Source organism: Anolis carolinensis, chromosome 1 (assembly GCF_035594765.1).
Source record: "Anolis carolinensis isolate JA03-04 chromosome 1, rAnoCar3.1.pri, whole genome shotgun sequence".
Classification (NCBI taxonomy): domain Eukaryota; kingdom Metazoa; phylum Chordata; class Lepidosauria; order Squamata; family Dactyloidae; genus Anolis; species Anolis carolinensis.
In genome coordinates, this window is record NC_085841.1 from 47,118,524 (window position 1) to 47,190,612 (window position 72,089).

The 72,089-nt window shown below is 40.4% G+C and overlaps 2 long non-coding RNA genes across 2 annotated transcripts; one reads left to right on the top strand and one right to left on the bottom strand.

The window, feature by feature from the left end:
• Window positions 1–21,795: 21,795 nt before the first annotated feature.
• LOC134297062 (uncharacterized) lies at window positions 21,796–23,038 on the bottom strand. Its single transcript, XR_010003792.1, has 2 exons — window positions 22,385–23,038; window positions 21,796–22,301 (listed from the first exon to the last, which is right to left on the bottom strand). It is a non-coding gene; the product is annotated as an uncharacterized LOC134297062 (long non-coding RNA).
• LOC134297063 (uncharacterized) lies at window positions 23,039–48,989 on the top strand. Its single transcript, XR_010003793.1, has 3 exons — window positions 23,039–23,360; window positions 24,355–24,484; window positions 47,856–48,989. It is a non-coding gene; the product is annotated as an uncharacterized LOC134297063 (long non-coding RNA).
• Window positions 48,990–72,089: the final 23,100 nt, after the last annotated feature.

Sequence of the window (72,089 nt, forward strand, 5' to 3'; positions counted from 1 at the left end):
TTTAAAAACCTAGCATTTTTATAATATTTATTTTTGGATATTGTTCATTTCTATAGTTATTCATATCAGCTGGACATCAAGCAAAGTTCCCCTCCACTAATGGTTACTTTCTCCTCTTTTAGTGGCAGTTGCATGAATAATTCCATATAATTGGGGATCATGCAGATGACCTAATGGAATGGTATAGGTAATCATATTTGGATATTTGATGCACCAATCAGACCAAAATAAATCAATTAATATAATGAAGGTAGTATTTCCTGTATCAATCATAGGTTGAATTACTTTCAACTGGAGATCACAGCATGAATGGGACAGGCACACTCTCCAACTGTCCCAAATTGGAAAGGGCAGCCCTAATTGATCTTCTATCATCCCACTTTTACAGCTACTTTTATAATGTCCCAGTTTCTCTTGCCTCTTATCACCATTCTCCATTGTTCTCAGCTTACTTCAATTGCTGCAAGCTGAGGGCAAAGGGCAAAAGTATTTTTTACTCCATCCAATTGGCGGGGAGGAGAGGAAACGGCAGACTCTAGGGGCCGAAGTAGTGCAATGGGTTAAAACCCTTGTGCTGAGCTGCTGAGCTGAAGGTTTGTGGTTTGAATCCATGAGATGGGGTGAGCTCTCGTCTGTCAGCCCTAACTTCCCTGCCAAGCAAGCAGTTCAAATACATGCACATGTGAGTAAATAGGTAATGCTTCAGGTAGGAAAAGACAAGACATGCTCCAACCAATCTTGCTGGCCACATGATCAGGAAGCAACAACGTAGGCTCCTCGGCTTGAAAATTGATGCAACCCTGCACAGCATCTCTCAGTATACACAGCCACTCACTATACTCATTGTCAGTCAGTCCGGGATCCAAGCCAAAGTAGATTCAAACAACAAACTATGCAGGGATAATCCAGAAAGCATAGTCAATAGTCCAATCCAAAGGTCCTCACCAACACATCCAAACTATATGTAATCCAAAGTCCGAAGTCAAGGTCTAACACATAAGGCACATTAAGTCATCCGACAGAGCTCCAAGCTGTAGCAGGTTCCAAACATTACTCCCAGCAGAGACCAAATCCAAACTGCCATTCTTTATGCTTCATAGCACAAGGGCTTTCACCTGTTTGCCCTTCTCTGTGCCAACTGGGCAGATCTATGCAGCTGAATAGCATGAGTCCTCAGTTGCAGTCTTTCCGGGATACTTAACTCTGCCTCATTGCTCTCCTGACCCTGAGTTAAGGGCAGTTGCAGACAGCTCCTTTAATGCGGGACTTCCCGCTTCAAAAAAGGGGCTGTCCAGACAACATTTCTGGAAACCACTAATTAATTTGCTACAAACCAGGAAAACCCTGGTTTGTGGCGAATTAATTTCCCACTGTCCCACGATTTTCTGGGCTAAATTAGCCTAGAAAATCGCGAGGACAACAACCCTCTCTCTAAACCCCTTTAAAAAGCATCAAAAAAGTAAAATAACTTACCTAGATGGCATTTCCCTTCTGCCGGTCCTTACGAGTGACATGCTAGGAGAAGGAGGGAGGAAGGAGGAGGAAAATCACTCCCTCCCCCCTCCCCCAAACCCCGGGCACATCATTCTTAAGCTCCAGGAGAGGGCTGGCAAAAGGGAAATGCCGACTGGGTAAGTTATTTTACTTTTTTAAAATGATTTTTAAAGGGGTTTGGGGAAGAGGTCATGGTGTCTGGGTGTTTTCTCAGAAGGTACCAGGAGAACATATGGACACCCAGCCGCAAAAGTGCAGGCTGTTGCAGCTGGTGCATGGACTACAGTCTGCCCCAACCCTGGTTTTTTAAACCCAGGTTGAAGTGGACTTTTCCGCTGTGTGGAAGTACCCTAACTCATGACTCCCACTTGCCTGAGGCTTCCTCAGTGTCAGACTGCAGCTGTTGTTGTTCCCTGCTTTCCAGTGACTCAGATGTTGGGCCTGGCAGCCCTTCATCTTTGTCTGTAATGCAGACCCTTACAAAAATGGAGGAAAAAACATCTCCCAGAAGCCAGAGATGAACACCACCCGCAGAAGTCGGAAATGAAAGAAGCCTTGCCTTTGTTTGTGTTTGTGTTTATCACTGTATCTGTGATTGTAAGGGCATTGACTGTTTGCCTATGTATGCAAATACTGCAATCTGTTCTGAATCCTCTTGGGGAGAAGGGTGGAATATAAATAAAGCATATTATTATTATTCCCCTCTTAGTAGGGTCAGGCAAAAGCAAACTGCTTCAGCTTCTAATGGCTTGTGTGTTCCTCATTAATAGCTTTCACCATCTTGAACACACTCTGCTTTTGCTTGGACATATGTGTTTTGATCTGTGAACTGTTGGAGGGCATTGGTTGGCATTAAGAAATACACAGTGAATTAGTTGTGGCTACACCACAATATTAATAAGGCAGTGGAGATGGAAAAGACAGTATCAATGAACAAATGTTTACAGAGTGTGGCATTTCCCATTGCAGCTGAAATTGTATGTGAAATGCAGTGAGTATTGACTCATTTCTATTCTTGATGTTTTTCCTTGTTTGCTTAAGAAGAGAGAATTTCATGGACAGGCTAAGGATACTCATATTTTTTTTCCTCTCACTTAAATTATTTCATTGTATCTTTGCAAACCAAATAATAGTTGATTTTGTGGTAAAATGAAGCTGAACATGCAAAGTGGCTTGCTCTTGCTGTATTGACTCTGTGGTTATTACCTAATATCAAATGTAGTTTCACAAGTGACATTTCTCATTGGAGAAAAGGCTTGCTGGCTTTCTATGCCAGTGTTATGCATTTTTCAGCTCTCAGAGCAATAAAAAGCCTGGGAGCAGCATGACAACTAGGTTTACTTTCCTTTGAACGAGACAGTACTGGAAACGACTGAAATATTTATATTGATTCTATTTATACCCACATTTCCACCAAAAAGAAAGGTGCTGAAGGTGGCTTTATGATAATTTTACCTAATATTAAACTTAAAGTGCCTATCAATTTGGGAGTAAAATGGGCTTGCTCGGATATAAATTAGTAGATATGACACAGAGCTCTTTTACACCATATAGTTATTACACTTCCATCCTACTTTAATTGAAATGGTTTCATCTCATGGAAATGATGGAATTTATAGTTCTATGAGGTATTCAGAATTCTCTGCCAGACAAGCCTAGTGCTCCCCAAACAACAAAACAAAGGATTCCACAGGATGCAGTTGTGAAAAGTGGTGTAATTATTATGTAGTGTGAGATGGCCCTTATTTAATACCACCCTGGCTTCAATTCAAATTCTAGTCCTGACCAGAGTATGTCCATTGAATCAAGGGGAAATTATATAATATTGATTTACCATTCAGCAAATAATTCAGTGGATTCACGCTATTTCAGACTAGCAGTTAGATTTTAGCAATTTAGTAATATATGGCAAAACACGGAGGTGTAAATTAAAACTCGGGGGAGAGGGGGAAGGAAAAGTATATGTACACACACACACACACACACACACACACTTTTATAGATACAGCCAGCTCACTGTAAGTATGTATATGTGTGTGTGTATGTTTGTTTGTGTGTGTGTGCATGACTACTACCACCTCTATGCCCTATGTTTTTTTTAACTATCCTATGTTATTTTATTAATAGGGATTTCAACATCCACATATTGGTTATAAATTTAAAGGTCCTAGAACTTACTCCCTGCAGACACTCAAAATCTACTGTATGTGTGTGTGTGTTTGTGTTATACATTGGACTTCCAGGATATATAGAAAACTGAAGTATCAGTGAAGGTATGTTGGAGGTTTTGGGGTGAATATGGAAAAGAAGAAATAATCATTTTCCTAACACCTTTAAAAACAACAACAACTATGGAAGCAATTAGGGTTGAAGGGATAAATGCTGTGAGGTTAGTAAACAATGAATATCTTACACTTCCTAATTTCAGCACTGGGAAAAATGATAAGGAGTATCTTTTGCTGTCCTATTCTCCATAATATTTCCCTTGTTACCATGCTGCAGACTCTAAAAAATGAAATGTTGAGTTGGTAGCCAGAAGTGCCTCTTGTTTGAGTGGCTGGACATATGTCACAAAGTTTTGTTATAACTGACTAAATCCTGTTTTAAAATACAAGAGCATCATGGAGCAAATAGCTTGGAAATGCAGACAAGATATCTATCAATCCTGCCTCAGATATTCTGAAGATATAAATTTTGGCTCAAAGGTCTTGACCCTTCTTCACTCATCCTTCAGCTCTTTGTGTTTGCACAAATCCTCAAATTGCAGAAATAGCCAGCACTCCTCTCTGATTTTGCTGAGCTCAGTCGAAAAAAATCTCTCCAGACTAAAGCTCCTTCCAAGGAAATATCAGTGATGATCCTTGACTATTGGCAATCAATCTAAGTATGCTCACCCAGTAGCTATAACAATAGTGTCATTTAATGTTGAGAAAAACCTAAGTCTCTTACACCATCTCCTTTGCTGTCTGGAAACTGAGCACTTCATTTGGATGGCAGCCAAAGTAATTTAAGGATGAGCAGTTTCTGAAAATGAGTTCAGAGAACACCTCAAGAAAAGGCTGAGCAGTGATTTGCTGGTATTTCTAGTATTTCAAAGGTGGTCACATAGAAGGAGAATCAGTCTGTTTTTCCAAAGGGCAAGGCCATATCTAATGCAAGGGAAATCTTCCCGATATTCTCTAGATCAGGGGTCCTCAAACTTTTGAAGCAGAGGGCCGGTCCACAATCCTTCAGACTGTTGAGGGGCCGAATTATCATTTGGAAAAAAAACAAAACAAATTCCTATGCACACTGCACATGTCTTATTTTTTGTAGTGCAAAACAGCAACAACAACAATGAAAGAACAATACAATATTTTAAAATGAAAACAATTTTAACCAACATAAACCTATCAGGATTTCAATGAAAAATGTGGGCCTGCTTCTGGCCAATGAGATAGTCAAGTTAATTAGGATTGTTGTTGTTGTGTGCCTTCAAGTTATTTCAAACTTTGGCCGAGCCTAAGTCTAAAATTAATTATTTATTTACTGCATTTATTTACTACATTTATATCCCACCCTTCTCATCCCGAAGGGGACTCAGAGCAGCTGTATGTACATACAATATATTACATTATTAGCATAGCACAATATTAGCATTATATATTACTATATTGAAGTATACCACTATACTGTAATATTATATGTAATATATAACATATAATTAATTATTGTGTAACATAATATTAGTATCAATACTATATGTATATACAATATATTATATTATTAAAACTGATATAAAAATATTATATTATAAAACTGAGGGCGAGGGCCAGGTAAATGACCTTGGAGGGCCGCATCTGGCCCCCGGGCCTTAGTTTGGGGACCCCTGCTCTAGATGTTTTGAAATGTAATCAGCCTGGCCAGTGGTAAGGAATAAGGATATATTTCATAGTGGTAAAATGGTAAAAATCAGTTTTCTGAGAGAGAAGCTCTCCCATTGAGCAAAAACTGTACAGTCATCCATTGAGGATGATCTGTTGATCTAATGCAGTTTGACATGACTTTAGCTGAGTCAAAGCTATGGAATCATGGGAGCTGTAAGTCCTTAGCTCTCTCTGCTAATGAGTGCTGGTGTGCCTTGCCAAACTACAACTCCTATGATTCCATAGTATTGAGCCTTGGCAGTAAATGTGGGGTTAATGCATTATATCAACAATGTAGATGCATCCACCTCTCTATCCAGCAGAAATGGGTGACCATGAAGGGGCCAATTCTGAAAGAAAAAGAAATCTTACAGACCTTCATGCACAACCCCGAAAATCAGGTAAAAATAAAAGCAGTTCACCTCCCCAGACACATGAGGCTATTTGGTTTTGTGGGGTTTGAGGAAATATTTTGGCTGTTTCCCACTCACAGAGACAGGATTGTCAGTTTTCTGATTTGAGCAGACTTAAAGAGCTACAAAAAGTCCCTTGGGTCTCATGTGAAATCCATGAGCTACAGTTTGTCTACCCATTCCATAGACAATTTATTTAGTATATCTAGCAATTTAGTACTTGTGCAGAAGTATCCCAGCTAAGGTATAAAACACTCAAGAGTTCTTGTGGCTTCTGACTGCATGTGTAAGAAACGGATCAATTAATAGTTGGAGAAAAGGAAGCATACATGTGAGCTGGCCTGATGTATTGCTGCCAGCAGAGGGCAATGCTGCATAGATACATAAGCCAATTGATACATATGGCACAGTCACCCTTATGTGCAGAGGCACGGTGGAGACCACAAAGCTCCCCCAGTGCCCAGCCAATCAAAAGAATTATGGGCAGGGTAACTTCCTGCTGTCAGTATAAATTAGATCTTTAAGGTTAATGTACTGTTTATGTATTTTCCATATCACATTTTTCCTAATATGATTTGCATCCCCTCAAGGTTTGCAATTAGCTGCAGGCGCCTTCTAATATATGCACAACACAACATGTCCCCCAGCGTTGTCTTTAATATGCTGTGCTCATGAAGGAGTGAACAGGGCAGAGTGTAAGTGCGTTTTTTCTACCTAATGTCTACAGAGCTAAAAAGCATTGCAATGTTAGCCTGCCTCACCTTTTCACACATCATGCCCTTCTCTTCATGAGTGTTCCTGATCTGGATGCTTGACCTCCAAGCCTCCTAGATCATAAGAGAGGCAACATCATACAAAAAAAAAACCCACTTTAAGAAGGAGCTGATCATTCTATACAATACTTTAGGGAACAGAGATGTAAATAAAAGCTGAATATAATATGCCCCTGGATCTGCATTACTGATACTCATGGTTACACTTACATATGATCTATGCCTGCTTCTGCTGGCTGAGTTAGTCTTTGTCTTTTCCTCAAGTGAGGCAGAATGTGAAGGAAGGAGACAACACACAATCCCCCTACCTGCCTGCCCCTTCCTTCCTTCCCTCTCTCTCTTCTCTTTGCTTCCTGTGGAAGTCAACAGCCTGGAGAGAGGGCCCCGGGTGGTGGCACTCCTTCTGCTGCTATAACTCAAGGAATTCACCATGTGGCTCTTCACCCTACAGGCTTCAGCCTAAAGTTCAAGAGGAACACATTGTGGCCCAACATATGTGTCTTTACTTTGGCTACTCTCCCCTCCATGGGGCAGCAGGTGACCAGTCAGAAGGGGATATTTTGACTCTTGAGAGTAAAATAGGGTTTGCTTGCTATTATTCAGTGTCACATATCCACACAAAGTCTTGAATCAAAGACCCTTGAAATTTTCACTTTGATGGCTACAACTCTCTAAATCCTCCAGCCAACTCTCTCTATAGGTTTGAGGTTCATTCCTCAGCTAGCCATTTTTTATCATTAACATATATTTTCTGCATTTCTGTTTGTTCAGAAAACAAAACTGCCAGCAGTATTAGTGGATACCCAATAGTCTTCTCTCAGTAAACTCATCAGGGTAGGACTTTGAGGTAGACATCCCTTCTCAGCAAAATAAACAGATAGGTCTTCAAATACAGAAAGATCAGGTTTAGAACACCGTATTTAGAAGAACATCACTTAACAATATCGATATTTTTAAAATCTCCCCCACTAGTCCAGGCATGGGCAAACCTTGGCCTTCCAGGTGTTTTGAACTTCACCTGCCACAATTCCTAACAGCCTACACTAGTCTCACTAGAAAAAACTTACTGAATCAACTGCTGAACAAATATGTATAGCCTAGTGGTTCTCAACCTGTGAATCCCCAGGTGTTTTGGCCTACAACTCCCAGAAACTCCAGCCAGCTTATTAGCTGTTAGGATTTCTGGGAGTTGAAAGCCAGGATTTCTGGGAGTTGAAAGCCAAAACATCTGGGGACCCACACGTTGAGAACCAATGGTATAGCCCCTTGATATAAAAGTTCACTGTAATTGGGACTAAGAAATGGATTAAATTTCAACCCTGCTTTGTTTGTTTTTTATTTTGCAAAAACCATCTTGAAAACTTATCTTCGCTGCTCTGACTTTTCCTTGTCCATATTCAGTTTTTCCAGGAAATCACTTGCAAGTTGAAAAAGATTCTGTGCCCATCTAACCATTGCTGGCATCTGTGTTGGAATCAAGCTTTCCAGATGAGTTGCTAAGCACCTTATAAATTATCTTTCAGATTCTGCCATGAGGCACCATGTTAGCTGGGCTTAAAATATTAATTAAAAAAAAGCCCGTTCATAATACTCTACTATATTAAACTTATAACACTATAAATTGCAATCATAAAAGTGTAATGCATCAGCTGAACATACCGTGAGGCTGACATGCTGCCGCAGGGACATCCAAGATGTTAACAAATAGCATCAGGCATAAAACTGCAACAGGCATAAAACTTTCTAAATTTTATTCCTATTTGTTTTCCATTTACAATACCTCCATGGACAAAAGATTACAATGGCAAAAGCAACTACAAGCAAATCAGCTCAGAAAAATAAAAACTGACTGCAGGTTTGATTTGTTTTAGAATTTGCCGGTGCTCTGACTGGAGAGTTCCCCCCACATGCACCCCCACCCCCTGCTGCCTTCATCTTTTGTTCATCTTTCAGAGAAGCCAAGGACAAAGAAGAACAAAATGTAAGGTGGTTCCGGAACTGCACTTCTTCAGACAGCCAGAGACCATAAAGAGTATCCCATCAAAAACGATGCAGATAATCTGTGCTTTGTTCTTAAGATCTGCAAAACTACTATTCAACTCCTCTGCTTCTGTTCAAGATCAAATGGCAATAAATCTTTCTCATGGACAATTTTACTCTTCAACTATGTGGTGTGTGCTGCTAATACCTTAGAAGTAATTGGTTACTAAAAAACAAGTTCACTAATTCCTTTTCCCAGTAATGACTCTATAAATATGACAATGTGTATCATACAAATATAGAAATTCGATGTTATTTTAACTGTCATGTTCCAAGCTACAAAATCCTAAAATTTCTAGTTTAAGAGGAATGAAATTGTACATCCCATTCCTCTTAACTATAGCCCTCTACATTTCTGGCAGTGAATTCTAAACTGCAAATGCTAGGTTCCCAAAATTTGATTCATCACTGTTAAAGTGATATCAAAATACCAGAATTGTTCAGTCTGGATATATCTCATATCATATTAAGATAATGTCTTTAAAAGACAAAAGCAAATTGAAAGATTACATGAGAACTCTAATGAAAATCTGCATCTGTGAAACCCCACCTCAGTTTTGTCATAATTTGCTACACAATGAAAAGAAACCTGGAGATGAGTGTTCCTTTGACTGGAGGGAGCCGGTGAGATTCTTGTTCCATATTGCACAGGGCAGCTGGCATTGGACAAGCACAGCTTCCTTCTCCCTTCTGTATTTTTCCACCTTGATCTCTTCCTTATACGGTCATGTTGGAGTCATAATGTCTGGCTTTGTCTTGCCTATTTTTGATATGCAGAATGATATCAAGTTTGGTCTGGTACATTTCAGATTATGCCTCAACCAAAGCAGGCCATTTCTTTCTGATTTGGAGTTCATACAAATTGCTTCAGATCAGCCAAATCTTCTTCATTATCTTATCCATTATTGTGATTCTGATGCACCGGATGCACAGCTCGAGTTTTCTACCTCAAGTCAACAGCTTGTAGCATTCAGATTTAAGTAACTAAAGGTAAACATTTAGTTACATTAAACATTGTACACATGATAACTTCTGGATATAATAAAAATATAACTGTAACCAACTGTATAAAGTAAAAGTGTAACTGTGACTAAACTGTATGCACTGGAAAGGATAAAGTATGACCAATTACTCTGTCAAAATAACATTGGAGGCTCCGTGGCTACTATTTATTGCCTTCTCTTATTCCCTAGTACAATTATTAAGGCAATATGAGTGAACTTGTATAGCTTATTATTACAGTATATTACCTTTGAATAAAATTACACTGAATGTTGTTCTCATCATTTTGTGCCTTCTTCTTAGGGAAAAAAACACTGTAGGGAAAGAAAACCAAATCCTACTTTTCCTTTGAAATGTGTAGTAAGCTTTTGATATTTCAGCTAAAACATGCTAGCCAGTGCATGTTAAAATGATAAATGACTATTAGTATTTGTTCACTTGTTGTCAAAATGTTCCTTCAGCTGAATTGCTGGGCATTTATATAATTCTGTTGCAAAAGCAATACATGTAAAGTTCTTCATCCCAGAATCATCTGACCGAAGAGTAAAATTGATGTCTTCAAGACATCTGTCTCATCAATGAGCAGTTAGAAGCCAGTCATTATATACAACCACTTGTTGTTTGAGTCAAGTAGTTACTACAATTATTACCAGAGAATTTGCTGACTAGCTCCCATATAAGCTATGAAATTCATGACTATAAATCAAAGAGAGAGGTAGAATATAATTTTTCTAGACATCAAATCTAGTTTCTTGCCTTCCTTATCTGAAGGAGTGGTTTGTTTCCACTGGGCATATGTAGACTGAACTACATCTACCATGGTGGAGTTTAGTTCTGAATGATGAAGGAGTCATTCTGAACCAGATTCTATTGCTTGGTAGCATGAACATCATCATTTGAAATTGTGTTTGTTCAAGACTTGGCGGGAGAACACATAGGAGGCATATCAGAGGACATAGAAGAATAACCAGTCTGAACACCAGATACAGAAGAATATTGAATATGTGAAGCCTGTAAAACACAAAGAATAGAAGGAGAGGTGAGCACTTATAAATCAGTCTTAACAGTAATGGATTCCTCTGCAGCAAAACATCAAACTGGAGACCTATGCTTGGTGAATTGTATTAGTGGCAATTTGAATAAGTATCATGAGGATGGATAGATAAGGAAGACAGATGCTTTTGAAGTGTGATGTTGGAGGAAAATTCTGAGAGTGTCTTGGATCATAAGAAGATCAAACCAGTCCACACTTCAGGAAATAATGCCTGATTGCTCACTGGAGGGAAGGATATTAGAGGCAAAGCTGAAGTACTTTGGCCATATAATGAGAAGACAGGAAAGCTTGGAGAAGAGAATGATGCTAGGGAAAAAGGAAGGGAAAAGGAAGATGGGTCGACCAAGGGCAAAAGATGGATGAATGTTATCGTTGAAGTGACGGTTGACCTTGAAGGAGCTGGGGATGGCCACGGCCGACAGGGAGCTCACAAGGTCACAAAGAGTTGGGAGTGACTGAATGAATAAACAACAAAAAAAATCATGAGAATAATCAGAATCCTAATAATAAACAGATGACAAGATACATTCAAAATGGCAATGCCTATGTGCCCTACACCAATCATAGCTCCTATTATTGTAATACTACATTGCTCAGTAGAGCCATGATGTTAATGGCAATGTGGAAATTACTTGATTCCTGTAGAGCAAGAACGAGAAGAGGAAAATTTTCTGTCTCTAAATGAATATAAAATAAAAGATGGAAGACATTTAACAGAACACTGAGGTGGAGATGGGTAGCTGGAGGTTTAATCTTCTTGGAAGTATGCACTATAACCACCGTTGGGAGCCCCTTCTACTACCTCCAACTGGTATTATGCTGGTAACTGAGTGGGAGGGAGACAGCCAGCCAGGCACAGCTACATTGTATCTTATATAATATTTATGTAATAATTATTGATTTTAGGTACATTGAAATCCTGAAGGCAAATTAAATTTTTGTAAGCCACTCTAAATGCCTTTGGAGCTGAGGAGTGGGCTAAAAATTCTTAAAATAAAATAAATTAAAATAATAGATGGACAGAAGGTACCAGTGTAGGTGATCTGACATTGCATGGAGGACAACTCAAGTGTCTCAATCTCTAAAGCAGAAACAATTCAAATGGTTTAAGAAGATTCTTGAGGAGAAGGCCCGGCTGTTCCTGATATGTATCAGAAGACTGAGATGAATCCAACTGCTGCAGCTCCTGTCTCAGGCCCAGAGTCAAACTGGTCAGTTGTTGTCCTGGTCCAGAGTCATGTATGGAAGATGAATCCTCAGCATGTCTCAACTTCTACTTCTTGTATGTCTTCTTGTACTACCTTTTTTCACCTTAGGTGAAGAGGGGGAATCCCCTAAATCTCCAAACAATGAGATAGTGTAGAAGGAATATAAGTCTGAGTGTTGGTAACAAGTGACAATGTCAGTAGAGAGGAAATTTTGGATGAGAGATTGAGGTAGATGCATTATTTTTAAAGCTGTCCTTGTTTGTCTCCTCTTGAGTTCCAATATTTTGTAAAAATTTTAACTGCTACCCAGACTGATGAGCCAGATGCAATCAGAGCTGAAGAAGACCAAGGCAGCACCCAAAGTAGAGGGTTTGCTAGAGATCATCCATGTCTGTTGGCATAGCAACAGCTTAAGTCTTGAGGAATGGTTCTATGCCTAAGGGATAACCTTAAAGTGGACACAAGATCCCACATTATGACCTCTGCCAAAGCACAAAATGGATCGTAAAGGCCCATCTTTTCGGGGATTTTGATCTCACAGGCTGTACATTTCTTAAACAAACCAAAGGAAGTCATAGTACACCACTGAAGTAAAGACCTGGTAACTAAAGGGAATGTCACCAGTTCAAGTCAAAACACAGATAGAATCAAAATCATTCAAAATACAATCCAAATGATAGCATAATACTGTATCAACCCAAAATCAAAGAATGCAACAAAGGCAAATCAGAATCCAAGAGTGAAGTGAAAAAACAGGACAGAAATCTAACCAAAAGAGTGAATTGCTGAGATTTCCTTCAGCGCTGTTGCAGAGGCTGAAAAGGAAGGGAGGGGTTGTTGGTAAGTGTGTGGGACTAAGATGCCTCAGGGAGGGGAGATTACTAACAAACATTTATGTAATAGCGATGGAAGGTTCTAAACGCTGTACTGCACAGAAGCAGATAATCCTGATTCTATAATTCTATGAAATTCTTTGGTGCACCAATTATCCAATATATGTTTGTGATGTATGAATTAGTCCATCAAAATTACTTAAACTTTTCTTTATTGTTGTTTGGATTGATTTCTCCCAACATTGAAGATTCCCATCAAACATATACCTTCTTAATCTTCTTGCCCTCTGCTGCACATAGATATTTTTCTTCCAACCTTTTCCTATCTTGCCTAAGACAATCCTGTGAAATTCATTGGGGTCCCATAAGTAGACAGGTAATTTGAAGACAGAGATAGACACACATTTCTCTGTTGGCTAAGAAAGGGGTTTCTGATGCTCAGGAGATGCTTATAGTGTATTTTCTATAAGGAAACTCCACATAGATATCTGTATAGAAAACATGTTTTTTGCAAAGAAAACCCACATGTATTTCTGAATGGAAAATGCATGCTGTTTTCTACATATTGCTGCACAGAAAAACTGCATTTATTTCTGCTCAGAAAGTTTGTTTCCGCCACAAAAATACAATTTTTGAATAGAAAAAAGTATGTTTTCGCTCAGGCAAATACTTCTTGAAGCACAAACAATGCAGAATATCTTTATTCAGTTATGAAGTGAAGACAATGCTGTTGAAAGTATTTATTCTTGTCTGTAAGGATGAACAACCGTAAGTTGTGTATCCCTAATATATGACTACTTTTCACTCATAGACTACAACTATAAAGCAAGAATGGGAAAATGTGGCAGTTTTTTGTGTCCCACAGTTTTTTTTTTTAAGAAAATGGAAATTGAAAGAGGCTGGAGGTGCACGTCTAGGGTTGAAAAGTAAGGTTGTTGTTTGTGTTAATGTTAAATAGGGTTAGGCAGTTGTTTCTCTGTGTATAACCTATGTAGAAGGTGAATTACTCCTCCTACAGTTTTGCTATTCAGAAAAGCAAAAAAGGCAGCGCAGAAAATCTTAGGAGGACACAGACTACAGAAAGTCACTGAGTTTGCATGCAACGTATTAGCTTTGCCCCCATCATATATATTGATACATTTATTTTGAGTCATAGTTTTCCAAGTACAATATTTCTATTCTCTTCTTAAAGTTCCATTATCAAAGCAACTTGCATGTAGAAAATAGCTTTACATCCAAAATATTATGAGTATTACAGACAAAAACATAGTAGCATGGTAACTAGCATAAAGTGGTTATTATGGAGCTTGGCAATGTCCCCAGAGACTCAATCCAGAATCAGCTATCTACAACATTAGGTTATCATACAGACTTTTATAAACATCTTGCATAATAGACTATACATCCCTGTGCTAAAGAAATGCAATTTCCCATGTTAAGCAGCACAAATGAAGAGCTAGGTGTTTCTTTCTCCTTCCACCAAATGTACATGCATCAAGATTAAACAACACACTTGTACACGAAGGAGAATATCTCTCACTGTAAGCTACATATTCAATTTCTGCCTTTTCACATTGTAAAGAGGTCCAGAAAATGTATCTTCAGTCATCCAGAAGAATTAGTTGTGCATTTTTATCTATTCTTTTTAATTTATTCAATGTATGAGATGTACATAAGCGTATAATAAACTAAAAAACACCCCAGCTGAAGCAATATATAGTGCCCATGCAGTTTAAAGCCCTTTCCATAACAATTTCAGGTCACTTGCCATAGCTCTCCTGAATTAAAAGGGGGAGTGGAGTACCGAAAGAGTGACAAGGAGGAGACATCAGGGCTTTTCTCCTTTAGTAGGGTGTTCCACCACCTGGGAACAGCCACTGAGAAAGTTTCTGGCAATCTGTTTTTCACGTGCCGTGGAAATGAGCTGGCCTGCTGCCCCTCAGGCAATAACAGCTTTGTTTAACTAGCCATCTGTGATCTTCATTCACTGTTGCTTGAACTGCCAACTGCATGGAGGATGCTGGCATGATCCACTCATTCAAATCAGCTCATATCTCTGGGCAGATGCTGCCATGACTAGTGACTTGAAAGGAGGCAAGATATCTATCTGGAGATAACCTATATTTAGATCAGGTAGGTTTGGGTGGTTGGAGCCCAAGCACCACACACATTATAAGATTCCCAAAAGGTAAGGGAGTCAAGCAAGGCTGCATATTTACATCTTGTTTAACTTGTTCACTGAACACATAATATGCAAAACTGGATTAGACTCTGAGGAAGAAGGCATGAGAATTGGAGGAAGGAATGTCAGCCATTTAATATATGCAGATGACACCATACTACTAGCAGAAAATAATCAAGATTTATAACCAGTACTAATGAAAGCAAAAGAGGAAAATGCAAATAGTTTAGAATTGAATATTAAGAAAGCAAAAATAATGACCAGAGTAGATGATGAAATGGAAATTGTTCAATATTTTCCAGACCTTGGCTCAGTCATCAATCAGAATGGAGACCGCTGTCAAGAAATCAGAAGACCTGGAACAGCAGCTGTCAACAAACTAGACAAGCCTAAAAACATATAATGAATGCTAAAATTAAAATTCTTCATTCAATTGTATTTATATTTCTATATATATGGTTGTGAAAGCTGGTTAGTTAAGAAAGCAGATAAAAAGAAAAAATTTCATTTGAAATGTGCTGGAGAAGAGTTGTATGAATACAGTATGAATACTGTGGACTGCTAAAAAGACAAATAAAAGGTCCTGGAGGAAACGTAGTCTTCCTAGAAATTCAGATGACTAAACTGAGACTGTTGTACTTTGTCTACCTGAAAAGACATAACACACTAGAAAAGAGAATACTTGGTAAGGTGGAAAGTAGTAGGAAATTAGGAAGACCATATTCCAGGTGGAATTATTAAATCATGCCTGCACGATCAGGGCAGGGCTATTGATGGTAGGGTGGCTTGGAAGTCTCTCCTTCATAGGGTCATCATAAGTCCGAGTCTTAGGGCCTGTCCAGACGGTACCTTTATCCCAGGAGATCCCCAGCAATTAGGAGGGTGACCAGATGCCCTTCCCTGTAAACCTGGAAGCAATCACTACAAAAGGCAAAAACTGTGAGATTTCCAGGTGAGGGAATATCACTGTTTTTAGCTGAATTGGTCAGTTCCTAAAAAGAAGGTGACATTTGAGTAGAAGAGGAACTTCATCCTTCACCTGTTTAATGAAGTTGTGGCAGAAAAATGAAGTTCCTGGGGTGCAACATGTACTTCCACATTAAGTAGTACACAATGAAACAGGAACAGAAACTTTCAAACCAGGAACAGAATGTTACAATTACTGTAGTTAGTCAGACCTTGTTGTATGGTCATCTATGCAGACAGGTTTCGTGGTGTATTTGTGCCAGGGAACAACAGCATGATGTTGCCGGGTTATACATGTTGGTTCCTCATTGGTTGTATGCTGACAACATGGATACAGTTTAGTAAATGGCAAAAACTTATTACTGGCTGTTGGGACATGGATGTGCTGAAGAGGAATGTAAATCCTGAGAGCCAAGGTCATGCACGTGGCTAATAGGAACAGCCATGTATAACCCAGGAACAGCACCCTATTGTTCCATGTCACAAGTACACAACCAAATCTGTCTGGACAGATGGCTAGTCAGCCAGGACCTAAAAAGTGTCAATAATGACAAAGTTATATTCCTGACTTGAAAGTGTGTGTTCCTGTTTCATTGTGCAGTGCTGATTTGGGTAATAGTGGTCCTATCCCATGAGGTTTGTTTGTGTGGCAGATACTTCATGAAATGTTTGGAGGGCACAGTTTTTCTGGCCAGGACAAAGAACAGAACTTTTGCAGAGATCCACATATCCATATATCTGCATCACGGGGCTTTTAAAAAAAGCTGATGAGGTTTCTGGTGGAAGTCCCACAGCGGCCATCTTGGGAGCCTCTAAATCTCAGAACAAAGCAGCACGTCTGGATTATGGAGGCAGAAATCCCAGGACTAACAGGTCTGTATGTGGACCTCTTCTGAAGTCCTGGGATTTTTGCCCCTGTTTAAAACCTGTGATTTAGTGCTGTCTGGAAGCACCTTTAGAAAATGCATCCAACAACCACAAGCACTCCCTTTGAAGAATCATTAATACATCTTCTAATCTCAGGTGTTTTTTGTGCTATAGATTCTTCTTTGCAAAGAGATTCTCAGGTAGTGTCTGTGATCAGAAGTGTCTGTTTTAACTTAAGTAACATCTTATTCTTATTATGTTATTGTTTGCAAAGTTACTGTATTTTATTCTAGATGTTAATTTTATTAGTCATTGGGTAGGAGGGATGAAGGATTAGAGAGGAGATTTTTAAATAAATAAATAGTTGCATCTGATTTTTTGAGATCACGTAACCCTGAATGTGAAACACCACATACATATATAACATAACTTTTGTATGCCTATACAGGCAGTCCCCAAGTTACAAACATTTGATTTACAAATGACTCATAGTTACAAATGGGGGTGAGACAACAGGAAGTGAGAGAAATCTAACTCTCGGAAGGCAAATTAATTCTTGTTATCATAGGGACAATGTGTCTCCACTGAAGCTTTCTCTTCAATCCTTGTTTCCACAACCAGCCAAATTTACAGGTTGAGATTTCACATAGAGGATCTTTGCAGGTACGTATAGAGTTCTGCGAAGATCATGTATTAGTAAATTCCAATACTGTGCAACTGAATGCACAAACAAATGTGAAGTGCATAATTACAAGCTGGATGGAAATTTGTATGTGCAATGAAGTATAAATATCTGCATGTGCCATATACAGAGGCAACAATGACACAATTGGCTCACCTTTACGACTACAATCCTCAACTGAATATAGATCAGGCATGGCCAAACTTCATCTCTCCAGGTGATTTGGATTTCAACACCCACAATTCCAGCTGTTAGGAATTGTGGGAGTTGAATTCCAAAACCTGGAGGGATGAAGTTTGCCCATGCCTGGTATAGATGTTATGCCATAGGCAAAAAGATATAACTGCAGGTGAAAGGAAACCTATACATGCATAAGTCATTAGCAGGATACTTGCTATAAAGTACACGTTTTCTGAAAATATCGGAAACATGGACTCGAGGGACGACAGTTGGAAAAAAAAATCAAATACTGAGTTGTAACAGTTCTTGGTGTTCTTTCCTATTGTAGCTAATTGCCAGCATTCAGAGGATTAAGTCTTATTTCTATTGATGGGGGCATGTTAGCAACAGGAGGAATTGACTCTAATATTAAGCTGAAATTTAGTATGTACAGAAGGCTGTCAAGAGAGAAAAATAAGAACAAAGGAGGCTATCATTATCTTTTATTATTATCTTTTAATTCCCTCTATTCCCTTTTGCGCGACTTTTCTCTCGGTCCTCTCTCTTTCAATAATTACAATAATCAACATAATAATGATAACAGAAATAATCTTCTTCAAGATAACTAAACAAATGGCATACTATCTCCTCTGTACTGGGTTCATGTACTGCCGATATATCCATTTTTAATGGGAACGCCAATACAATTTTAATTTAGAAAACGCACACAGTTGTCAGCAGAAATTCAGAAATGCCTGGCCACGTGGGCACCTGGAGGTTTGTAATTCCTTGTATTAGACATCTTGGGGCGAAGGGCAAAAAAAGAAGAAGAAATAAGAAAGTCTAACCAGCATGATCTAAACCCCAGCAGAACCAAACAATACCTGACAGGTTTCAGTTGCTATAGTTATGTTGCTTCATTAATGGCACAAATTGCCTGGGAATTTAAATAAGCAAACCCAGCCTGATCTTGAACAACAGTCACATCTCCTTTTGTCGTGGCTGATGGTAAGAATTGAGCATTCTAATTAAAGTTGTGGCATCTCAAGTTCACAGTGGTGACTTTGATAGCCCAAGAGATTTAAATCAGAGTGAGCATCTTTTATGCCAACAAATTTCTACAAAAAGTGCCTCCAATAAATGAAAAGACTCCCAGCCTCTAGGGAAAGGGAGGAGAATGATTTAGGCTTCCAGATGTTGTTGGATTGCAATTCTCAACATTCTTTAAGACTAACTATGCTGGTTCTTGGCTGATGGGAAGAAATGAGCATTTTAATTAAAATTATGGAATCTCAAGTTCACAGTGATGACCTTGATAGCACAAGAGATTTAAATCAGTGTGAGCATCTTTTTGTGGCAACACAACTCTACAAAAAGCTTCCCCTCCAAGAAATAAAAGGCTTCTCAGCCTCTAGGGAAGGGGAGGAAAATGTTGTAACCCATCCTGAGATTGGCCTCATTCAGCCAGTGATCGTCCCTGCACCTGCCTTGCCAGAGGACTCTGGGTTTGGGCCTGAGATGCAGCCAGAGCCTGAGTTTCAGCCAGAGTTTGTCCCAGTGGATTCTGGGACCAGAGACAGAATGTTTGCAAGCAGGCATTTTGGATTGCATTCCTCACAGCGGTCAAGGTCAGATCTCTAGGTGCCGGATGGACATTCTAGTTTGGATGTGGGAGCGGATACATTGGAGGGAGATAATGAGTTTGACAGGAAGGCAGCAATAACTCACCAGAGGAGGGAACGAGAATCTTTGAGAAGAAGCAAGCATTTGCTTTTGAAGCAATCTAATGAGCAATTTTCTCATGGGAGAAAGGCCTTGGATTTCCCTTAAAAAGGTTTGCTTTCCCTGCCACAGCAAGAGGTGGTAACATTGCTTATTCAAGGAAGGAAGATCTTTGCTCTGTGTTCCTGTGTATTCCTGAAGCCGTGCATCTTGCTTCAAGTTCCAGCCTCACTTTGGCCTGTGAATCCGGTTGGATATTCCAGTGACTTTGCTGTTTGGTTTTAATTCTAGTCAAGATCCTCGCCTTGTGTTTCACCATTGACTTCATACCTTGGACTATCTTGGAGTTAATCCTGCACTCTAGCCTTGTTTTCCTGTGGTTATCATTTGACTCTTGTCTTGGAATGAATCTTGTTTGGACTATTCCTGTAACCTTTCTTGGGACTTACTTTGATATCCAGTTTTGGACTATGCTCTTTGAGTGACTTTTAAAGACTCCTGCTTCAAGATTTTCAAGTACCTTGCTCTTGTGGATTTAAACCTACGTTATTGACTCTGCACTTTATTTTGCTATTACTTGCATATAACCTGCAATAAATAGCTTCCTTGCTTATATTCTGGGGCTTCAGTGTGGTTTTGAGGTGCCTGCGTAGCCTAGGGGTGCAACAGAAAAACACGTAGTCTTCCAGATGTTGTTGGATTGCAATTCTCAACATTCTTTAAGACAGTGGTTCTCAACCTGTGGGTCCCCAGATGTTTTGGCCTTCAACTCCCAAAAATCACAACAGCTGGTAAGATGACTGGGATTTCTGGGAGTTGTAGGCCAAAACACCTGGGGACCCACAGGCTGAGAACCAGTCCTTTAAGACTAACTATGTGTCAGGACCCAGGCTGCAGAACACCAATAACCATGCGCAGAGGCCAGACTCTATCTAATATCTTTATTAATGAAATATATAAAAACAATAAAAACAAGTGTAGAATATAGTTCAGAAGCAGACCTTTCAGATAAGGCCAAATATAGTCCAGAAAAGTATTGTCCAATATAAGATATTAGAGTTCAAAGTTATAATCCACTTGACCGAAACACACACTTTGCCAAGCAATAGTGTGGGGAAATAACAAGGTCTTTATAGTCCATTGAAGCTTGACAACCAGGCTGGAAATAAACTTGATACTTGACTTGACCCAAGACTTAAACGAGGCAAACTTGAAGCATGAATGAAGTCCACACACGATCTCTCTCCTCAAGCTGATCAATTGACTCCGCAAAGTTCCCCTTGCGACAAACACCTATATTGGGTCTCGTTTTCCCGCCAACAGAACACTTTCCCTAGAGAACGAGAAGCGAAACCCAACTCTGTCCAGATGCATGACTCCTTAGAATTTCCCAAGGGAAGCAGACCTAATCAGTCAGTTGTTTGGCAGCAATTCTCAGACTCCGGCGATTAGCCTCTCTGACTCCCCTTTCCTTAGTATAATTGTCCCTCCGGTAAAACGGGGGGGGGGGGGAGTTCTGCCCAAGGCCTGTTTGGCTGAATTCTTGAGGGCAAACATCCTCCAGGTGGAGAGGCTCCGGCTCTGACTGAACCGGCAAAAATCCCATGTTTTCCTCTTCGTCTGTCACAATAGTACTAGGAACAGGACTACAAGGCCCATGAGTCATCACACTATGGTGGTTCTTTTATATGCAGTTCATCAATATATGGAATGGGGCACAATTCCCATCTCTTCTGTGAGGTCTACTCAGATCAGTTTTCTTGCAAATTGAAAACAATAGACCAGACATGGGCAAACTTCGGTCCTCCATAATTCTTAACTGCCTACCAATTTGCAATATAGTCATTCCTGCACTGTATATGCAGTTTCTCACTTCTGTGGATTTGAGTATTACAAATTTGATTATAATGTTCCCTATAGGAATCTCTAGGTCCTCCAATGCAATTCTATGGTCAGCACCCAGGGGGAGTTAACCATCGAATCATACTGAAAGACTTACAAATTTCTAGAGAGCAATTTCTTTATATGGTTTTTCACTTCCATGGTGTCATGTGCCCCTAACACCAGCGAATGAGGCTACCAGGCAGTAGTTCTCAACCTGTGGGTCCCCAGGTGTTTTGGCCTACAGCTCACAGAAATCCCAGCCCGTTTATCGGCTGTTAGGATTTCTGGGAATTGAAGGCCAAAACATCTGGGGACAAACAGGTTGAGAACCACTGTTGTAGAGGGACTTGAGTATCCATGGATTTTGATATCCATGGCAGATCCTAGAACCAAACTCCAGTGGATACTAAGAGCCCCGAGCTTTTACAAAGAATATTTAACTTATATTTCAAAGGGATCAATCCAAGGCAACCTCTGAAGTGTTTTACAATGAAAACAAAAGTGGGGTTTTTTTGTTTGTTTTGTTTAGAATCCCACATGAACTGCGGTTTAGTAGGAATTGTGCCATGGATTCTTCTGAGCATTAATGTCAAAGACAGAACGCCACAAGATAAAAGATAACAGAGTTTATTGGAGTTACAGAACCAAAAATGCCCGTAAAAGACAAGGGCTAGGCAAACACTGGCCTTAAAAGTAAAAAGAGACAAGAAAAACGTTCAAAAGATAAACCGAATTAAACCGGAGTTTAATTCGGACTAAATCAAAACAACTTGCTTCAGCCTGGAATTAAACAAACAGAAGCTGGTGAACAAAAGGTTCAAAAGAATGCAACTAATTGGCAGCAGATGCTTCTCTGCTGCCAAAAACTATGTTTGAGTAACTTAGAGGTTACTCCTCCACACAGCAGGCAAGTTCCCAATACAAACACAGCAGACGAGGGTTGAAGCAGTCAGCGTAGTCCCAGTTCGTTCCGAAGGTCGTAAGGCAGATGCAGACGTTTGTAGTTCACCAGTTCCAATGACAGACACAGGTAGGAGAATCCGAGGCCGTAGTCAGTTCAGTCCGTAAATCCAGAGTAGCAGATGGCGTCCGTCAAGAAGACGACGGAAGGTCAAAGCTATTAAGATTAAGCAGAGGTTGCACAACAAAACCCCACACAATTCCTCCCGCCGTCTGAGCCCAATGTCCAGGATAACTTACGTAGTCAGCAAACGAATCACACCCGTCTTCAGGAAAACTTCCCACACAGATCCCAAGCGTTCGTCCAGATTACCTTGCCCAACGCAATTTGCTATTGCTCCCAAACCCCATTTTATGCCAGTTACAAGTCCTCATCGCTATCAGCTGTTCTCCTTAGCCCGGGCGTTTCCTCATCACTTTCCTCATCAGAACTGGAACACCTCTGACTACGCCCCACAGCATCCCCAGCTGTGGATCCCGTCCCATCCCTCCAGCTTGTCCACGGGTCTAATCCTGAAGGTCCCCAATCGTCTTCCATAGTATCATTGCCAGTGGCACCCAAATCCTCCCTTACCCGAGTCCATTCCATATCATCTTCTTCCGAGCTAACCACCTCTTCCTCCATTCTCTCAGTAAACCCCTCAAAAGAATCCTCGTTAGATGGTTCTGCAAAGATATCTCGCAGCCGCTTTCTTTCTCGCTCCTCGAGAGTATCTGACTCTCGAGGAGTCTTGCGCCCACGTCTCCCAGTAGTAGAGCCATGAGGCTCAACCATAACAATTAATGAATGCTGCTTTGAACAGATCCCCACATAGGAGGGGCATTTCAGAACAAAATGTACATGCACCTTTAATAAATAACTGTCTTTTATTGCTACCCTATAGAATCAACCCCACCCTCAAAAGGCTTCCCCACAACTTTCCTGTATAAGATGTATACAGCTTTCTCCCACCTTCCTTTTTAAAAAGATGTTGAGTGGCAGCTCTGACAATTGTTCCCAATATTTTGATTACAGAATTGCCCTGTTATTCCAGCAAGTCTGAAATTAGATACAGGTGCAAATTAACTGGCTAAGTCACAAGTGCATTAAAGTTGGTAATTTTTCTGTCAAGAGGCATGTTGAAAGGTTGCCGAGAATTACGATAGCTGGTTGGAGCCAACTGCCTGGCACAGGTGTGCCTAGAGTTGGGAAAACATTCCCCTTGGATGATGTGAGGTAAGCATTTATTTTGCATGTTGCCCTTTGGGTGGTGAGAGAGAAGGTTTGGGAGAGAGAATTTTATAAACTAATCAGTAGGGATAGCTGGGATAGTTAGTATCTTTATACAGAAAGAGGTCAGAGTTAAATGTTAACACAGTCCCTCAATGAGATGAAGGGGCAGGTAATGAGGCATTTTATGTGTGTACATGAAAGGGAAAAGTAGAGCTTGGAAATTTCCATTTTGGGACTATAACTCTAAATGGCTGTGCTGTCTGGGGATTCTGTGAACTGCAATCCAAAAGGAGATCTTCCCTGAAGAGCTTAGAGACTTGGCAGGCTTCTACAGAGAGATATGGTCCTTTAAATAGGCCCTCATGATTTGGACAGGTTGCAACCATACTAGGAAAATTCCTCTATGTGGGAATAGAGAAATTCATGAAAAGGGCATTGTATTAAGCCTAGTTCTAGCATTATTATTCCAGAAAGAAGTTACTGAGTTGACAGCAGCCCATCCCCTGAGACTTCAGGGCCAAAATATGAGATTACAGGCATTTCCTCATAATGTTAAAAAGCTGAGGCCAGGAAAGATTGGCAGGTGAAGCCAGATCAACTGATTATGGAAACAGACAGAGTTCAAAATGTAGACAAAGCTCAGCTGACAAAAGTAAAGAATAACTACATAGCTGGTCAAATGTGCTCTTTAGATGTAGCCTAGTGATTGTCAACAGCTTAGATTGGGCAGTGGTGGGAAAAGCATAGCCGACAGCCTATATGTGGCCAAAGAATACCCCACTCCCTGATGTGTTCCCCAACTCTTTCCTGCAATTTTTAAAATGCCTTGTCATGATTTTTAGATAAATTTTTCCCCAAACCATGCCCAAAGCTTAACAAATTTGACACAAAAAGGTTGACATGCATGCACATATTTTAAAGCCATTTCACATGAAAAAACAAACAAACATTTTCTTCTGACCATGGTGTTCACCCTGAAATTCTCATTCTTTCCTAGACCCACAAAAGCAGAATAATTCCCTGCAACTTCAGCTGGTGTCCTGCTTTTTGGTAACCCTTTCTTGAATGGAGATGGAGCTGTGGTTTCCTTAGCCATACTCTCAGGGCCCTTCTAAAGGGGACAAAAGGTAAAAGGAATCAGCATTGAAATTGCCGGCTCTCTTTGCTTTTTTGTGGCCAGGCAGGGGTACAAAACCCCACCTGTCTGTCTGGGGGGGGGGGGGGGGTTGGCTGGCCACCCAACCATGCCAACAAGTGACAAATCAGGTATATTCCAGGTTGAAACGGAATAATGTGTAGCATCATCTGGACATCTGTTTTGCTGTGTAAATGAAATCTTAAGATTTCTGGATTCACTCCTAACCTTCTTGCACTGAGAGAGAAGCTTTGAAGGGAGATTCAAAGCACTTGTTGAGACCTGTAATTCACCAAGGAGCAGCTTTCAAGGCAAAAAAAGAATAAGCGCTATATTAGAACATCTTGGGGAACTATCATTCAGGGAAGTGTAGTGGAGTTTTGCAGTAAGGAATTATATGAACTTTAACAAACTACAATCCCCAGATTCCCCTAGGAGTTTAAAGTGGCATCAAACTGATTTATTTATTGTATCAGAAGCAAATCAAGGGTACAGTTGTAATGTATTTAAAACACAAACAAAGTTAAAAACTTGGATTATGGTCATGGTTGGTCCTGAAAAGGTCAGTCGGTTTGTTTGTTTACTTGGTTGCATGCTGGAAGTCGCTTCTGGTGTGAGAGAATCAGTCATCTACTAACATGTTGATCAGGGGACACCCGGATGTGTTTTGATCCTGTGGGGAGACTTCTCTATAGAATGGTATAGTGCAGAACATTTTTTAAAATCACTACTTGTTAAGGAAATCCAATATAATACAAATTTCTCAAATTTTCTAAGGATGTTTGACAAATAGAGAGAATTGCGCATCAGACCTTCTCATTCAGTGGCGTAAAGTTAAGACAGTCAGTGGCATGTGGCTAGTAAATCATGTTGACTGAAGGATTCTGGGAATTGCAGTACAAAACTGTAATGATTCTCAGCTCTGCTTTAAAGATCCTTGGGGACATAAAACAGAACATCTTTTAAATAAAGCATTATGTGAATTAGCCTGGTGTTAATGTGATAAGGAAAACATGTTCAGGAAATCAAAGGGGATATTCACATCCTGGCTTCATTGTGCCTATGAGGAAGATATAAACAGATGGTGTAACTCTTTAATTAAATTTAGTTAAAGTGTTTCATGGGACTGAAACACCTGATTATATAGGTTCCTGATCATAGCAAGGAGTGTAATCATGTTCAGCCAAGGAGAATAGCAGCCACATTTCTACTCTTTCCATCAATGCAGGGAATTTGAACCTATAATGGGTGGAACCAGAGCACATACTTCACCTTTTCTTCTTTAAATTCCTGAACACCAGAGTTTTCATACATTATTCTTATTATTTCTCCCACCTCAAGAGAAAGTTCCCAGAACCTAGAATTAATCCTGTGAGTTGGGCAATTATCTTCTTTGCTGTTTCCTCTCCCAAAAGCAAACTTTTCACTCACAAAGACTGTCAGCTCAGTGCTCTCAGCTACCTAAACTATTTGAAATATTCTAGCCAAAGTTTCTATGCAAAATGCAAGGTTGCTTCAGTATATTACCTCCACCTAGGGAAATTGGTACTATCCACCAAAAGCATAACATTAGTTTTAGAAGTTGCATAAGGAGTTGTAAAAAAAACCAACAACCTTTTTTGGAAGTCCTCCCATCTCATAGGTTTGTTCCCCAGTGCCATCAATGCGCTTACAGTGCAAACCATAGAAGCAATGTTGTCGATACATCTGTGCCTCTTGAATGCCTTCTGGCCAAGGCAGCTCTGATGCTCAAGCTATGGGAGTGCACCTGCTATACCTCATTTCACCTGGGGGCAGCTGGGCTGTATGCTAAACCCTCTCTAGACATCTGTAGATCAGATACAAACCTGCTGTGATCCTGTATCAGCTTTTCCTGTGTCAGTTTAGAGAATATTCACAGCACCAAGTGCAGCTGATAAACACTAACAAATGGCATCCAAGGATGCCCAAGTATAGCAGTATGCACAGTTTAGTGCTTCTAAATACTGAATTCCAATTTTAGTTCATAGGGACTGGGAATATAGTTGAGCAAGGTTGCTTCTTCTTGCTAACAGTTATGCTCTTTTAACGTCAGGCATCAGTAACTAACCACCTGGGAGTGATTTTTATAACATCACCCACAAAAAGTAAAGGACACTTCACTGAGCACCTTTTTTCTAATAGTTGCTATATCAGGTCAAAACCTAAGGACAGCCTAGTCCATATTTCTTCAGAAGTGTTAAATCAGTCAATTACCACAATGCTAATGCAGCTAATCTGACACCTGAAGGTGGCAATAACTAGACAGTCAGAAGGACCTGGATTATTTATTTAATTTATATCCCACTTTTCTCACAATATGGGATCAAAGGCAGAATTCTTCTGAATGAAGCGGAGAGTGTTTGAAGATTGGGACATCTGTAGGGACACCAAGGTGCTTGTTTATAAAGCTATTGTCCTCCCAAACGTAGACGTGACACTCAACTCCTGGAATGATTCCACAAGTGTTGCCTCTGAAAAATCCTGCAAATCTCTTGGGAAGACAGGCAGACAAATGTCAATATGCTGGAAGAAGCAAAGACCACTAGCATCGAAGTGATGCTCCTACGCCATCAATTCCACTGGACTGGCCACATTGTCTGAATGCCCGGTCACCGTCTCCCAAAGCAGTTACTCTACTCCTAACTCAAGAATGGAAAACAGAATGTTGGTGGACAGGGAAAGAGATTAAAATATAGCACCTCTGTTCACTGGTCATGCTTTTATTCTGTGAAGCTGTGTTGTAGAGTTGATATATTAATTTGTTGTGATTGTTATGTATTTTATATTGTTGTATTTTATATCGTATATTTTAGATTGCTGTATTTTGGTGTATGTTGTTGGGCTTGGTCCCCATGTGAGCCGCCCTGAGTCCCCTCAGGAAGATGGGGCAGGATACAAAAATAAAGTTATTATTATTATTATTATTATTATTATTATTATTATTATTATTATTATTGACACAACAACATTGTATGACACAGCAAACAAGATAGATATGCTGGATTTCGTATCACAAAATCACAAGTCGAACACTTCCCAAGTGTTTAGGACTGTGTGATGTATCGTAAACTGAAGATCACAGGTTTGTACCCCGTCCGTGCCTCCACTCCCCCCCCATAGGTGTTGTGGTGGGGGGCTTAACTCTTCCAATGATGCTGAGAGCTGTGCTGGCGGTCCAACCAAGCCAGAGAGGTCTCAGCTGAGGAGTGGAACTAAGAGCACCTAACCCATTAGCATTATGGTGAATCAAACCAAAACGAAGTCTATACTGGCTCAGTCGTCGCCCAGGATAAAAAGGACCTTGGTGGATGCTGCCGATTCTGGACATCCATTGACAAGTGGGCTACGGAATCAAAATACAAATGAACAGTCACAGAAGCGGCAGAAATATACAATGCCAGAAAACCGCATTATTATTATTATTATTATTATTATTATTATTATTATTATTATTATTATTATTATTATTAAGATGGGCTTAAAGCTAACCTCAAAAACTGTGGCATAGACACTGAGAACTGGGAAGCCCTGACCCCTGAGCACTCTAACTGGAGGTCAGCTGTGACCAGCAGTGCAGTAGAATTCAAAGAGGAATGAATGGAGGGAGAAAGAAAGGGAGAAACATGCCAAGAGGAAGATGTGTCTAGCCAACCCTGACGAGGACCACCTTCCACTTGGAAACAGATGCCCTCACTGTGGAAGAACATGCAGGTCAAGAATAGGACTCCACACTCACCTACGTACCCACTTTTCTCATGTCCTTCTTCACAGAAAGCAACATTTTGGTTTTCTCTTTTAGAGAAGAAAGCAGCTCCATGGGATTCGATTCCCAGCAATGGCTGCCAATCCATCTTCAAATGAATGCAGACCAGTGTTTAGGACTTCTGTAACCTTGTCTTGGGATGTTTCGCCTACATATCTTTGACACTTTGAAATGATCAGTGTAGGTTTTCTTCCCATGAAATTTTGCTTTAGATTTTTTAAAGGGCTTTTTAATTTAGATTGCACCAAAACATGACAGTATGGTTTAATAAATACTGACCATTCTCAAAAGGAACATCTCTCATAGATTTTAAGAAAACTTTACAGCATATAAACTTGAGATGGCTTTCTGAGTATGAACATAGATGGATTGCTAGAGAACAGAGGAGAGGCCATGGATGGTACAAGGAAAGGGAAAGCTCTTTTTCTTCCCCTAAAATGAAAGTACAAAGAAGTGACATTTCAGGGTCAAACTAGCCAGGACATCAAACATATCACAGGGGTGCCGGCACTGCTGAGTGCCAGTAAACAGAATTGAGGGAGGGATGATAGGGAACATGCAAGGTTTAACCTTTCCCATCATTATCCACTGAAAAATCCCACCAAATATGTCCTTCAAGGCATCATTTATTAGAAGGTTGTGTTTGTTGCAGTAAACAACCTTAAGTTTTTTTTGGAAGTAGAAGTATTTTTGCATGAAAGTTGCAGTGGAAAAATATGATTGTATATTTTCAAAGGATACCTTTCAAACTTCTCAAGGAGTTGTGTTAAGCAACACACCTATCATACAATAAGATGGCAAAAATTTAAAAACACAAGGCTAAGCCACATAGTGGCCTAAATCCAACATTATGCTAGTGGCTGGTTATTCTCATGATGAAACATTCTTCTCCTCTTCAGTCTTTTTAAGTCCTTTATGGCACCTTGAAATATACACTGAAGGTTCTCCAAACCACAGTTAAGTTTGAAGCGCTTATGAGGGGCAGCAGGCACAGGAGAATGGGGTTGGGAGAAATGTCCCTTTTCCTAGTGTTCTTGGTGGAAGTAATTCTGTCACCAATAAAACTTTACATGGTCCTGCTTAATAAATATATACAGTAGAGTCTCACTTATCCAACATAAATGGGCCGGCAGAAAGTTGGATAAGTGAATATGTTGGATAATAAGGAGAGATTAAGAAAAAGCCTGTTAAACATCAAAATAGGTTATGATTTTACAAATTAAGCACCAAAACATTATGTTATACAACAAATTTGACAGAAAAAGTAGTTCATTACACATTCATGCTATGTAGTAATTACTGTATTTACGAATTTAGCACCAAAATATCACAATGCATTGAAAACATTGACTACAAAAATGCGTTGGATAATCCAGAACGTTGGATAAGTGAGACTCTACTGTATATGCAAACATCAAAGCAATATAATAAAATACAAAAAAAAACCCTACCAAAAACTCCAAGAACTGCTGTCAGGAACTAAAACACGACACCCAATGATCCACACATAATGGGCACTAAGGTAACAAAGATTTAACATCTCCTATAGAACCATAGTTACTGTTTTTTTAAAAGAGGTAAAACCACAGGAGAAACGACAATGTGTTTAACATTGGATCCAATTCCCAAGAGGTAGCAAAGCAAAGCAGATATTTCACATATCACAGATGGAGCCATCAATTATGATTAAACAAGGTAGTAAGCATGGAGCCTTGTGTTCAGAATATCATTAGTCTTATAGTTGCCAGGAACTGAAAGTGAAAGGCAAAGGGCACTGAGTTCTCCACAGGCTGGTAAATCCATGCCATTTGTCTTAACCACCTATGGCTTTCCATTACTAGGAGCAAAATGCTAGGTTAGGTGAACTTTAGAGTGAAAAATATTTAGACAGATTTTAGGGGTTACTCATGAATAATTGAGTGTTTTTTGTTTTTGTTTTGATCTGGACAAGCATGAGTAACTTTCTTCCTTCTGGTTGCTTGTGTGCCCTTTCCTTTTGCCTTTTCTTTCAATCCTGTCTGTTTCTCTGCAATCAGACATTAAAAATATGACTCAGGCCAGTACCTAGTCCAACATGCTGTTCACACAAGAACCAAACAGATAACTCCAGGAAATGCACACATTGGACACAAGTGCAATAAGACCTTCTCACTTGTGTTTCCTGGCAATTGCTTTATGCACACTGCCTCAGGAAGTTAGTGTGATGCCAAACACATGAGGAATGATTCGCTGGTCAGGAAGCAGGTAAGATTGTAGCAATCTGCAAAGAGTGGTGGACTGAAAGAACAAGCAAGAAGCTCTTTAAATCAGTAAAGGGACAACACTGAATGCTCTGTGGCAGTAATAAATGATTGCAATGTTCTGCTTGCAATGGGAATAATAATAATAATAATAATAATAATAATAATAATAATAATAATAATAATTTATTCTTGTATCCCGCCCCATCTCCCCGAAGGGACTCGGGGCGGCTCACATGGGGCCTTGCCCAACATCACAATATAAAATCAAAACAAAAACACAAATTTACAACAATAAATCAACAATATCGGTAAAACAATCGAAAAGGACAATCTTACAAGATGAAATGTTAAAACAGGTATATCAAACACAAGTCTGGGCCGAAAGGTGAATGTGTCAAATCGGGAGGAGATAGTTACATAATTGACATAGTCAATGAAGTACTATAAATGACAATAGTGACAATAAAAGGGCAGATCAGTGGGTCTATTATTACATAGGCAATCTTAAACCAACAAAAAGTCACTCATCAAAAGCTTTCCGGAAAAGCCAGGTTTTCAGATTCTTCCGGAAGGAGAGGAGGGTGGGGGCCAGCCTAATCTCCCTAGGGAGCAGGTTCCAAAGCTGGGGGGCCACGACAGAGAAGGCCCTCTCTCTCGTCCCCACCAACCATGCCTCCGAGGGTGGTGGGAGCGAGAGGAGGGCCTCCCCCGACGAGTGAAGAGATCGTGCGAGTTCATAGGGGGAAATGCGGTCTCTAAGGTAGGCGGGTCCCAAACCATTTAGGGATTTGTAGGTAAGAACCTGCACCTTGAATTGTGCTCGGAAAGTAAGTGGCAGCCAGTGGAGCTCCTTAAACAGAGGCGTTGAACGTGCCCTGTAATTTGCTCCAGTTAGAAACCTGGCTGCCGTGCGTTGAACTAATTGCAGTTTCCGGACCGTCTTCAAAGGCAGCCCCACGTAGAGCGCATTGCAATAATCCAGTCTAGAGGTAACTAAGGTGTGGACCACCATGGTCAGATCAGACTTCTCGAGGTATGGTCGCAGCTGGCACACAAGTTTTAATTGTGCAAAGGCCCTCCCGGCCACGGCTGACACCTGAGCTTCAAGCGTCAGCCCCGAATCCAGGAGGACCCCCAAGCTGCGGACCTGCGCCTTCAGGGGGAGTGTGACCCCGTCAAGCACAGGTTGCCACCCAATACCCCGATCGGACTTTCGACTGACCTGGAGGACCTCTGTCTTATCAGGATTAAGTCTCAGCTTGTTCGCCCTCATCCAGGCCAACACAGCGGCCAGACACTGATCCATTATCCGAAGATCTACTTTCTGGAAGGGCCAATTTTTTCATTAGATACTCTGGCTGCCTTTTTTAAAAAAAAGTCATGACTCTTTCATGAATATCAATTCCCATAGTTTTTTTTTTCCATGTCAGGAGCAACTTGAGTCGCTTCTGGAGTGAGAGAGTTGGCCATCTAGGTTCTTCATATTAAGAAAGGTTTGCCTAGCATAACTTATTTTTGAGAAACTGAGTTTAGGGAAGTGGAAGACCTCTCTGTCTGAGAATTCTACAGGCCCACCTTAAACCCCAAGCCCCAAAATTCTGTAGGAGGAACTGAAAGTGGGAACCAGAGCTTTAAGACCTTTTCACACGGGGCTAAAATCAGCAGCATGCACTGGTTTAGCCTGGGTCACCCACGGAGCCTGCTGGCCCCCATCAAATGAAGCCAGCATGGTTCCATGGATGAAGGAGGGTGGATCCGGCACATGCCTCCACCACAGCAACACGGAAGGACTCCCATGTTGCCATTGAAATCCACAGGGGGAAGCCGCACACTCCAAGTGCACTCTACGTGCACTCCACGCTGTACCCATCTGATTGCCCTCAGCTGGAACTGGGCAATGTGGGTTGTGGGGTGCTGGGTTCCCCACACCCCTCGATGAAGTGGAGCACCTCTGGCAACCATGTGACAATGTTGTTAATGTTATATCATCCAAGGACACAGCAAATCATAGGGGAAAAGATTCCATATCAATATTAGGAATAACTTCTTGATGGTGATAGTTGTTCGGCAGTATAATATCCTGATGCAGAGTGTGGTGGAGTCTTCTTCTCTGAAGGTTTTTAAGCAAAGGCCAGGTGGCCATCTGTTGGAACTGCTTTGATGTGTGAACCTGCATGGCAGGGGGTTGGACAGGATGGTCCTTGTGGTCTTTTTTCAAGTCTATGATTCTATAAGATGGTTTTACCACACAATGTAGCTATGTGAGTTAACACATAAGGCTCAACTCAAAGTTAGTCTCCATAAAAAGTGACCCACTGAAATAAATAGGAAGTGTTTTAAGTACAATTAATACAATCTCATTTACTTTAATGGGTCAGCTCAAAGAAGGACTGACACTAATTTAGTCCATAGTAATTTCATCATGTAGGTCAGTGGTCCCAAAATCCAAATAATCCAGGTGTTTTGGACTTCAGCTCTCAGAATCCTCAGCTGCTGTGGCCAAGGATCAGGGATTCTGGAAGCTGAAGTCCTGGAAGATCAGAGTTTGGAAACACTGATGTAGGTCAAGAAACTGAAATTGAGGTAGAAGGCAGCACAATCCAATTGTATAATTATGGACCTCATCAGATGGCCCTTTGAAAAGTGAGGAAAAGTGGGGGAAATCATGGAGCAGCATAGGGAACTGTCACACTGTGTTCCATACTGCTGGGGTTCATGGTATGACATTTCCCATGACATTTGACCGCTGTCCCCCGCTTCCTTTTCAGCTCTTCTGTGTTTTTCTATGAGGAGTTGGGTGTATACTTGACTCCTCTGGGCTCTGTTTCTCTCTGCTACCTTTCTGCATTGTTGGCATGGAGTCCAAAACACTTGGAGGAGCACTGTTTGAGAAACACTGAGTAGATAATTGAATACAGTCCCAAAGACTCTGGGGAATTCTGTTTCATTCAAGGGAAAACTACGATACCTTGAACAGAATATAAAAATAAGCTTCAGAAAGGGAGTGTCTGCCTCTCTGACATATCCTGGTGACATTATGCTGATTTAGGGGAGAAAGGTGCTTCTGGTTTGTTTTTTAAAAAAACATCATAATCTGTTCTTTGATTCTGTGTCCTTCTGGATCATTAAGAAAATGGGTGGCAATGTTGTGTTCCAGATGTAGTTTCCAATTAGCTTTTTAACTGTAATGCATTAGGGAGTTCTAAATTATTATCGGCTCCAGGGCCAAGAATAATTAAAATCAGCAACTCATAGCAGGCTTGGCAATTTTTCAAGGAAAAGAATAAAGTTATAGCAAGCAAAGACATACATACTTGGGTGCTTTTCCTACTTTCATCTGAAAAAAGATGGGAAAAGCCAACTACCAAAAATCTCACAAAATGTAAACCTATTATTATGCTGTTTTGGTGACTATATGAATGAGAGATTTCCAAGTCATTCTTTCATTGACAGTAATACTCAAGTCTGCAAGACTCAGGGTCATGTCTTCCTGGATTGGGTCTACCCATCTAGAATTAGTCAAATCAAATGCTCACCTTTTTTGGCTAAATTATCTTGCCAAAATAGATTCGATGGCGCATTAGACTCGAGTAAAAATGAGTCTCTTAGGTTTTGTAATTTTGTATGCAAGAATAGATTTTTATGAATTCTAAAATGATATTCAATAATTTGCATAGGTTAAATATTTGTCTCTTCATGTTGTTTTTGCTACCAAATTAGCTAAAAGCAAAGAAGTAAAGCTGTAATTTTATGTGTACCCTCCTGTGAGAAAATCTCATTGAACTCAGTGGATCTTACTTCTAAGTCCATAGGAACCGCATATGCAAAAAATGAAGTCACCCAAAAATTAGAATAATATGACTAAACTGAAAATAATTCTGTCATCCACACAGTCTTGGAAGCCTGGAGAGGACTGGGGCAGCCTGCCTGCATAAGGGCTCTCTGAAGGGAAACTCTGCCTAGTTTAAGAGGGGAAGAGTCATACTAACCATGCCCTATTAAATGGCAAACTTAAAAAATTAAATATTGCCTGTACTAATAGCAGCTAATTTTCAAGGATGGTTCCCACATCAGATAAGGGAGTATCAAATATAGTTTTAAGACTTACTGAGATTTTTGGACAATTGCATTTCAAATCTAAATGAAGAACAACAGAGTCATGCTAAAGTCTTCCCCTCCAGTATATTCATTATAGTGGACACATGCTGAGAACAACATTCATCCAGATTTTGTTGTTGCCCTTGTTCCTACTTCTTGATTTTAGTAATTTTCTTGTTGGTTAGAGCATAGCTTTTTGCTCTCCTTTGAAAAACATCCATGTGTTGAAATATAGGTTGCCAGGTCAGAAGGATCCCTCACTGAAATTTCAATACTAAAATCAAAGACCAAGAGAATTTGTTCTTTCCCTCAAATTGAACTCATTTTTTTCTAGTATGAACTCAGGGTTGAAAGCTTACCCGCCTCCACATTGCTTTTCCTTTCTTTTCAAATAAACAGTAAACTGCTCTCTCCAAGTTAATTTCTGGCTTAGCTATAGTTGACCTGCATGCCTATGTCTCACTAAGAATACTTGAGGAAAATATCTGTGTGGCCACGGTGACTTTACATCTTTAGTCTGCACAGCTTCCCATCTATTTTTACCTGTGTCATTGATTTCTCAATAGCGCACTGCTGCAGGCTATTCTTTAAGACTGTCACCTATTAGCGAGTTAACAGACTGTTCTTTTTTTTTTTTTTTTTTGCTTTCCTCTTTGAATACCTTAATTATAATTTGAAATCAGCTGCTCAAATTAGGGGACACAGTCAGTATAGCTCCTTACATGACTTAAATATTTCCATTAAAATTCTTTCATGGCTTTCTTCCCTACCATAATTATTACTGATAAATTAACCTCATTGAAGAAGCATGCTTTTGTTGTCATCCAATGTAAACTGTTTGAAAGCATGACTATTTCACAGAGTACCCAAGAATATAGAAATATAACAGTGAATCGCTGCTAGCTTTCACTTCTCACATGAAAATTGCCATTCTCCAATGTGAAAATTCTGTTAGAAAGTATCCAGAGGTCAGATTCTACTTGTTTAGATGTGCTTCTTGTTTGCCATTCTCGTCTTAAGACTTCATCACATTGAGGCTCAAAACATGGGCAACAGTGGGGGGATTTGTCAGGCAGCATGGCAAATCCATGGGGCAGTGGGGGAAACACGGATCACCTGCATCACTGCTTTCCCCATCACACAGGGGAAAGTGGAACTACCCGGCTTTCCCCTGTGCTGGCACCACTCTAAACAAAGAAAAAAACGGGAAACCTCCTGTGTTCTCTAGGCTCCATCCTAGGATGCTTCCAGGATGCATCCCCACTGGAAGTAGCCCAACGTTATGGGATAGGCTCCATCCTGGAAGCGTTCAAAGATGGAGCCTAGAGAACACAGGAGCTCTCTTTCCTGGCTTCTCCTGGAAGCGTCCTAGGGCAGAGCAAGAAGGTAATGTGATGAGGTCCTTAGTTAACATTTCTGCTATTATGAATGGTCATTAATCTTAAACCTTAGGCAAAATGTTCAGAAATCTAATTTTGACTGACTGACTGATTGATTGATTATTTAAATAAATTTCTTGGCCATTTGATCCCATCACTTTTCTCTCTAGCTTAGCTTGAAACTCAAGGTGACACTGAATGTTTCAAATGTTGCAAACTGTTAATCATGCAAAGGGATATTTCCTTCTATTTCCCATTGCAGTCCCTGTGATCCCTCCAGATTTGCTCTGGTGGTTTCTTTTTCTTTCTTCAAAATTTCCCACCCAAGTCAATTTTAATTTTGCTGGAAGACAGACACGGCTGGACACAGTTGAGGAACAAAGACACAAACTTGTTGTGTCTGACAATCCAATTACTTCATATAGTCAGCACATTTTTTTTGTAGAAGTGTTCCTCGAATTCATTTTATAGCATTTGGTTGTTCTCAGTGATACGTTTTTTTTCTTTAGTGTACATTATTTTGAAATTGATCAGTGGAAGCTAACACAGGCTGAATTTGAAAATCTAATTGTCAAGGCAAATATGTCTGAGGAAAACCAATTGTAGAAAGGAAAAATTGTTTGTTTGTAGGAACTATACATTTTCCTTCATTAGCCTAGGACTGATTCTGAAGGTTTTTCAAAGTCAGAAGACTTGCCCCTCCACATTTCGTGTCTTTCAATACCTCTTCCCCCACATACCCCACCCAATTTTTATTATAAAACTGCCACAGGTTGAATATCCCTTGTCCAGGATGCTTGAGCCCTGAATTGTTTGGAATTCCAGATATTTTTTCCAGATTTTGGAATTCTTACATTTGCATATATATACTATGAAAATTTTGGAGCTGAGGCCTAAGTACAAACACAAAATTCATTTATTTTTCATAAACATATACGCTTTATACCCATAGCCTGAAAGTAATTTATACAATATTTTAGTAATTTTTTTTACATCAGCTAGCTATCCATGTGGGCCATTTTGGATTTTGGGATGCACAGCCTTTACTGTGTGTTTCTTCCCTGTAGTTGGGAACTTTCCATTTTTTACATGTAATTCACACTATATAAATTAAAATAATCAGTTACAAATTCTAGTCCCTGCAGGGTGTGTTTGTTGGTTTGTCTGCATGTATAGATTTGTTTTGTTTTGGGGGGGGGGGGCAATGTTAAACCTTTTTAAATATCTTCTCCATTTCTGCTGGCCCAGGGAGAACAATATTGAAAAATGGAATCCTTCCAGCTTCACTTCTGAATAGTTCTGGCCTTGAAGGCTGCCTTTGCTTATAAACTCAAAGAAGGATATTTCTGTGGCTAGCATGAAAGGATATAGATAGTGGAAAATAAAATATTGTTTGACAGAAGGGTTTCCTTGCGAGTGTATGCCTTCAAAAGCAACCTCAGATAAGGATAACATGTCTTCTCTGAATGGATGGGGCCCAGATGCCACCTGCCCACATGAAACAGCGACTACATAGCAGAAAGTCCTGATTGTCTGCAAGAATGCCCCTTGCCACTAGCATGAAGGCACTTAATATCTCCTTCTACTCGTATCCTAAGATACTTGTGCCTTTTTAAAAGCACATTTACTGGCATAATGGAAGGTTTTGCCAGCATATATCACCAACTGAATTCCAGCCACATCTTCACATTTACCAGCAGAAATTTCTGAATTGTATTTGGAGTTCAAAATGGGTTCCCAACATACCTTGTAGCATGTGTGATGAATCTGTGCCTGTTCTAAAGTTGTTGGACTCCAACTTTTCTCTGTCTTAGACAACAGGGCCATTGGTCAGTGAAAAGGAGAACTGAATAACTGTAGATCGGGTCTAGGGGTGAGATGATGGTTTCATTCATGTCTGCAGGATTCATTTCAGAAAGTTTAATTGAGGGACTGGTACTCTGCTCCACAACATTTAAACCGTGGAGCCTCATGTTCTTTGATACCAACCTGGGGTTTCTGACTGCAGAATAAATATTTCTAATTATGGAGTTTTCTCTGTTTACCCAACGTTGTTGTTGTTGTTGTTGTTGTTGTTGTTGTTGTTGTTGTTGTTGTTGCTGTTGCTGTTGCCATGAAACTGAAGAGAAACTGAAGGTGCTGAATGACTATCTTGATCCAGTAACAGTTTGGGTGAGAATCTTCTCTTAGATCTCCCATCTTCAATTTCTGTGTCACTTACTGTTCTCCCTTTAAGTTCCTGCTAAATCCTTTTAAGTTCCTGCTAAATGTGATAGCACTGGCTGATCCACAGCTGCATGCCACCTCACAAAGATGGATTTATAGTATTTTCATTTTGTAACCTGCTTTGTAATTTGAGATTTACCAAAAATGTACTTTAAACCTTTTGGGGCAACTCATTACCACAAACAAAACCTCCTGGAATGAAGATCAGTGAGACGGATGTTTCCCAGGCTTCATTTTCAGCAATGATCCATTAGAGCCGACAACTGTTTCTAGGCCATTTGCTTTTGCCACAGACAGGCTGTCTCAGCTCCAAAGAAGGATTTTTGAGCAACTACTCACTCGTTCCTCAGTTCAATGGATTTTAATCCTGAGAGATAGGAATCTGGGACAGCAGCATGGCGTAATTTAGAAAGAAGGCAAGACTAATAATGATATTAAAATATTACTTTACCTCAGAACATATTCTTTGAAATCTGTTATGGGCTTTTGTCAGGAGTAGAAAACAAGCTACCTTTCATATGGAGACTAATGCTGAACATGAAAATCTAAGCTATGAGAAATTATGTCTATTATACATATGGAAATAATATAGATAAGATAGCCAAACATTACCTCTACCTCTTTACACGGGGCTAAATTCGGTAGCATGCACCAATTTAGCCCTGGTCACCCACTGAGCCGGCCGGCTCCCCTCAGATGATGCCAGCATGGCTTTGTGGGTGAAGGAAGGCGCATGCCACCGCCAGAGCTCCTGTGTTGCCATTAGAATGCATGGGGGCAGTTGAATGCTCCACATGCACTCACGCTTCTCCCATCTGATCACCCTCGGCTGGAGCCGGGCAATGTTGGGCATGGGGCAGTAGGTTCCTCACGCCCTTCTATGAAGCAGAGCACCTCCAGCAGCCATGTGACAAGGTCATATATTCATTGTTCAGGCATTAGTGAAATTGGTTGTGTAACCAAAATGGCACAATTTCAACACAAAATGGAAGTTATCAACAAGCTTTCAGATGTATAAGGTTTGCAAAAATATAGAAATGAAACAGGAAAAAGAACTTAGAAGAGAAGACTCCCAGACCAATTCAATGTGGTCTGAATATGTTCAGTGTCCTGGGTTGTTGAATGTAAGGCTGAGCAGGAATGGAAAGTCGGTGTAGAAGGACTGCAATGAAATTTCTGGGAGGAAGGTATGGCTAACTAAAAGGGTGAATAAAAATACTCCACAACATGGAAATACTATTTAAAGTGCAGGTGCTGATGGGATGGATTTTATGTGGTCTTATTTGCCATGATGTCAGCTTTGACTTATAGCAGCCTTATGCACAACAGAGGTCCAAGAACCCCTGTGCTCTGTTCAGGTTTTGCAAACTCAGAAATGTGGCTTTCACTAATTAATAACTTATAATGTGATCTCTCTCTTTCCCTACTGCCTTCCGTTTTACCTAGCATTATTGTCTTTTCCAAAGAATCATGCTGTCTTGTGTCTTATGATATATAAAAAGTACAATAGCTTCAGGTCAGCCATCTTTGCAACTAGTGCCAGTTATCACTTGATTTGTTCTAAGATCCATTGATGTGTCTTTTAACCAGCCTACTGTATTCATAGAACCTTTTATTTCATCACATAATCATTGCCACCACATCCAGTTTTTGGGGTGCAAAATTGGTATTTTGTGATCTTCACATAATAGTCGCAGAGACATTTAGGGCTGATTCGCCCTTCCTTCCTTCCTTCTTTCTCCAAAAGCATAGCAGGTTAAAAACTATAAAATTGAGGTCTCTGGAACTCCACTCTTCTCTCCCCCTCCTTCCTCCAAGGCAAGACAGTTTTAAAAAACCTGAAATTGAGCTCTTTGGAGAAAGGAGGGAGGGGGAAGTTCCTGACACCTCCATTTGAGGAACTGCCTTGTTGTACCTGGACTGTTGGGAGCGCTTTGGTTGTGTGTCTCTGCATGGCAGGAGGTTGAGCTGGGTGATCCTTGTAGTCTCTTCCAACTCTGTGATTTTGGAAGTGGTGCACTTCCTTATACTGCAGGCACTCAAGGAAAATCTAGATATTATTAGGCTGCCTGAGACAAATAGAGATGATATTGCACCTCATCCCACAACACCTGAAGTATCGTGCTTAGTTATGTATCTAGTCTTGAAGGAGAAGACCTAAGAATGAAGCATATACCATTTCCTTAACAATTGCCTAGCAGCCAAGATGTGGCCAAAAGATACTGCTAACATTTTGAAATATATGTTGGTAGAATGAAACCTGTGAAAGACATTAAGACATTAAATGAGCAGAATTACTGTATATAGTTGGGTCTGATCTCAATGGCCATTCATTCCTTTTTGAAAAATCAAAGCATATTTAACAAGGTTATTCTTAGTTTTGGTAAGCAGTGCCAGAATCCTCCTCCCTCTCTTTTTTCTGGAATAGCTGGACAGTCTCACAAGCTTAGATATAAACAAACACTGATGCTTTTGTTATTTACCGAGATACAGAATTTATGTGCCAGCAGGCTGGTGATGTTCAAAAATGATTTTTCTTGTTTGCTTTGCTCTGGTGCATTATAACTAGAGGAACAGTCTTCATTCTCAAAAAACAAAACAAAAACATTCTCTTGGTGTAGTCAAATACAATCACTGTACGGATATTAGGAAATGTTGCATTGGTTTATGTACATATAAACGTGTATAATTTTTTATTTCTGTTCTTTTCTATTACTGAGCACATTTAAAAATAAAAAATGGATAGACCAAAAACGTTCCCCAGTTTGGAAAAGAAAATGAGCTTGTTGTTGATAGCGGTGTGCCTTATCATGGGATCTTTTGTTTAAGATTTTTTTCTCAGTGTGGGGCAATTCTCTGTGTTGCCCTTTTACAAATGAAATTGCTGGCTTTCTCTCACTCTTTAAATTATCTCTTAACATATATAATGGTGGTGATTGCAGTATAAAGGAATTGAATATAATTTAGACTGTGTTGTTTAGAGAATAAATAAACAACATCTTAGGATATATTTCTTAGCTCTGTGGTGATGCACTATATCTCAGAGACCTCTGGTAATGCACTGCTGAGAAAAGATAACAGTCAGGTCAGATTCTGGGCCAGCTTTGAAAGTTCCCATTTGATTGCTTGGCTGCTAGTAGTCCCCCACAGCATTTAAATGTCTCAATCAAGTGAGCAGCCAGGAAGGCAGACTCTTTCTGTGGGCAGGACAGTTCATGAACATCCATAGCTATGCGCTATCTAGGATGCAAGCCAACCTAAAGCAAGGCACAATTTGGCTTCCCTTCCCATCTCGGTCTTAGCACAGCAAAAGCAGCAGCACCGAGATTAGAACGCTGCTGGATTCGAAAGGTCCCATTTTCTCCATTAAAAAGTCACTTTGATAAAACTCCAGGTTCTTTAATTTCAGAACTTCTGCATAGAAATTTGCTACAACAATCACAACTTTCTATGTGTGTTCATTGGGGTGGGTGGGTGGTAGGGTCGTGGCTAAGGCAGAGATTGCACAGTTAAGTCTCCTGGTTCCCATGGCAACTGCTTTGGTATCGGAGCTCAAAAAAACCCGATATCATTGCAATGTTGACAGATTCTGATTGACTGTTGATACTGGTTGGCAGGAAAAGAGGAGTTGTCCCAACAGGTTAATATATTTATTTCCAGAAAGAAGACAAGGATACACAAATCAGATTCCTGCTGCTGTTAAATTTCAAGAGCTCCAGAAATGAAAGTTCATATTAACACAATTTAGTACCCAGTGGCATAGTAGATCCTAGTTGCCTTGTATTTATTTTCTCTGATGGGCTGTCTACTAAAACTGTTGCTTGATCACAGTTTTTCCCATCTAGATGAGATGTGACTTTATGCATACTGGAATCCTCCTAATTGCCACAGAGGGACTTATTAGTGGTACCAGCTGAAATGCCTTATGTCCCAATCAGAGTAGATTGATTTAAAATTAGCGACTTAAATCACCAAGTGAAGCTGTGATTTAAATCATCAATTTAAATCAACTTTTCCATTTGTTCTTGAGTTATTTTCCAGAGGCAGGGACGTTCTCACTGGTTAGTATAGCCATGAATACATGTTCATTTGCAATTAAACTCAACATGCACACAAATGCAACACTTTTTAGTCTACCTTGGAGGATACACTAAACCGATATGCATATATTTGGCCAATTATACAACTTAATGATGCTGCACTTTTTATTTATTATGTATTTTTAGTTTGTGGGGCACATTTATTTTAATCCAAAGTTCCAAGAATCACCCATAAGCAAGGACTATTTTTGTTTATCTGTTTCTTTTATTTAATATTGATACCCTCCAGATAAGAAATGTCCTTTGAGTTATTTACATTAATTAAAAAAAACAAAGAACTAAGGACACCCAAAAAAAACCATTCTAGATGCCTCTCAATTGGAAGTCACACAGCACCATCCAGAAGAGCAAGAAGGAACATCAGCCGGGAACTTGGAAGGAAGAGGCAGCCTTTGCCTGCTGTGGGCTGTCTCTGAACTGAGCTCATGGTGCAGACTGAGGCCCTAACTGAAGGAAAGGTCTGGACTCCCATCAGAAATACCTGCTTGCCTCCAGAGGCCGGGGACAAAATGAGAATGCCTGCAGTGATGGGGTCACCACCAAAATTGGGTTCGCCCCTTTGGGGGGGCCACTTCAGGGGTGCTATGAGGGTGAAGGTCTGTCCCTTTGCTTGACTAACCTCAAGTCTATTACTTTGTCTTTAACATCTACATCACCTGATTTTTCATAAGATTTTTGTTTGTTATCTGTTAGCCTGCCCCATATAGGAAGGATGCATTTCCTAGAAGAGGGAGGGAGTCCTCAGATTCATGGGGCATTGGAGTCATACAGGGCAATGGAAGATGTTGAAGGAGGAGACAGTCTTAGTACATACAAAATGGGGAGTGAAATAGGATGCTTATTGCCCCAAACTGTCTCATATAGCAAATAGCCTGGAAACCTAGGGTGACAGTCCCCCTAGACTGAAAATGCTGCTCTTGAATGTCAGGTCAGTAAATGGAAAAACAATTGCCATCCAGGACTTGATTCTGGATGAGAATGCTGACCCGGTTAGTATCAAAGAGACCTGGCTAGAGGAGACCGGGGGAGGGGGAATCTCTTTCAGCTCTGCCCACCAGGATTCTCTGTGCAACAGCAGGCAAGGCCTGGGGGTGCGGAGGTGGAGTTGCAGTGGTCTATTATGATTCCACCTCCCTGACCAGGTTCCCCATCCCACAGTCAATGGCATTCGAATGTATTTACCTAACGGTGGGCAGCTGGGACAGAACAGGAATTCTCTTGGTGTACTGCCCACCCTGCTGCTCAACAGTTTCCCTTCCTTAGCTAGCCATAGTTTTCTCAGGGTTGGTTTTGGAGTCTCAGCAGCTAATTGTGCTGGGAGACTTCAACATCCATGTTGAGACTGCCCTGTCAGGAGTGGCTCAGGACTTCATGGCCTCCATGGCAACATGGGCCTGTCCCAAATGGTGTCTTGCCCTACCCATGATGCTGGACACACTTCAGCCCTTGTTTTCTGAGCAGGATGGGATGGTGGTGGTTGTGGTGTGGGCGAACTTGTCACAGTTCTGTTGTCATGATCCAATCACTACCTGGTCAAGTTTAGACTTGCTGGGACTTCAAATCTCCACAGGGGTGGGGGACTGATTAAGATGGTCCATCTCAGGAGGCTTATGGATCCAAATTGATTCCTGATGGTTCTTGGGGACTTTCCTGTCATCTCAGCACGCAATTCTGTTGAAGCTCTGGCTGATCTCTGGAATGGGAATATGGCCAGGGTGGTGGACACAATCACTCCTGGATGTCCCTTTTCACAGAGTAGAACCAGACCAGCCCTTTGGTTTTCCAAGGAGTTGGAGGAGATGAAGCGAGATAAAGACTAAAGTGACATTGGCAGAAAACTTGAAATGAATCTGACCAAGCACAGGCTAGAGTGTATTTGAAAGCCTACTCCACAGCAATGGAAGCAGCTGAGAAATCATTTATTGCTGCCACCATTGAATCTGCAAGGAACCATCTAGCTGAGCTGTTTGAGTGGTCAGAGCAGAGGGCTATCATATTCTGATCTTAATGGTCCTGAGAAATTTCTGATAATTCAACAGCCTGCTGTGAAGAATTTGCATGGCACTTTGTAGATAAAGACTCTCAGATCTGTTCTGATCTGCTATTATTGATACAGTTCCAATGGATGTAACTCTGGCTCCTGCTTGTCCAGTGTTGATTAATATCTTTCACTTTGTGCAGCCTGAGAATATGGACATGATCCTTGGAAAAGTGAGAGGTACCACATGTATTTTTGATCCTTACTCTTCCTGGCTGATCAAACAGGCCAGAGAGGGACTGGCAGAGCGAGTGAAGGTAGTGGTCAATGCTTCCTTGAAACAAGGCAAAATTCCCACTTACCTAGGCAGTTGAGAGACCTATATTTAAAAAGCTAATCCTGAACCTCTCTATAATGGCCAGCTATTGGTCAGTGTCTAATCTTCCATTTTTGAGCATGGTTTTGGAGTGTGTGGTTTCTGGATGAAATGGATAATCTAGATCTACTTCAGTGTGGTTTCAGGCCTGGCTATGGAGAAGACATCTTTGATTGCCTTGGTGGATGACCTGTGCAGAAAGCTAGACAGGGGAGTGCGTCCCTGTTGGTTCTCCTGAACTTCTTGGTGGCTTTCGATACCATTGACCATGGTATCCTTCTGAGTCATCTCACCAGAAAGGACTGGGAGGCACTGTTTTGCAGTGGCTCTGGTCATTCTGGAGGGCTGCACCCAGAAGGTGATGCTGCGGGACTCCTGTTCAAACCCCTGGCAATTGTCATGTGGGGTTCCTCAGGGTTCTGTTTTGTCTCCCATGCTCTTTATCATATATATGAAACCACTAGGAAATGTCATCCAGAGCTCTGGAGTGCAGTGCCACCTCTATGCAAATGACACCCAACACTACTACTCCTTCCCACCTAGAGCCAAGGAAGCTGTCCTGAACCTAAAACAGTGTCTGTCAGCCATAATGGACTGGAGGGCAAACAAACTGAAACTGAGTTGCTCCTGGTCAGTTGAAATAGGGATCCAGCCTGTGCTGGTTAGGGTTACACTCTCCCTAAATTTGGGGGTCCTCCTGAACTCAGTGCTGAACCTGGAGGCCCAGGTTTCTGCAGTGGCCAGGAGGGCATTTGCACAATTAAAACTTGTATGTGAACTTTAGTTACTTCCCATCTGGATTACTGTAACACACTCTACATGGGGCTGCCTTTGAAGAGTGCTAGGAAACTTCAGCTGGTCCAAAGAGCTGCAGCCAGATTGCTAACTGGGGCTGGCTACAGGGAGCAGACCACTCCTCTGTTGCAGGACCTCCACTGGTTGCCAGTTCGTTTCCAGGCACAATTCAAAATGCTGGTTATGACCTATAAAGCACGATATGGCTCAGTTTCAGGCTATTTGTCTGATCATGTGTCCTTATATGAATTTGCTTGGACCCTGAGATCCTCAGGAGAGGCCCTTCTCTTGGCCCCACCCCCATCTCAAGCCCGGTTGGTGGGAACGAAAGAGAAGGCCTTCTCGGTGGGTGCCCCTCAACTCTGAAACTCCCTGTCCAGGGAAGCCAGAATGGCCCCCTCCTTACTGTCCTTCTGGTGGCAGGCTAAAGCCTATTTATTCAGCCAGTCTTTTAAAAAAGAAAGTTTTTAAGATTAAGTAAAGGCATTTTTTTTAAAAAAATGTTTTTATTGTTTTTAACTGAATGTTTTAATACCAAAGGCATTTAATCCTGTTTTAATATTTGTATATATGTAGATTTTAATTTGTATTTAAATGATTTCAATGTAAGAGTCTTCTTGTGGAAAGAAAAAGCAGGGTATTAACAACAACAACAACAACAACAGGTGACTGATTAGCTATTTTCCATTATAGAAGTACAAAAAGTGCTTTCTGACTAATTCATTGAAATAGCAGGTACAGAAAATAATGTTATGTTTCTTGGTGAAGGGGAAAATGGAATGACTTCATTTTTATCCTAACTTTCTCCAAGAAAAATCATAGTCCTTTCCTTTTCTCCCACTACATTCCCTTCTGTATTTGTGGAGAAATTTGAAAGATGGAATGGGGGAAACTGAGAGAGCCTATCCTGTATTGAAGCTCCTTCCATGATTGGAGTGGGACCTTCCAGTTGCTGGAGAATAGCTGACTACAGGGAGGAAAAATTTCCCTTGCTGCAACAGTGTCACTGCCTGCTGATGTATTTCTGGTTACAATCTATGTAGTCCTATATGGTTCAAGTCAAAGTTAAATGAAGGATCATATGTGAGCCTGTCTGAGGTCTTCAAGGGAGGCCATTCTCTCTATCTCTCTACTCTCATAAGTACATATTGTGGAAGGATCTTTCTAGGTTCTACTCCTAGGCTTTGAAACCCATTTCCTAGAGAGCTTAGACAGGTTCCTACCTTGCTCACCTTCCATAAGGAGGTTTTTTCCTTTTTTCAGCAGGTCTTTGAAGGCTGATTACTTGGCAGGTTCTGATCTCTCATCTAAGTAGCTGACCCTACTAGGTGGGATCTGTTGCCAACAGTTTATTTAGAACCATGACTAATAACTATCTTTCTCTTCTTGGAATCAGAGAATGCCACACGTAGTATAGCATGAAGTTGTTGAAATTGATTTCCCTTTGTTAATTGATCTCCAAGATCTGATTGTTTAGGAAAGAATTTCCACAGTTGAGACTCTCCTTAGGTGGATTATCTTTCCTACCACCAGAAGGTGTTCTTCCCTGAAGTGCTTCAGGTGCTTTTTATGGTGTTATGTATGTGTTCCTACCTCATATCACACTTTGGCCAACACCGTGTAGGCAGCTCTAGAGGGCTGGTATATAGTTTCAATTCATTGCAATCACTTATCTGGGTAAACAAGCCCTTTCAGCTTTCCCGAATTTTGTTATAAAGAAATGAAACAGAAAGGAATATCCCTGGAAGAGTCAAACAACAAATGTAAACAGAATTGTAGGAGATGCACAATATTAAATCACAGAGCAAATTGGAAGGGGCCTGTAGGGCATCTATTCTAACCTTCTGTTCTGTGCAGGAGTTTTAGAGCGAGTACATTCTCAACAGAGTCTTATACAGCGTCTCCTTGGAGACGTCTAGTGTGGACAAGATCAGATATCATTACATGGGCTGTAATTTAAGCCCATGTAACCTAATTTTGCCCTTAGGAGCAACAGAGAACAAATCTTAGCCCTTAGGTTTCAGAATGGACCTCTGTGTGTGTGTGTGTGTGTGTGTGTGTGTGTGTGTGTGTGGAGGGAGGTTTGCGTATACAGCCATACAACTATTGGTGCTTATTACTTTTGTCCTAAATGAAGGTAAGTATGAAGTGTAAAATATCAGAGTCAGAGAAGTCGTGGATGTGGACAGTATAGTGATAAATGGACATATTTCCCCACCACTGTGCATTGTTCACATACAAAAGAAAAATATCAAAGGGGAAGAAGATAACAGTGGGTGAATAAAGATCCAGGAGGTATATCAAATATTCACTGGACATTAAATGTATAATCCTGGGTAGATTCCACTGTAAATTGCTAAACGCTGTCTTTTATTCCCTTGTAGGGATTATGCAGATTTATTGGAACGTTACAATGATACCCAGAGAATTTTCTTTATGTATGAAGAAAAATGTTCTTGTTGAGGTAGATAGTCCTCAAAAAGTGCTTAAAGACAACTTGAACACACAATAATCTGCTCAAAAGTTGGGTTTGTATCCAGATCTTCAGAACTTCCATGAAGGGAGCAGAACAATCTCATTTTTGGCTTCCTGCTTTTGTTGATTAGCATAACCGGCTGTTGAGAAGCACAGCAGGCAGGCGATGACTGTCTGCTAAAGAACCAAGAGCTTTTCCTCTCATCTGTTTGGTCTTTTTGCAAAAGGACTGTAGGGGCTTGCAATTTCATAGAAGGTCACCCTGGTATATAGGAGCTGTATCTAACCAAGAGGAAGCTATGCTACCTTTTACTGTCCATTTTAAACTAGCCTGCCCACTACTTTGTGGCTCAGAGGGGTATTTCTTAGTATCAACAATGTGCTTTAATTAAACTGTTAAAAACACTAGTTCAGCTGTTGCATTGCAGAAGAAAGATAAAAGCACAGCAAGACATCTGTGTGTAGGAAAAGACTATGCAAAATATAAACACCTGCCTTTTGTTGGTGACAAGCTGTGGAAACATAAAGAGGACAGGTGCTCTACCTCCTGGCACTCAGATATTTCTCTGTGCCCTTTAAACATTCTCTCCAGAAGGCCCAATACTCCTCCCCGGCTGCCTTCTTTCCGGAGCCAGGACAGCCATGCTGTGTTGACATGGTTTGAATAAAACAGCCCCAAGATCTATAATAGACTTTTCCTGTGACATTTACTAAATCTTTTTGAAGTTCCCTTCTCTTTTCTGCACTAAATATCAGTTGCCCAAGATAATCTATGAAGCTTGTAGCCTGGCCATTAAGCACTCCTCTTGTGACTGGGTTAATTCGCAGCAAATTACAGAGATTGCGGAACCGGCAGGCAGCAAAGCACTGTAACATTTTCCTAAGAAAGGGAGAAAGAGCAGGGAACAATAATCACACTCCTTTCCTCAAGGAACAAAGAGGCTAGGTATCCTAAGGTGACCGGAATATGATCATTACTGGGCTTCTGAACGTTGGATCAGCTTTTGTATGAATTTATGGTGCCAGGTTGAATATAACAAAGAAAAAATCTAGAAAATAAAGGATACTTTATGGCTGTCTTATCTTAAACCCATTTCTGTTTTTCTTTATTTTTTTATTTTTATTTTTTATATTTTTCATTCTATTATTATCTCATGTTTTATCAAAACCATTGCTCATTCAATATATTGTATATTTTGCATGCAAATAGTTCCAGGGTCCATTGCTGAAATTTCAATGTATGCCTGGGAAAAACATCTCCTTGAAACTTGGAAGTGAGCTGCCAGTCATTCAATGTTGAAAATAGTGAATAGTAGTAGTAGTAGTAGTAGTAATAATTTTTATCTATCTCTTCTTATGGCTCGAGGCGGGATACAACCTGAAGATGAATAAAATAACTTAAGAAGAACTCTATTTAATCAGCACAGCAGCTGATGGCTTCTATTCAAATCTCAGCCTAAACTGAGCTGTCTAAGGTGCTGAACCTTAGCTTCAAAATAAATTCAGAATTGAAGCTATTTCCTTCAAATTTCAGATTAAAACCTGTACTGGATTTACTGCCCCAATGAAATGGAAAAGACCAATGGCCATCGCTTGATCAGATCTACATTGTTATGTGCCTTCAAATTGATTCCAAACTATAGTGACCTTATAATTGGGTTTTCTTGGCACGCTTTACTCAGGAGACATTTGATCATTGACTTCTTCTAAGGTTCATGGGCTGTGATTGTTCAAGTTCACTTCGTACATTTCTAAGCTGAATGGGAATTTGAATCCCATTCTCTTAGACTCCTAGTCAAACACTCAAACCTATTAAATCATGCAAGTCCTCTGACCAATCCTATCTAACTCTTTCTTTTCATACAGCTGTATATTATATTACCAGAGAAGAACATGATTTCAATAGCAATCTCCCAATCATATTGTCCAGCAACTGGTAGTTAGACAAACTGTCTATTCATATCTAATACTAGTATATAGTATATAGCTATTGGAAGCTACATTTTCTATGGATGTGTCTTTTAAAATCCTGCAAGTTGGTGGCCAGACACTACATCTTATGGTAGTGAATTCCATAATTTAATTAGGCATTTTGTGAAGTCATAATTCTTTTTATATGTTTTCCGTTTTCACACAAAGTACATCTAGAATTATAAGAGACATAGAAGATCCTCTTCCTAACTATTTTTTTCCTCACTATGCATAACATTCTGCACTTCTGTCATTGGTCATATTGGCTTGGACTGAAGGAGGAAAACAACCATTGAAGGAGCACAGCTTCCCTATCAGTTAATTATGAAAGTGCTCACAGTAGGCTTCAGAGTTTCTAACATGACTAACAACAACACATCATCCTGAAAATATGTTCGACCTAAACCTAATTTGGGATTAGATTGTTTCTCTTTCTACACAGTCACAGTAACATATGAACCCTGTTGTACTTTCCTGATGTGGTTGAGAAGGTGGCATATGAAATATTTGTGCCAGCTAAAGGTGAAACTTATGAAGAGATGAGGATTTTCTAGCCAACACATATGGGTACAGAAACATGTTTCCATTTTAAAGGCAAAAATGCTACTACAATGCAATCTGACTCATAGATGCATGGTGCCAGGTTATCAGATCTCAGTTTTCACACACATCTGAATTTTGTTATACTGGTTCTTAATCTCTTGGCACTGCATTTTTCCTTCTTCATTTGGGACGCTATCATGATATACATTTGGATCATCACTTTCTATAAAAGGTAGGGTTTTGACATTTTGGAGGAAAACTTTGGTTTTGATATCTCATAAATTCCCTCCCATTCAGAGCTCTCCAAAAGGGTTCAGAGAGTTTGCTTTAAGAAACTCTGTTGCTCGTCAATACCTGATCCATCCCCTGTTTGACATTGTAAGTCAGGCCAGGGCTTAATGGATAGAAACTCGACTCTCACTCTTCAGCATCAGCTTTTTAGTGCTTGTTAGAGCCCTCAATCCACGAATTGGAAAAGCATTGGCTTACGCTGCCTTTTCTCCCCTCACTTAAACGTACTTCATGACCTTCAGGCAATACAGCAATAGTTTTTAAGCTTGCATTCCCCTCTGGCTCAGCTTCTCTGCTCTCAGCAACAAAGCACATGCAATAAAAATATTTATTACATTCCATGGGGGATATCATTTTTAGAGAGAGCCAGGCTCTGATATCTCCCCAAAGACTGACTGAATTACACATTGATTAATAGTACAACTTGTGGTCTCCTTACTCCTTGCAAGCAGAAACTTAAGCCCTGATGTTCTAAAGGGGGCTATCAAGTATTGCAAAGCTGAAATGCCAGCAAATCACTGCAAACATTAATCATAATGTTGGCAAGAATTAAAAAAAAAACAGGATAGTAAGTGATCAGGGATATCTAGGTGCAGACTTAATCTTGGGGAATTCATGCATGGAAAATGCTTCTAAATATTATTCACATCTCAATTAGACATGGCCCAGGCTCCTCTTTGTTCCTGTTTTTGAGAAGACTACACTCTATAGGTTTGATCAATGGCAAGGGAGAAAAGGGGGAAATGAACAGCAGACCAAAGCCCTGGGTTTTCCTAAAAGCTGTCATAATAATTTATGACCCTGAGAGATAAAACTTTGAACTAGTCAGACACAGCATAGAAAACTTGGAGTCCATGGACAGAACCACGAGATCAGAGAAGGAAGGAAAAATGTTTAAAATGTTCAGGATACGCCGCAAATTTTCCATTCAGGATCAAAATCTAGAATGGATAGGTATCTCTGATACATTGTATCTTATTCACTGATGTCTCTATGTGTCATGACTAGAATGCTTCTTTGTATACGTGCACATGTTCAATATATGGGTTTAAAAGAATGTGTTCCCTTTCCCAAGCTAATGAAGTTCACTTCCAAATTTTCATGAGCTATCTCTGAAAATACCAGTGGCTTCCATCAGAGGAGCATCTCCCAGTTCATCAATGGGTTTCCCATTCACTATAACATGCTTATCAAGTTTGCAGATGACACCAAATTGGGAGGGATAGCTAATACTCCAGAGGACAGGATCAGAATCCAAAATGACCATAACAAATAGATAGCTGGACAAAAACTAATGAAATGAATTCCAACAAATCTAAGATACTACACTTAGACAGAAAAGAAATGAAATTCTTTTTTGTAAGTGTAAATTTCAGATTTAATTTTGCATAGAAATTATCCAACATTTTGCCCTTTTTATTTTAAATCTGAAACCTTCTATATGATGAAGTCCAGAATGGATGTCATTGGGCTTGAAAATAGTACATGTGAAGGAATCTAGGAATCTTAATAGATCACAAGCTGAACACAAGAAAACAATGCAATGTGGCAGCTAAAAAACCAGTGCTATTCTAAGCTACATCAGGGGGCTCTACTGAATGGCTCTTGTGATCTCTTCCAATTTCATGATTCTCTGTAGTTTGTCTATACCACATGCTTATTGTACCATTCACTTCATCTAACATTGGAATTTTTCACATCAGAGAAGTTACAATTGCTGAATTTCCATGGAAGGAAAAAGTCAGAGCTTTGTCTCTAGCTGTAAAGTGGAGAGCCAATTTTTCCTATGGCCTCCAGGATGCTGTACCATGGAAGCACTAAGTTGTATTGTAAATCCAATCTAATTGCATTTAATGAGGCTTAATTATGAAGAGGTATCAATGGAATAGTCTATAAGATGCACAGCAAGCATTAATATCATATTTACAAGGCATGCATAGGTGAATGTGTATGCAAAATTAAAGTACATTGTTGTATCAGACTTGTTTTGCATCTTACATTGCAGGGATTTGGGGTGGCCAGATCACTCCATGCCTACAGGCTACAGAATGGAAATTTTCTCCCCTCAGCGTCAGTTGTTTATGAAGGAAGGAGACAGCAGGAGACTTTGGGTGATGCCACTGAGTACTGCTTCCAAACATTTTTTTTCTCCCCAGTAGGATGTTTGTAAATAGTAGGGAGGTCTCAGAGGGGCTCTTTATACTTTCACTTGTTTGTTCTACAAATCAAAGCACATAGCACGTATCGTAATACCATTTATTTTCTTCCTAGCTGGCAACATGAAAGCCAGCATGCATTCACAAAATCACAAACCTCATGGCAGGCCACTGAAATTGCACCGTTCATTTAATTTTTAAAGGAAAACTGGGTACACTGCATTAGTGCCATATTATGAACATTAAAACTCAGGCAATCATTAACCCCATTTGGTAATCCAGACCCTGGTTAAATTGTCCCCATTTTCATCATTCATGGTGGAGTGATCAAGATGCAGGCCCAAGTGAAGATATTTTCATTTGTTCCCTTGATTTGAGAAACCTGATAGCAACTATTGGATGCATTTGTGTAACTACCTACTTCATCATCCTTGCAAAATTCAGTCATGTCTTTGCTCCAGAGAAAGAGGGGGGAATAATCATTGGACAGATGTCCTATCTCATATCTTGGTCTCACATACTTAAAAGAGAAAAGCCTTGTCCTCTTTTGAACAGTTTCACTCTTACGCATCATAAGATTTGATGGGTATCCTCCATATTTTTCCATTACAGTTCCACAATATTAATGAGAGACAAAAGTGAGCTATAGTACAAAATCTGCAAGTCAGATGAACTTTAAAGCAGCAGTGACCATTAAATAAGCAATGCAAATCAGCTTGCACATTAGAACTGAGGAATAAATATCAAATGGTTAATGGGAATAGAAGTATGCATTCCCTTTAGAGACATTTTATGGTTTCCATCAGTGGATGCTACTTTTCATAGAAAACACTTTCATAGCATAAGATTGTAGGACTCTAGGCGGGATACATTTTTGAAAATGTTTAGTTTTATAACATATCAGCCTGTTTTAATTACTGAATAGGCCAATACTAATTAATTAAATCATAAGTTATTAAAATAAGTGGATAACAAATCAATGAATAGTTGGGAAGGGCAGGGAGAGTTAGATCAGACTGTAGGGGTCAGGTTCTTCAACCCTTTGTTCCCATTGTAGTCCTCATCAAGATTCGTACTACCCTTCCATCTGCTATTTTCAATAGGATGAAATCTGCTGTCTCTCTCTATCTTCAATATTAGCTCTGTCTGTGTATTTTAAAATACAGTGTGTCCCACATATCCATGGGGGATACACTCCCAGGCTTCACATGAAATATAAATGCTGTTGTTGTATATCATGTCACACACCTTTCTAGAGACTCAAACAATTAACAGTTTTCTGAATGTCACCTAGTGGCTTTTTAGACAGTTACATAAATCTGTTGTGCAGTGTTTACAGTGGATGCTGCAGCAGATGCTTCAACTGTACTTCATAAAAAGGAAAATCAGCCTGTTTAGCAAGCCTTGCAAATGCTTGTTTGTTATAAGTAAATGTTTGATTTTTATACCTATTTTATATACCTACACACCTGGGGTCACGTAAACATTTATTGGGCCGAAAAGGGTCTCAAATGGAAAAGATTAAAACACCCTATTGAAGAGAATCGAAACATCTAACAAATCTATTTGTATTTTCTCTCTGATTCTATCAGGAGTAAAGTAATGGGGATTGGAGCTAAAAAGTCATTCCCCTGAAATGGGCATATGAATGTACCCATAAGAAGTACCTCCAAAACTGCAGATAACAGTGAAGCTTAATACAATGAAGGACTCCTGGAGCATCTAGAAAATGCGCAGAGAAGAAATATTTTGTTGGACATGGACGACTGAAGTTGCAGATATGTGAGTTGCACAGTTCTTGGATCCTTCAGGTGTTTGGGAATTCAGTTTCCAGAATCACTGTGTATCCCCAAACACTTAGCTATTCCAGAACTCTGCATTCCAGAACTTGCCATATGGTTAGTTTGATTAAAGGCATCTTCAGACTTCAGCATGACCATATGCAGTCAATCCACTTTGTTGTCAGTGTCCAGGGGCCTTGAAGATTATGCAGACCAGATAGGTCTGAAACAACTGCCAAAATCTCTTAAAACATCGTAGTTGTCATGGTCTATGATTGCTGGAAAACAACAACAACAACAACAACAACAACAACAACAACAACATTGTAGTCCTCCAAAATAATGGACACAGCAGACTTTTGCTTCTTCTATCATTTTCCTTTGCTCTCCTATACAGTTCCATGAAGAATGCCTCTTACCATCTCACTGGGATCATATGTCTGAATCTTCCTTCAGACATGTCAGTTCTTCATAATATGCTTGAGATCAAGGGCTTTCAGCTCTGCAATAACATATCTGAGTTGTGGATCCAGCTCTGCAACCTTCAGATCAGGGAACTGGCAGAACCATCCATATTTATGTCATCTTAGCTACATAAAGGAATCTAGCTGACAGACAGGTAAACTGAGAGACAGGAAAAGACTGAGTAAGAATGTAGAGGTGGTCTATAAAGTTGTCTCTTGTGTCAAGTGGGAAGTTCTCTCGCAGGATTGCTGCTGGACATTCGGTGTATTGTCTAATCCTTCTTAAAGGAACTGTAGCTGTATATTTCATCTCTGTAGGTAATGTGGCAGAAAATTGGAAGAGAGAGTTCTGAAAAAATGTTTACAGGAAAAAGTTGTTCTTCCTTGCTTGTAATGCTAGAATCATGGGCCAACTACCAAAGCCAAATAATGGAAAATTTAGGACAGGGAAAAACAACAATTTCTTCAAATGATTTTTTTTTTTTTGCTGCAAGATATAGTGGAGGACAGGGCCCCTGATGGCACAGCAGCACTGAGCTGCTGAACTTGCAGACCAAAAGGTCCATGCAGTCATGCCAGCCACATGACCTTGGAGGTGTCTATGGACAACGCCGGCTCTTCGGCTTAGAAATGTAGATGATCACCAACCCCCAGAGTCGGACAGAACTCGACTTAATGCCAGGGAAAACCTTTATCTTTACCTATAGTAGAGGACACTACTTTGGATCATTTTACAACAGTGTTCCCAACCTGTGGATCTCCAAATATTTTGGCCTTCAACTCCCAGAAATCCTAATAGCTGGTAAACTGGCTGGGATTCCTGGGAGTTGTATGCCAGAACACCTGGGGGTGCACTGCTTTACAAGAAACATAGAATTAATGAGATTAATAAAGCTATCAATGGCTACTAATAATGGCTTATTCATTCTGGTTATAATAGAAACATTGATTGAATGTGATGCAATGACTTCTCAAGTTTTCATTTACTTAATAGATATACTTTATCTGGGCTAACAATTCAGAGAATGAGAGGCAGGTCTGGTGGTCATTCATGGCATGATACCATACATTTTTCTTATTCACTATCAAAGTACAATGAATGTCTATTTGCATTGAGCTGTACTAACCCAAACATCTCCTTGTTACATCTCCATTTGGCAAGATTCTGGCTCTTGGCATAATGGTAATGTTAGATTAATGCTTTTAGGGTTTTGTTGTGTTTTTTTTTTGCGGGGGGGGGGGGTGTCCCAGTGTCCAGTGCATTAGGCTCACACTGAATCAATTTGTATATTTCTTGTCCAAATTATAGAGGACAGAGAGATCCTATTATAGTTGTTCCTAGTTTATTTGGGTTTTAATCACCCTGAATATTTATAGTCATTTGCAAACTCATGTCATAGCATGCTACAATATTTTCATCAGTGTGTTTTTTTAATCCCCCCCCCCCCCCCACACACACTTTATCATGAGTTTGGTTTGCCAGAGTTTTCACTCCTTTCTATTTTCCTCAGTTGCGCAATACTTTTAAAAGAAAGCATTCTTGCCTTTTATAGCTTCTTGCATTCTTCTTGTAAAGCATGCTGGCATTTTAAACTGTGATGTATAATTTATCTGAGTGTCTGTTTTAATTATTTCAAATAACCTCCAAGTGTCTTGAAGATTTTAAGTGTGGCGCGTTCTCTTTTCCTTTTAACTCTTCCTTTGTTTTGGAGAACTTGCCTGACATTAAAATTTACCCTCTCTGGTCAGCTTCCCATTAACATATATGTTCACTTTGATAGCAATGTGGTCGCTGTTTCCAAGCAATCCAATAACATTTTTTTTTTTGGCACACGAACTCCTGAATACTACCTAGCATTTAATTGCACCATCTGCCCTTTAGTTCCCTTTAACTCCAAAATCCACTAACTGGAGCCAAATGTACAAGCCATCATACATTTGAAATGAAAGAACTAAGATAAAATAAATCCAATGCCTGTGACAATGAGATCTAGTGAATCAGCTGCAATGATTCAATGGATCTTCTTTAGTTGGTAACAGTAATTGACATGGCTTTTGAGCCAAAAACTGGCTTTGGGTACTGAGCTCATCCTCCATGCACACAAGATACACATGTGCTGCCCCTTCACATTAAACAATTGTAGTGCTATAACTCCCCTTTAACTGTCATGGTTTTATCCTAAGGAATCCTTGGATTTGAAGTTTAATGGTACAACAGAGGAGACTGAATTTAGTCCAGTTATGTTTTTCTTGTTCATTGCACTCAATACTTTCTTCAGTATGTAGAGCAATACCATTTCATAAACACCCTGCCTGTAGATCTGATATTCAGGGATTACCACTTCCCCTTGTTTCCTACTGTTCTCCATGTCTTTTTTATTATACCCACTTTATCTGTGTTGTTGTCTTTCATTTCATGGACTCAAGTTCCATTTTGGCTTGGGGGCTACTTGCATTAATATATAAAATCACACCAATTTCTGTTAATTGTATGTCGTTAGAATACCCCTCTTCAAATTTCCTTTTTGCATGTAATTTCCCCTGCAATTTTGTGGCACACACATGCACTCAGACACAAAACCCTTACAATAAATGTGCTCTTCTCAATAGCACAGATATTTTGTCTCGAGAACAAAATAACAAGCAAAAGCACAACATAGCTCAATCTGTTCTCATTTGCAGTACACATCCTTCCTGAAAAATAAATATCCCCTTTTTCCTTCCTTCATGCCTCTCAAATTATCCAAACCGCATCAACATTTGGTCTAACACCATAAATACTTAAATCTCAACAGCTACAGCTGGATGAACCAAAAAATTGCTTGGCATATTTGCCTGCATTACCTATGAAACTGACAATCCCATGTAGAAAGATAACTCCAAATTTCCAGCAATCCAGTGGATCTCTATACTGTGCTTCCTACAAATTGAAAAATGAAAAGCTTTGCTATGACTATAAATGTGACTTCTACATGATTGCCCCCCTCCTACACACATGCGCGTGCACACACACATGTTCAATTGTACAGCACCTAAATTAATTGGATCTAAATAGTCTGTTCATTTGCCTGTATCTTGTGTTAGCAGTAGCTCTAAACTGGGAGTGATGAATACCGGACTGGAATGCTAATCCTAGCCCTAGCCAACACATCTAATAGTGAGAGATTGCAAGATTTGTAGTCCAGTAACATTCGAAGGGGCACATAGTCTCTTTTACTAATTTATATCAATTGTTGTCTCTGATCTAAGCCCTATCATATGAAATGTCATGATGAGTAATGTATAGACAATGTATTATTAAATCTCAATTCAATAAAGTAATAACAATAACATAGTAGGTATAAATATCCAAGCAAATCAATATACAGAGAAGCTACAATGCATGTATATTTCAGATTTTGTATTTGTTTGGCTATCTTCCTAAACTTTAGGAAAGGTTTCATGGGCATGTGTCCATGTAAATTCAAAAGCAAAAGAATTCTAGTATGTAAGACTACCTGTCTTTACAATAATTAAAGACCATGACTGTGTGGTGCATTATAACTGTAGTGTAAACATAAGGAGCTGTCTTCCATGGCATTCAAAGTCGGGGTGCTATGAGTAAATGCAGATACCTGGTTGACTACAGCATCTCTATTCCTAACAAGCAATCCATAAGGGCCACTCACTTCAACTGGTTGGTCTAAAACCTGGACTGGAAACCTGATCAAAAACCTGAAATGTGCTTACCTCATAATAATGTAATAGGTTAAGGCATCCCTTGTGGGATGCTTTTGCTATGGAAGCATGGTTCTTATAGTATTTAGTAACTCTTAGCTTCCATTCAGTCAAACAGCCAGGAATCTGAAAAGAACCAAGATGTCCTTAACCAAAACTCTATTAAGTGCCCTTGAGATCAATCATCCAATGTGCATTTTGATTACAGTATATACTTATGGGGGGGGGGGGGAGTGGTATAATCACCAAGAACTGAGAAGCCCGACACTCAAGCATTGTAACTAGATGTCAGTGGTTATAAACATTGCTATGGATTTTGTAAAGGCACAAATACAGGGCAAAAGAAAGAAACATGCCAAGAGGAAGGCAAGCCAAGCAAATCCTTGTCATGGCTGCCTTCCATCTATCTGGCACAGGCCCGTACTCAGGATTTTGATTTGGGAGGGACTGGGATTTTTGGTTGGGAGGGGGGGCTGAGTCTGGGTGAGGGGGGATCTACCCTAGCAAACCTTTTCTATCATTATCCCAATACCCCCATGTATATGGGATATATTGAGCATAGTGATCAGATCATGATATGAATAAACATAACAGTTTAAATAATAAATGTAAGGCTTTTTCGTGGACCACCCTTGACACTGATTTTCTAGATCCGGCACAGTCTGGTTTCAGGCCGGGGCATGGTAACGAGACAGCCTTGGTCGCCTTAGTCGATGATCTACGCCGCGAGCTGGACAGGGGGAGAGTGTCCCTGCTGGTTCTGCTGGACCTCTCAGCGGCCTTCGATACCGTCGATCACGGTATCCTTCTGGGGCGCCTTGCTGGGATGGGGCTCAGAGGTACTGTTCTGCAGTGGCTCCGGTCCTTCCTGGAGGGTCGATCCCAGATGGTGTCATTGGGGGACACCTGCTCGGCCCCACAACCATTGACTTGTGGGGTCCCGCAGGGTTCAATACTGTCCACCATGTTGTTCAACATATACATGAAGCCGTTGGGAGAGATCATCCGGAGTTTCGGGGTGAGGTGTCATCTGTACGCAGATGATGTCCAGCTCTGTCACTCCTTTCCACCTGTCACTAAGGAGGCTGTTCAGGTCCTGAACCGGTGTCTGGCCGCTGTGTCGGACTGGATGAGGGCTAACAAATTGAAATTGAATCCAGACAAGACAGAGGTCCTCCTGGTCAGTCGTAAGGCTGAACAGGGTATAGGGTTACAGCCTGTGTTGGACGGGGTCGCACTCCCCCTGAAGACACAGGTTCGCAGTCTGGGGGTCCTCCTGGACTCATCGCTGAGCCTGGAACCCCAGGTCTTGGCGGTGGCCAGGAGAGCCTTCGCACAACTGAGACTTGTGCGCCAGCTGCGCCCGTACCTTGGGAAGTCTGACTTGGCCACGGTGGTCCATGCTCTGGTCACATCCCGGCTGGATTACTGCAACGCGCTCTACGTGGGGCTGCCTTTGAAGATGGCCCGGAAGCTCCAATTAGTACAACGGGCGGCAGCCAGATTGTTAACTGGGGCGGCTTACAGGGAGCATACTACTCCCTTGTTAAGCCAGCTCCACTGGTTGCCGATATGCTACCGAGCCCAATTCAAAGTGCTGGTCTTGGCCTACAAAGCCCTAAACGGTTCTGGTCCAATTTACCTGTCCGAACGTATCTTCCCCTATGAGCCCACAAGAACCTTAAGATCTTCTGGAGAGGCCCTGCTCTCGGTCCCACCCGCCTCACAGGCACGGCTGGTGGGGACGAGAGACAGGGCCTTCTCGGTCGTGGCTCCCCGGCTGTGGAACTTCCTCCCCAGTGACATTTGGCAGGCCCCATCCCTTTTGGGGTTCAGAAAAAAAACTGAAGACCTGGCTATGTACGCAGGCATTTGAAGAATAAGCATGTGCTGGCTTCGACTCGGTCTGAATTACGGCTCTTGTATAACGTCTGGTGGATGAATGGCATAAGCACTTTGCATTGTTTTAAACTTTGTATATTGTATTTTATGACTATTTTATGACTATTTTATGATTGTTTTAACTGTTTTAATCATTTTAGTTTATTGTATATCCGTGTAACGGCATCAATTGCCACTTGTAAGCCGCCCTGAGTCCCCTCGGGTGAGAAGGGCGGGGTATAAATAATTGAAATAAATAAATAAATAAAATTTCTGGGGGGTGGGGTCTGAAGCCCTTCAAGCCCCCCCCCCTCCCCTGGCTACATGCCTGATTCTGGCATAACCTGTGATCATGTTAACTGATACTTCTGTGAACTATAGTCCTGCAAAAGTAACCATCACAATTTGTAGGCTTTCCACTCCACTGTCACAACCAGACCATACTACAAACTCTAAAGTGGATATAAAAATCCAACTTACAGCTGTTTTGTTTTTGAGAGTTCTGACAGTAAAAATACTATATGATTAGGTAGAAATGGGAACCAGTCTCTGAAGCCATTTGCTCCCCTTAGGTCCTTTTCAGTTTCAAGCCCGTTACCGTTCTCTAGTGCAGTGGTTCTCAACCTGGGGTCCCCAGAGGTTTTTGGCCTACAACTCCCAGAAATCTCAGCCACTTTACCAGCTGTTAGGATTTCTGGGAGTTGAAGGCCAAAACCATCTGGTGATCCAGATTGAGAACCACTGCTCTAGTGACGTAATAGGCTTTCCTCACTTTGATGCCATTCCAGTGTTTCGGACTGCAGTTCACACAACCCTTCACTGTGCTCAATGGAGCTGATGAAAGCTCAATCCAAAACATCTGGAGAGCACCAACTTGTTGAGAACTGCTCTAATGTAACTTGGTTGGTGAGGACGTGAGAAAGAGCCTTTGGAACTTGCCTCTGGAACTCTCTTCTGAAAGAAATTAGAATGGCCCCATACTCCCCTCTTTTAGGAAATTATTAAAAACTTACCTATGCACCCAGGCCTATGAGAAACAGCTTAACCATCTGGCTTCCCATGAAATGAATGTTAATGGATAAGACTTTTAAATATGGATATGTGTTTTTAATTTATCGACTCAGCTTTTAATGTTTGCACAAAATATACCTCACTACCTCTGAGGATGCCTGACATAGATGTGAGCGAAACATCAGGAGAGAATGCTTCTGGAACATGGCCATACAGCCCGGAAAACACATAAAAACCCTGTGATTCCGGCCATGAAAGCCTTTGACAACAATTTACACAAAATGCCTGTTTGCTCATGTGTTGTTTATTTGTTGTTGTTTGTTTTGTTTACCTGTGTTATATTATTTGTTGTATTTACTGTAAACTTCTGGCATTGAGGGCTGCCATTTTTGTTGTGAGCCATCTCAAGTCCCCGGTGGGGAGATGGGATGGAATACAAAATAATAATAATAATAATAAAAATAAAATAATAATAATAATAATAATAATAATAATAATAATAATAATAATAATAATAATAATAATAATAAGGACGACTTTCTAGGAGAAATCCTGCGAAAAACAGGTCAATTGATTTTTTAACTAAAAATTGCAAAGGATGAAATAAAAATGCATATTACATAGTGCCATTGCTAAAAAGCAGCATACTGCAAGGATATCTGTATTTTTGGTAGCCTGTTTAAGCCTCCTGAGAATGATGTTACCATCTGCTTTTGGAGAATAAATCACATGTGATCTGAAATATTCAAAGGGTGCAGAGTAACTAACTACCCAGGGGGTAGTCTTAATGACATCCCCAGTAGCCAGTTCATACCTCAAGTCCCAATTGCCTTGGAATCTTTCTCCTCTGCCTTGTTTCCCCATAGCTCTCAACGGTGTCCCCAAGGGCATATTGTGGAAGAAGATGCAGGGTAAGATAAGAGGCTTAAGGAAACCTTGGCTATTCCCTGGGGTCCCAGCATGCCTTGTTCATGCTCTCTATGTGGCTGTCGCTCTGTGCTGCCAAGTCAGCAGTCCTCCTGCTGTGTCCCCTCCCCTCGGCCTTACTGTCCCCTTTCTGAAATATTATTGCATCTGCCCTTGCTTGCTCAGTGGCCTTTGCCAACTGTCCAGTGAATTTGATCAGTTGCAGTCACTCAGGCGAAACCTGACCAGCTTGAGGAGCAGCAGGAAAGCTGTAAGGCAGCACTACTGTGGCAGCGAGCAAAGCTAGCACAATGACTCCTGCACTACACCACAGTCTCAGCAGACTCAGTGCCACCCATTACATACAAACCCCTCTCTCTGGAGCTTTGTTTGAGCTTGGGGAGCTGAGGCAAATGACAAATTATTTGCTCTGGAATTGCTTGATTGAAAAGGTAGGTCTTGGCAATGTACTGAATGTTAAAGGGGTTTTCAGAAAAATATGAAAGGAAGATGTGAATAAAAGCTGGCTCTAGCCCAATCTACACCAACCATTTAATGCAGTTTCAAACTTATAAAGTGGTTCCACTGTGCAGATGATTACATAGGCCAGTGGTTTTCAACCTGGGGTCCCCAGGTGTTTTTGGCCTTCAACTCCCAGAAATCCTAACAGCTGGTAAACTGGCTGAGATTTCTGGGAGTTGTAGACCAAAGACATCTGGGGACTCCAGGTTGAGAACCACTGACATAGGGAATCCTGGAACCAGTTTGAAGCCTGGATGTTGATGATACAACCACAGAGCACTCATGCATATTAAGGGCTTTCTTTCATACACCTTCATGGAAGTTTGTTGTCTACCCACTGCAGTTTCTAGCTAGCTTCAAACTGCATTATATGGTAAGTCTAAATATCTCTGATCTCAGTGTGTACAGCATGAGTCCCCCTTATCAACAGGAGATTTGTTCCTGAACTCACCATGGAAAATAATGAATAATAACAACTTATGCTACAAGTCATCTAGATCATACACGTATGATCCATATAATTCCTACAGGGATATTTTCTCCTGGAATTTGCTAGATCCTCATGGAAATTTGTAATATCCACTTCTCCAGTCCACACTTTTGATTTTATATTTGATGGTTTGTTTAGTATCTTTGCACTCTCTCTCAGGCCTCAGGGCAGAAGAATGATTGTCACCATTGGTCTAATCCACATGTGTCAAACGTAAGACCTGCTGTCTGAATCTGGCCCACCATGTCATTTTATTTGGCCCTCCGTTGGGCTACAACGGTTGTATCATTAGATAGTAACATCTGGAAGGCTGCAGTTTGTCCTGTTTACTCAGGATAGTTTGCTTTATATACAAGGCTTGTGAAGTTTAAATGGTCTTTAACCTTTCCCCAAACCTCAGAGCTCCAAGAGCTGTTGGGTTGTAATTCCCATTATCCCCAGTCCGTATGGTGGACAATCACAAATTATTAGTCACATCTGGAGATTCAAACTGGGTAAAAACTCAAGAGCACCAACTATTAAATATGTATTTGTGTGTGTGTGTAGAGGGAGAAAGAGAGAGAGTTGGTTGCTGTATCCACAGATTCTCTGTACATGGAGTCATTGTCCATTTGAAGGCAATCATAAGGCTCATGTGGCCCTTGATGAAAAAGAGTTTGACACCCCGGTTCTAATCCTTCCTTTTCTAATGTGAGCTTCATATTCCTATATCTCAGTGACAAAGAAATGGGAGGAGTGGGGAGGACTTTTCCTTAGAGTCAAGTATGAAACTGTCTTGTGAGAGCAGAGGGTTATTATTCGTCTGTTGTGAAAGCAGCACTCGATGGGTGGCTCATTAATAGGTAGAACCTGTCAAACATTGGGAGGGAGAGCCAGCTCATTGGGCAATGAGATGAAAACTTATTAACTCCCACCAAAGGGAAAGAGGTGGCGATTAACTAGTGCGATGACAATATGAATTGTCAGAGGCACAGACAGCAAGCACAACTGTTCATTATTATATTAACAGCCTTAATTTCTGCCTTTAAACACTGGTAGCCTGTCAGTTCAATTAGAGAGCGCTTGAGTGTGTTTAATGTCGATCAATACATTGCTGCATCTGGTGGATTTTCCCCCCTCCATCTCCTGGCTAGGCTTTGTTGTGCAGAGCGAGATGCAGGGGGAGAGGGTGCTCGCAAAGCCTCCTTCTGATATTCTTTTTGTCCTTGGGGTAGAAGGTGCTTTGCAAGAAAGGTAGTTAGATAATGATACATGATCTGATTTGAGGCAAGACTAATCAACAGTGATTTGTGAAATTCCCACAGAGGTGGAGAGCCACAGGAGTGTTTTGAAAGGTCTCAAAAGATCAGGCCAAGGTAAAGAGCAATCTAATATATTTAGCAAATGACATTACAGGACACTGGGAGAGAAAAGAAATAACAGCATAAGGAGGGAACACTCTGTCAGGCTAGGCTATTAGAAAGGGATAGATTCTGATCTCAGCATTACCAGTGCAAATCAGTGAACCAATGAACCTTGCCTTGCAGCTGGTGAATGATCAAGGCCACAAAAGATACACCTGGTAAATGGGATTTCCTAAGGTGGTTCTTAATATAACTCCTCTCAGTCTGTAGGATGATTTTTTATAAACAAATAGAACAATTTTGAACGTAAATGGGACTTTTCTTCTGTACCCACCACTCGTAATTCCCTCTATTTTTATGTCAGTAGATAGGGTGCCTTCTCAGATGATGTAGCTGTATGAGTGTTGGACTATGCTTTGGAGACCAGAAGATACAATTATCTTGGAGTCACAATAAATTGGAAATGACTTGAAGGCAAACAACAACAACTTTGGGCAGAATCATGCTTTCATCCTTAGAAGAAGGCAATGGAAAACGTTCTCCTTTTGAGCATTCATTGCCTAAGAAAACCCTATGAAATTAATGGGGTCATCGTAAGTCTATGGTTCTCCTGAGAGCACACACACTTATCTTAAGTATAATAAGGTAGTTCAGGGAAGCTAGCCATTAAAATATCTTGGGGTCCCAAGCAAGCTTCCTATTTATATATCTTCACCAGTCAGCTTTTTTAGAACATGATCAACAATCCTTGTGTTTCCAAACATAGCACTACTTGCATGTATCATAAGAGAGTGGGTGAGTACAGCAATCCTGTTTTCCCTCCTCTTAGTTCTTTAATTCTTACACCAGACTTGGTGCTCCTGCAGGTAGGAGTTCGTGATATTTGTTGCTGTGGTTTTCAAGGTTTCTTTGAAGATCCAAATGGCATATCTATTGTTTATTTTCTAGTAAATTCTGGCATCAGCTGCAACTTTCTATTCCCTCCTTCAAGATTTTTTTCTCCATTCCAATGTATACGAGAACAAAACAGTAAAATTCTCCCTTTTCTGTTTTCAAAACGTAGTCAGATAGTGCAGTGGTTCTCAACTTGTGGGTCTTCAGGTGTTTTGGCCTACTACTCCATGAAATCCCAGCCAGTTTACCAGCTGTTAGGATTTCTGGGAGTTGAAGGCCAAAACATCTGGGGACCCACTGGTTGAGATCCCCTGATATATTGCATCACTGAAAAAGCAAGGAGGGAGTTTGATTTGGGGTCAGACACCTGGGAGGTCACATGGCCTGGTTGTTTTGATGATTGAGATATTACAACTTAGAGTTGAGCAAATTGAGTAGTTTGAGAAACAGCAGGAAATAAAAGCAGGAAAGCCCTATACTGCTTATATACTCTCAATGTTCTGATTGTTAATAGAAGTGGGAGTGGTGGATAAGATTTGACTACAAAAATATTTTCCAACATAAACTGAAGGAGCATTAAGACTAAAGAGAAACCTAATATCCATAGATGACATGCTCCCTCTATGCTGCTGCAGCAGAGACCAGGAGTAAATTGGAAGGCAGCAATTTGGAAGGATGTGTTTTGATCCTTTTTTTCTAGTAAAGGGAGCTTGGAAAGCTGCAGCAGTTTACTGTCACTTGAGCCTTCTGGAAAAGGCAAGATTCCGCCCCTTCTTTACCTCACCTTCTGCTGACTTGTCTATATGCATAATTTTTGTCCATTGAACCCAGTTTGCGGGAACTGGAGCATGCAGAGGACAAAGAGTGAAATAATCAGAGTAGAGAAAAACTGAGACATTGTAAAATTAGCTGAAAAAAAATTGGATGACAGAATTAACTGGTGCTGTCCCTGTAAAATAGGAACAGCTGAAGGTGTATGGAATATATCCCTCAAAACAGAATCTAGAAAGTTAATTTCAGGATGAAGGTATACAATGCTGAGGCAGAATGTATAGCTCTGAATTCCTCAATCCTCCAGACAGCATAGCTACTGGGAAGTTATGCCAGTTGAAGCCTGCCCTCCACGTTGTATCCTCACCCCCCCCCCCGCCCCGCAAAGAACTTTTCTAAGTTCTATGTTAAAGCATTTATAACTGAGCAATTGTAGGATGATATTCAGGGTGACAAAAGCATTCTCCTAGCACTGCTGAATCACAGATGGTTTTGGCATGTCATTACAGTTATTCTTCTTTAAAATAACTTCCCAAACTCTGTTCTGGATCTGTTTCAAGGGAGGAATAGTAGTTTTGACTGAATCATTGGGTAGCCTAAGTATAGCATTGCAATAATAATAATAATAATAATAATAATAATAATAATAATAATAATAATAATAATAATAAAGCAGGGGTACAAGAAACCCGCACTACAAACTACAGCTGACAGCTGGTTCATTGTCCCCACTGCTTTTCATTATTGCCATGATCCCTCTGTCAACAATCTTACAAAAAACAAATCTCGGCTATCAAACATCTAAGAAATCTCACAAAATTTCGCATCTGATGTACATGGATGACCTGAAGCTGTATGGGAAAATGGAAACTGAAATCCAGTCTCTGACTAACACTGTCTGAATTTTTAACACTGATATCAGCATGGAGTTTGGTTTGGACAAATGTTCAACAGTGGCATTGAAGAAGGGAAGAATAATTGAAAATGAGGGCATAAATATGCCTAATGGCCAAACAATAAAGTGTCACCAGCCAGAGGCCTATAAATATCTGGGCATATTACAGCTGGATAACATCAAGCATGAACATGTGAAAACTGTGGTCAGCAAAGAATACACACAAAGGGTCAGAAAAATTCTCAAAAGCAAGCTCAATGGAGGCAACACCATCAAGGCCATACACACCTAGGCCATACCTGTCATAAGATATACTGCTGGCATTATAAATTGGACACAGGCGGAACTGGACAATTTGGACAGAAAAACTCATGACCATTCATCATTCACTGCACCCTCACAGTCAATGTTGACTGGCTATATCTGCCTAGAAGATCTGGTGACAGAGGATTCTTACAAGTAAAACAAGCAGTCAAAGAAGAAGAACATGCCATGGCAGAATATGTAAAGCAAAGTGAAGAATCTGCTTTGATTGAAGTCAAAAAAATCAGAAACTCCTCAAAGCACAGCAGACAAAAAACAGTACAAGAAAACCGCACTACAAACTAGAGCTGACAGCTGGCACAACAAAGCATTGCATGGAAAGTTCCTTGACAAAATTGAAGGAAAAGCTGACAAGGAGAAGACCTGGCTATGGCTCACAAATGGGACATGGAAGAAGGAGACAGAAGGCCTGATCCTTGCAGCCCAGGAGCAAGCCATCAGAACAAATGCAATTAAGGCCAAGATCGAAAAATCAACTGATGACCCAAAATGCAGACTGTGCAAGGAAGCTGACAAAACCATTGATCACATCCTCAGCTGCTGTAAGAAAATCGCACAGACAGACTACAAACAGAGGCACAACTCTGTGGTCCAAATGATTCATTAGAACTTATGCCTCAAGTACCATCTCCCTGCAGTAAAGAACTGGTGGGATCACAAACCTGCAAAAATATTGGAAAATGAACACGCAAAGATACTGTGGGACTTCCGAATCCAGACTGACAAAGTTCTGGAACACAACACACGAGACATCACAATTTATGGAAAAGAAAAACATTTGGATTATTGATGTCGCCATTCCAGGTGACAGTCGCATTGATGAAAAACAACAGGAAAAACTCAGCCTCAAGATTGAACGTCAAAGGCTCTGGCAGAAACCAGTACAGGTGGTCCCGGTGGTGATGGGCACATTGGGTGCTGTGCCAAAAGATCTCAGCCGGCATTTGGAAACAATAGACATTGACAAAATTACGATCTGCCAACTGCAAAAGGCCACCCTACTGGGATCTACGCGCACCATCCGAAAATACATCACACAGTCCTAAACGCTTGGGAAGTGATCGACTTGTGATTTTGTGATATGAAATCCAGCATATCTGTCTTGTTTGCTGTGTCAGACTATGTTGTTATGTCAATAATAATAATAATAATAACAACAACTTTATTTTGTACCATGCCTCCATCTCCCCAAAGGGACTCGGGCGGCTTACATATGGCACAAGGTACCTAAAACAATGCATAAAATAAATACACAGTACAATACAAAATAAAACCACTAGTATATAAAACAAGAATTTGAACTCAGAACAGCGCCAATAACCTATAGTGTCATCTGTCGTAAAAACATGGCCAACAGGTGGTTTCATGTGAAATATCAAACTAGTGGGACACTTTTAAGTCTGAATAATAATTAAAACAATAAGAGACCATATCTTTGCTTATGGGGTCTTCAGAAAGTTTTTATTTGTGTGCCTGGTAGTCACTTCTGGCCTATGGTGACTCTAAGGTGAAACATTCACAGTTTTCTCGCTAAGATTTTTTCCCAAATGGAGTTCTGCCTTTATCTTCCTCTAAAGCTAAAAGTATGTAACTTGCCCAAGGCTGAGTGGGAATTCACAACTACATCTTCAGAGTCATAGCCCAATGCTCAAACCACTACACCACACTGGCTCCCTCTTCAGAAAAAAATTTCTGCAATGCCTCTCATATTTTCATTTTTCGGGTATTTGGGATTTCAGCACTCATAATTTGTGACCATTAATCATGATACCTTAAATCTCAGCTAAGGATTGAGAGAACTAGCATATTCAATTACTTTCTCTCCCCCCCCCCCCCACTATTTTCCTCTTGTTTTCCTGATTTCCATATTAACCTTGCCACATTTTGTGTATTTGTGAATGGGGGAGGGGGCTGCAGTTACCAAATCTGAGTACATTTGTCCAAAAACAACAACAGCAACAACAACAACAACAATAATCTTACTATATTTTGTCCAGTTGACCTGACAGCTATTTGGCTATCTTTTCTTTAAGTATCCTGACCTCCTATAACTCCCGCAAATGTCTTACAAATAAAGAGCAAGCAAACAGAGAAAAACTCTGCATAAACTTTACCATGGTACCATCCTATGGACACCTGTGATATGCAGTTTAGTGAGATAGTTAGAGTTACCATCTAAGAGCTCTAGTGCAATAGTTTAGTACAACAGCAGAGAAGTCTTATGCTTCATCTACACTACAATTATAAGCAGATTGAACTGAATTATATGGTCAATGTAGACCAGGGGTCCCCAAACTTTTTAAGCAAAGGGCCGGTCCACAATCCTTCAGACTGTTGAGGGGCCGAATTATCATTTGAAAAAAATATTCCTATGAATACTGCACATGTCTTCTTTGTAGTGCAACAACAACAACAACAACAACAACGAAAGAACAATACGATATTTAAAAATGAAAACAATTTTAACCGACATAAACCTATTAGGATTTCAATGGAAAGTGTGGGCCTGCTACTAGCCAATGAGATAGTCAAGTTAATTAGGATTGTTGGTTGTTGTGTGCCTTCAAGTCATTTCAGACTTTGGCCGAGCCTAAGTCTAAAATTAATTATTTATTTACTGCATTTATTTACATTTATATCCCACCCTTCTCACCCCGAAGGGAACTCAGAGCAGCTATATGTACATACAATATATTATATTATTAGCTTAACACAATATTAGCATTATATATTACTATATTGAACTATACCACTATACTATTATATAATATGTAATATATAACATATAATTAATATTATTATATGGTATTAGTATTATATTGTATAACATAAGATTATTATCAATATTATATGTATATACAATATATTATATTATTAAAACTGATATAAAAATATTATATTATAAAACTGAGGGCGGGGGCCAGGTAAATGACCTTGGAGGGCCGCATCCGGCCCCCGGGCCTTAGTTTGGGGACCCCTGATGTAGACTCATATAATCCATTTCAACGCAGTTCAATCTTAAGTCACATAGCCTCTCCTACACCCTTAATTTACCATGCTGTTTTTAACTATGCCAGAGGATACTATGACTTTGCCAGTGTTAAAGTAAGATTCAGCTGCTATGTGGAGGTGAGGAGAAGAGTGCCATCTCATATTTTGGCTCAGGCAGCAACAAGTCTCAGGCAATCACCTCTGTCCTGGCTATTTGTTATAGCTGCAAGTATAGGACTAGAATTTGGGAAAGTTACTTTTTTGGACCATAGCTCCCAGAATCCAATCACCATGCTGTAATTCCAAATATAACTTTTCTAAGTTTGTCCCAGCAACCAGCAGTAGCAGATCTAGGAGCTTAAAGACATCTACACCCTACATCCTTTTTTCATTCTTGCCCTGCTTACTTAGAAAGCTGGGGCTTCTGGAAAATGTGACCTTTGAGCGCTGTTACTTAGGAGGAGGAGGAGAAACAGCCCTCGTAATCAAATTAAGACTTCCTGGATCAGCAAATTACTAGACATCCATTACTAGATATCAGCCTCATCCACAAATTAATAGACATCATTTCTCATACTGCCAGTGAATTGGCATGAAGGAGGAGAGGACTCTTTCCCCATTCATCCTGAGCCCAATTGTCTCTGCTTAAGTGGGCGCATATGAGCGCAGAGCCTGCCAGTTTATAACCACCAAAACTAAGTACAAAGGAACTCATTTTGAAATGCTGGACAATGACAGAGGGAGGCTGCAGTTAAGTAGGATGTTGATAACAGCAGAGGTCTTTCAACACTGTAGTTGCTACCTTTCAGTTCAGCCAGTTCGGGCGGTTTGTTATGTAGACAGATTGGAGATCGAGGGTGAGTTAGGTGTCAGTAACAGAGATTCAGTGTTTGTCATGGACAAACATAAACATTATTTATTATCAGAGGCACAGAGACAGGAACTTATGAGCTCTCAGCTGCTTGTTCACAAAAGCCCCATTGGTCTTTTCTAGGTGTCTGGTGATGAAAAAAAGAGATTTTTTTAGCGTATTGGCCAGTGATGTGACCAGGTTATTTGGACAGGTTATTCTGTGAGATAAAGAATTATGATCTAATCCAGCCAATATTGCTGCTGTTGTGGAAGGGACCACAGAGGCCATCTAGTACAATCTCCTGCCATGCTGGAAGAGTTCCTGTTGTCTCAGTACCGT